Here is a 72,089-nt window from a genome sequence, read left to right on the forward strand (position 1 = left end):
TTTAAATGACCATTTGCATGAACAATAATTCGAGCCTGATGATTTTATTTGTGAGTGGTTGTCCATGTGAATTTGTGCAGTTTCCTGAGAAGGTGGGTGAGTGATCACATTATTTTAGGAAGTTTGTTTGCAGAGTCTTAATTCATTGATTAAACACATGGTTACTGAGAACACTTTGTGTGTCAGCTACTGTGTTAGACACATGAAATATAGATACGATCAGAGACTCAAGAGCACATGGTGTAGTCACCAGGAACAGAAGTAGGACCTCTTTTCCCTAAGGGATTAACCATTTCTGATGGCTTTAAAGCAACCACCTGATATGGTATGATGTAGGTAATGCTTAGTAGCTTTCTCTAATTCTTAAGTATCTCCCTGGCACTTCTTATGATATCTCAAGTTCCATCATTAGTTCCATAATCACTTTGTGATTCCTTCCTAAGAGCTTTGTGAATTTCTTATAGAATTTCTTAGAGCATTTCGTATTAGTATAAACACTTTGGCAGGATATTTGTCTTAAATCATGACAGATGATATATTATTGATATTATTTAGCAGTAAACTTAGGGCAAGGTCTTATGAGTAGAAACTCATAAGAAGGAAGGCAAGTCAGTTGGAAGTTGAGGGCAGGGGATCCTAGCTAACACTATCAGCAATTTCTTAATCTTCTGTTTATAAAAACTGGTCAGCTGAGAACAAAAGCTGTTACCTCTTACAATATATAACCTAAAATATGTGTTTTGTCATTCCATCTGAAAAGGATTATGAGGAGTGTCGTCAGGTGCTGTGAGGCAAGAAGAGATCGGAAACTTAGACGCAGGTACTTTCCCCCACATAAGTTAAAAGTGGTTGCTTGTCATATACTTTTTCCCCAAAAAACTCTACAATGAACCTATATCACTCTGCTTTCATAATGAGGGAGCACTCCAAAGGGAAGACCTAATGCCACAGCATGTGTTGGTTAGGATTCTTGATGGCAGTGACATAAACACAGCTCAGCCAGCTTAAGGAAGATCTACCTGCCAAACTGAAAAGAATATAGCCACAGCTCTGATGTGAGACAATGCTTTGTGGTTCTCTCAGGTTTGTGAATTTTTTGTGAGTAGAGGCAATGACTGTTTGTATAGGGAACAGTCACTTGAGTAGAGAAAGGCTTATAATGGGCAGGATTACTGCCCATTATAAAAATCTGGATTTCCTAAACTCAGGGTTCCTCCTCAGTAATGGAACTCACTGTGAGTCCAAGTGTCTCTTGATCCTCTTTACATCACCATTTGGGAAATGGGACTGGAGGCACTGGCACCCTGGCTACTGCTATTGTTGTAATAACAACCTTTGTCTCTGAGCCAAGTTTCATGTCTTCAACCAGCATCCATGAAACTGTGGCAAGTTCACTTGTTAGTTTGCAAGCAAAGTAAAAATCTCAGACCCTTCCCAGAACTTATCAACTCAAAGGATCAAAGTAAATACTAACTACTAGAACCAGGATCTCAAATTCATTTCCTTAAGGACTCTCTCTCACCATCCCTTATCCATTTCTGTCTATTCCTGTTTGGCTTTAGTCTCTAGACATAAAAGAGAAATGGCTTTTGTCAATCCCAGATTTACAGTCTCTCAGCTCAGAAGCTATCTGTGCATCTTTCCCAGAGAAGAACTCTGATTGACTTAATTTGGAGCATGGCCCCCAGGATCTATCTTTATTTGACAAGTATACCCATGACATATTCACTAAGAGTATATTTTTGGAACATGTTCTTGAACATGAAAATTCTTGGGAATATAGGTTCTAAAAATATGAACAACTTAATGAAGAAGTTATTAATGTCAATTACTTATATTCAAAACTTTACACTCATACACCCTTCAATTTTACTTCTCTCTCTCTCCACCTCATTATTCAGCTACAACAGAGAGTTGGGAAAGAGAAATAAAACATTCCTAAAATGACAGTGAAGAAGGTAAAATAAAACTAACTGTGAAAGTTAGAAAAAAAGTAAATTCTATTTACTTTTGAAATGGTCATTTGGAAAGTGGATCATTCTGCAAGTTGGTTCTAGACAAACTCATATAGAACCCTCCTTTCCACTCCTGCTCTGACCCCTGCTGATATTAACTCCTTATTACTATACATGTCTATTTCCCCAATAAGCTCTTGAGAGAATAGAGGTTTCTCCTTACGCTTCACACAAAGTATTTTCTACAAATAAAACTTTTTTAATGTCCACAAAAAAGACACTTACTGGGCTCTTCTTGTAAGCGAAAGGTCTTATAAAGCAGTGATCCCCAAACTTTTTGGCACCAGAGACCAGTTTCGCAGAAGACAATTTTTCCAGGGCAGCCAGGGATGGTTTCAGGATAATTCAAGCACATTAACTGTACACTTTATTTCTATTATTATTACATTGTCACATATAATGAAATAATTATACAATTCACCATAATATAGGATCAGTGGGAGCCCTGAGCTTGTTTTCCTGTGACTAGATGGTCTCATTGAGGGGTGATGATACACGGTGACAGATCATCAGGCATTAGATTTTCATAAGGAACCCATAACCTAGATCCCTCGCATGCACAGTTCACAATAGGGTTCATGCTTCTGTGAGAGTCTAATGCTGCTGCTGACCTGACAAGAGGCAGAGCTCAGGCAGTAATGTGAGTGATGTGGGGTGGCTGTAAATATAGATGAAGGTTCACTGACATGCCTGCCCTGCTGCTCCCTGCTGCTGTGCAGCCTAGTTCCTGACAGGCCACAGACCAGTACGGCCTGGGGGTTAGAGACTTCTGTTATAAAGGAACATAGGAAGACAAAAAGATTCCCCAAATCCTCATTTATATTGTTCTAAACAATTTTTTCTGTCTAGTTTGAAAGAAAGAATTGCCTAAGTTCCAAAGACTTGAGCAGACTTTATTTTCTTGCTCGTTAATTCTCAGTTTTAAGAAACTGCTAAAAAATAGAGCTCAATTAAACTAATTAGAATAAAACATCCTGTTAAATTATGTGAAGATCATTGAGATCATATTAAAATAAACTCTATAACTTCTATTTGAAAACACCTTTCTTTGGTCATGTACCTTCTCCTGCCAATTTCCCCCCAAATTGCTTACTGAATTTTTTAGTGAGTCTTTAATTTTGATATTAAATACATGGTTATAGCTTGGTGTTTTTTTGTCTGACTCTTCATGCTTATTGCTGCCTTTTACCTTGGTAAAGAACCAAGAGAGGCCAAGACCTTGAAATGAGGACTCTGGACAAAGACGAAGGAGCCAGTTTGGCTTTTGCAGGGCCAGTGAGTCATGGTACAGTCACAGATCCCCATGGGCTGAAGCCCATTGGCAGGCCGGGCCTCAGCTTCTGTAGCAGGTAGGCCAGCCAACTGGATGACAGGGGATTAATATTACTAGTCTTGGTCTGCTTTCCTTTAGTGGAGTGCTTTCGGTATATATATGTATATATATTTCTTAAATCTGTTTTCAAATGACGATGTAGCTGATGGTGATTTTACAAATCGTTATCATACTTACTAGAATGGCCTTAGGCAGCATCTCCTGACTACTTTGAGCTCCAGATTTCCCTGTAAATTAAATACTTAAATAATTCTAATTATGTGACCTTTTTCTAGGAGTATGTATATCAGCCACATTTAAAAAAAAATAGCATGGGACAATTATGGATTACATTAAGTCGGACCTATAGATGTAAGTTTCTGGAGCACTTGGAATTGATTCCAAGGACAACTCCTGTAATTGACCCAACCATCTTTTCTTACAATAGATAGTCTAGTATGTGATGTAGTGCAGGGAAATCCCAAGAGATACCTTCTGCATCTGCAACACAGACATCTGAAATGCTTCCATAGATGACACACTTATCCATGGAAGTATATTGTTCTTATTGACAGAGAAAATAAAATTCTGTTTGGGGTTCAAAGCTTTTTTCACTCACCTCAGTAAAAACAGCCAAGAAATCAGTGTGTCTCATCTTCATAGATTTACATTTAAGAGCTTTATTGATTTTGTGTGATGTTAAAATTCTGAAGGCCTGAACAAAAGAGATACGTTATTTTTTTACCAGTGTAACTAGCCACTTAGAATATTTTGATGGTAGTACAAACCAAATGCTTTGTTCTGGAATAAATAAATAGCTTTCTGAGAGTTCCAAATTTTGGCTAATTCTTGATCCAAGCAAGCACAGTCTTTTCATTGACAATGGAATAGAAATGTGTTAGCAAATATTAAATGCATCAATTTTCATAGTTTGCCATTCTTAAAGATAGACAGATTTATAAAATATTCTAAAAATAAGCCTCACAGAATTATTAAGAAGCAAATAACAACAACAAAAATAACTGGTTGGGGAAAAATATGTAGTAAAGAGAAGAAACTCAAAAAGAGGAGGAACAATTCAGTTCTCATGATGAACTATGAGAGATAGTTTTCAAATGCTCCTTCAGTTAAATCAATACAAATCCAATAATTTTTGCAAACTAAAAAATCTTAACAAAAGGCAACTAATAAAGGATGAGCCTAACCTAATAACAATCAAAACTTTTGAGGAGTGGACACAAAAGAGAAAACTAGCATATTATATTAACTCCTTTTTAAGATTGCATATAGAGTTCATGTATTCTTCACTGTCAAGATTAATCTGGACATCTGATGAACATTCTCAGTAACTGTTGTTTAATAATACAGAGGCAAGAAAAAAACTTCTGGCCAGATAATGTAAGACTCAATTTGCTTAAATACTACTTAATAAACCATCAAAACAAGCTAGGTGGGCTGGAATGAACCTTTGTTTTCCTGTATAAATTTGAGATAAACTTTGATAAGATATTGATATTTTTATAGGCTTAATATTTGTGACTTTTAAAAAGTAGAGGTTGTGTCTTCCCTAATATGGATTATGACATAGATAAATAAAGGGGAAATTAGTGAAGAATTCTTCTCTGATTGTGTCGACTTGTTCCATGGAATGCATAATTCCAGTTCATCACAATTGACATACATAAGTTAAATTTTATTTTTGCACTTTCTTAAACTTCTTGTTTTTATTATCCTCTCTTTTCTTCTTCTAAAACCCACTTTTCTAGATATGTATCCTCATTCCTATATTCCCAAAGCATTTAGTTAGCCAGTCATTATACCTTTACATTGAGAGCACTCATAAGGGAGGAGCAGAGGTCTCTGAATGACTGAAGAATCCATAGTATTTCCTTCCAAAGTAAAATCTCTTTTCTCCCTAAGATTCTGTGCCAATAAGCATGTGTGATATGGAATTGCTGAAGCTTAATGGATAGAATGACCCACGTATGTCAAAGCAAAAATGCTGAGCTCAGAGGTGGCAGGCAGATAGTGTCAAATCCAGCAGGCCACTAGATAACCCTGTCCTTAGTGGCCTACGAAGGGAGGCCGATTTCCCTTCTGCTTTCTGCCCATAGACATGCCATTCTGTCATCTTCCCTCATCTACTTTATAGAACACAGCTGCCCATCAGCTAGCATTGCCCTGCTAAGCCAACCCAGTCTTTCCCAGTGGCAATTTTAGAGCTAGTGATCTTATTTTCTAATGAAAAGACCTTAAGCTCTGAGTCAAATACGGGCCCTGCGTATTGTTTTTCTGGGGCAGCATCTTCTGGGCGCATGTGTATGTACCTCTCACACCTGCACAGCGTTGCCTTTCCCAGTTCTAAGAAGAGGAAGCCAAACTCCACATGAACACTGGGCTGAGAAACAAGGCAGGGAGAGCAGACAAGCCCTGGTGAGGTGTCTCTAACGCCAGGGCACACATGGTACCCTGGGCTGTCCAAGGGAGGTGTGACACTGTTTACCAGGGAGAGTGGCTGTGCAGCCTGGCTCCCTACGCCCTGTCTGGCCTATGAAATTTGATCTCAATCACAGAAGGCAAAAACATATTACTTTGACCACAATTCACATTCCGTAGGAGGAGACAGGATTAGAACATTTCTATTCTTGCCCAATGCTGCTAAATTTAAAGTCAATTTAACTGTTCACTGCAGTCTTCCTTCAAAAGACCAAAAGCAAGCCTCATTTTCTGGTGGCAAAATGCTCTGGAACATCATCATGAGCTGTGTTGTTGTGCAAAGGAAGATGACAGGTCACAAAAAACAGTCTTAAGCTCACAGTCAAGGCTGCTGCTAAACACCACCGCTTATGCCTTCATTCTTACTCCCATCCATTTATGTCTCAATGTATGTATTTAAACAATAATTTCCTAAGCTTGCATTATATTAGAATATGAAGGTGAATGAGGCATAGTCCCAGGCCTTGAAAGGCAAGCAGTCTAATAAAGACAGGCACACATAGAATCAAATAGAGAAAATTCTCCATCAAATTAAATCTGGGGTGCCGATGGCTCCTCTCTCCTTTTCACTTCTGCATCCTTCCTCAGCTGCTCTCTAGAGTCTTTCATTTCCTGTTTACTCAAGGACCCTCCTTATCATTTGAAAGGCAACTCAGAAGTAACTGTCTAGCCTTCCTCTTTCAGGAAGTTCATGTGGATTTACCAGGTGAGACACAGGAAACATTTTACGGTTGACTTCAGGATTACTTTCTTGTTTTTCAATCTTCCTCTCTAGGCTTGAATCTCCACTCTCCTCCCCTTTACAATTTTTAAAACCAATTTTCTTCTGTGACAAATAATTTCTTTAGGTTATATTTAACTTCTTGAAGATATCAGCATCTGAACTAGTTTTTCAGCCTCTCGTGCCATTCGGGATTTTCAAGGACTTCTATAGGCTATCGAGCTTCTGCGGACTCATTTACATTGACCTCGTCAGATCTCTGTGACAGGCATCTACTAGAAAAGCTCTTCTTCCTCCATTCAGCCTGAGATCAAAGATCCCTGGAGGGAAACATGGGCAGAATTGTGGTAGTTAAGGTCTGTGTTTGGAATTAACTTTTATTTCTGCTGGCCCACCAGGTTCAGGGTGCTAATTCCTAAGGGTTATTTTCTTACCTCTACTTGAAATAATATTACATAGTATTATTTTATATAGGTGAAAAGGCCAGACTCTAGGTCTAAGGAATGGCTCTGAGCTTACTGCTCCACCTGTACCTATATGATCAGTGCCATCAAATGAAGGAACTCAGGAGCCCTCTTTGCCACCTCCTTCCTCCAGCCTTACCTTAGGGGACTGCTTGAAGACTAGTGAGCATCCCTGCCTGTGACATCACGTTCCTCCACCCCTTAGCTCCAGTGGCTGGAACAGGAGGCTAAGCATCTCTTGGGCAGCTAGTATTTAAAGCTCTTTGCTCATTTCTGTATGTGTGTCCTCTCCCCAGAGAAAAAGACGGCAAATCACCAGGGAAGAGGGATGAGAGATTGAAGAATTAGAGTTAAAAGTGGGGTTTGGAGAGGGTTACAGCTTAAGGAAACTTGAAAAATGACCTCTTAGAATCCTAGGATTGACTAAAAAGCATTTGCCCAGGGGAAAAAAAAAAAAAAAAAAAAAACCTAAGAGGAAAGAATTTAAGTTACTTGGAGTTTTCAGCAAAGAATTCGACGATTCTAAACTGTGGTGATCTGTACCAGGAAGGAACATGTCCCTGGCCTGGTCTCCTGCATCCCGGGGCACCTGAAACAGGAGACTGAGATCCCAGCATATTGAAATTACATTAACTGAAATGTTATTTTCTTTCCATGGAAAAATTATAGCAAGGAGATTAAGGTATGATTAAGTGCATTTCAAAGGAAAATAAACATTTATTGCAATAAATAACCATAAAATAGATTTAATAATACTCTAAAAATACTTTCATAAATTGGAAAAACAGTGAAACTTCTTTTTCACCATGCCTGAATTTTCACAGAGCATTATATGAATGATTAGAGATATTCACCACTAACTCAGGGGCTGTGTGGATTCATGGCATGGCTCGCAGCTGACCACCTCACATCTCTGGGACTCCAGGTCTTTCTCTGCAAAATGAGATACTTCTTTTCTACCTTCTCAGAAAGCATATTCTGAAACAAGTAACATAATAAAAGGTTTTATCTCTTAGAAAACATGATGCTCACAGATACATTTTATTTTTATACACAACCTTTTTAGCCAACAATTCTAAGTATACCCTCATTGTAACTCCCTGATACACACACACACACACACACACACACACACACACACACACAGAGCAAGAAGTTGCAACAGATCCAAATAAAGTTACAGAGAAAAAAATATTGGAATAGGAGACCAGACTCAATATCTGTTCAATAGAACACAGTATATTTTAAACAACAGCACACTTCATTAGGTCAAGATAAACACAGGAGTTTCGAAATTTAGAGCAGGCAGGCCGGGTGCAGTGGCTCACGCCTGTAATCCCAGCACTTTGGGAGGCCAAGGTGGGTGGATCATGAGGTCAGGGGATCGAGACCATCCTGGCTAACATGGTGAAACCCCGTCTCCACTAAAAATACAAAAAATTAGCCGGGCGTGGTGGTGGGAACCTGTAGTCCCAGCTACTTGGGAGGCTGAGGCAGGAGAATGGTGTGAACCCGGGAGGTGGAGGTTGTAGTGAGCCAAGATCATGCCACTGCACTCCAGCCTGGGCAACACAGAGAGACTCCATCTCAAAAATAAAATAAATAAATAAATAAAATTCAAGCAGGCAGCAACCAATATATTTCCCCTCAACTCTGTGGAGCCACCATACTGTCCGTGAGCCATCTCAGAATATATCGGCCTCCTTGGCAACATTCCCCACACCAAATAGGATCTCTCCTTTGCAATACCCTTTCCAGGTCTAATATATGGCACCATTATCACCTAGTGTTTATTTATATGCTGCCAGTCATCACTTCTGGCTGGACTGTCAAAAGCTCTGTCTGGAGAGCTTTTGAAAAATATTTTTCCCACCATCCACCCACAGAAATTCAAGTTTAATTGACCATAGATGGGATACAAGAAGCCTAAGTTTAAAAGGCTCACCAGGTGATTCTAATGTGCTTGGGATCAAACACTGGTTGAACAAGAGAGAAGCTTTCACTTATCCAGGTGGAGAGAGTGAAAAAAAATGTATTGATGCTCAAAATATGTACCTCACTTAAGGAATCACTCTTATGCAAAACAGGCACAGTTGTGTCCCTGATGGCCCAATGTGTAACTCACCGTGTTACAAGTGAAATTCTGCATTTAATTCTGTGCTTTTGGGCAGGCTGACCATATCCCTCAAACTAGGACACTTCTGAGAGAGAATTGCATAGGTAGAACCAGCCAAACTGGGACACCCTAATTATAATAATAAGTCACCCTAATTATGGTAGATCTTTCTAAATTGGGAAACATTTACAGACTTTTGGGATACAACTTATTGCCCCAGAACAAATTAGTTTTCTCATTTGTAGAATGGTAAGAATAGTATCTTACAAGCTGGATAGATGTTTAAATGGAGACATTTATATGAAATGCCTTTGTAAACTTTGAAGTGCTATATATATAAACTTTATATACTATTTAAGCAAAACAGTTGCCATCAGAGAGATGGCATGTCTAGAAAGTGTTAATATAGGAGAACTGACAATTATTATTCAGGACCCTCTTTTCTCCTTCAATCCCACTGCTGAGTTGGAAGTCAAGCAAGCCAAAAGAAGAAATCCACAGATCCCTTTCAAAGGCACCCATTGTCCTGTCATGGGAGGTGTTACACATGTTAGGTGTTACAACTTGTTAGGTGCCTTTTGCCAGATATTCTGGTACATATTTCTTAGGACATCAAAGAGAATTTACAACTGCAGGATGATAGTTGCAAAAGTCTTTAGTAACTATAACCATTACCAAACCAACTATGCTTTACAGATTAAAAGACAATGTAATTTAGAGAAGGAAGGGCCTTCAGAGATGCTCATCACTGCTAGCTTTATTTCCTTGATTGTTTCTTAACCTTTCTCATTCTCAGTTTTCTTATGCAAAAATGGAGAAAATGATGCTCTCTTATCCTAAGGTTGTTTGTGGATTGAAGTGGGAATATTTGTGTTTAGCACACGGAAGGCACACAATAAATGACAGCTGTTGTTATTATCATCTTGACTATCAGTTCTTGATCTGCTCATTAACCCATGAAGTGAACAGTGCAGAAATAGCTCTGACAAAAAGCAGAAGAGAAGCAGAGGAGGAGGAGAAAGAAAAGGATAATCATTCTCATTTTGCAAATGTGGATGGATACTGAGGCTTGGGTTTATTAATAGAAGCGACATGTCCTGTTGTATCCAGAGAGCATGCTTGACACAAGCCTGGCTGAAGGATCTCATCTGTTGTGGGGCTGCACATTGATAGCATAGGATAGCAGGTGCCACACAGAACCACCAACCCATTTATGGTAACCATCACCATCCTCTCTCCCGTGGCCCTGTCCTTTGAGATTATTTTCTTAACCTCCCTGACCATCCACATTTTACATCCACATCATGCAATCCTTAGCATTTAACTATGAGGTGGAATTTACCCCAACACATTTAGATAATTTATTTTCGGTGCTAAAATGTTTTTATAACCTAACCTAGATTAGATGGAGCCTTTTCCTCTTTTCCAATGCAAGAGAAGCAATTGACAGAAGTGGATGTGTTATTGCGGGCGCAATGGAGCCATTGAACTGCAGTGCAAAAATGCAGTAAGGGATACAGATGGAAGAAGAATGTCAGGAAAAGACAGCAGAGGTTCCATAGCTAAGGTCAGAAGGGACAAGGAAAGAGTGCTCCTTCTCTGCCCTATCCCAGAGAGATAAGGCAGGTAACAGGAGGGCATTGAGGTGGAACTTTATGCAATCTAGGGTTCTTTGCTTTGGGCGTTGATGTATGCCTTGCGAAGAGACATTCCTGCCTCTACTTCTTGGGAGGAGCTGGGTGAATGGATGTTGTTGCTAACACCCCATCTACCTGGGTCATGAGTTTCTAATCTATGTCTTAAAAGATTGGTGGGTTTACCAACCAAAAGTTTGTTATCAAGGGCTTGAGAAGAACAAGTCACTAGGTCCTTGTAAAGAATCTTTCATTCTTAACTAAACTTGAAATCCCAAATCTCAAAATAAACATGAAACTAGGTTTCCCATGTGGCACAGTGCCCTATAATTTTCAGCTCACTAGGCTCTATAAATTTCAGCTTTTGAATTCACAGGCAACATTTGAATGGGTAAATGAGTTCACTTGCCCTGAGATCTGGCTGCAAGGTTTGGCACCTGATATGAATATGTATCTGAGGACAGTGTTGGGAGAAAGCTTCCTGACCCCAATCTTCATTTCTCCTTTGCCTATTACTTTACTTGTGTATGGTTGCTTAAAAGCAGCACATATTGTGGAATGTGAATCCTACCATTTCTGACGGAGTATTCCTCCGATAAAAAAGTAGGGTAGGGTAGGCAAAGCCAGTTAAACAGTCAGCTTGGCAGACTCCAGCAAAAGAGCTACTAACAAAATATTGAGATCCGTGGAAAGATAAAGTGCACAGAGTTGAAGCACTGACCTCTACACGTTCATAATCAAAATATGAAGGTAGCAGATCTAGGATTTAATACTCTCCTCTTCTCTCATTTTCTCTTGTTTCCTTCCCATTTCCTGCCCCCTACACTCCACAAACACACACATAAGACCTGGACGACAGCTTAATGGCAATTCCATACCCACTTTTAATCTACCCAAATTGCCAGGTTCCCACTGCCATATGCCAAGGTGCCAGTGAGCTTTCTGGTGCCACCCAGCAATTCAGAGTGGTTACGATGGTAAGATGAGAGCTGTGCTTCTGCTACAGTTGGCCTCACAAACTTCCCTTGCTTATGGCTTCTTAACTGCAATAATAAACCCCTTGGAGTGCAAAAAAAAAAAAAAAAAAAAAAAAAAACAACCAAGGAATGAGGAAGGGAACCCAGACTAAATATGAAAAGAAGAAAATAAAACATCCATTTTCAAATCATAAGACAGGAAAAAACAGGGGCAGGAACTGGTCGTTAAAGATATTGTTTTTATAGGACTCGTGGCAACTAGAAATTCGCTTTATGTATAAAAGACAAATACATTCATTGATTGGAAACTGCATAAAAATTACAGCATTTCATTTCTGTTTTCTTGTTTTAAATTATAAATTCATTCTTGTCTTCATAACATTTTCTGTGATTTGGTCATTTTCTATTTTGACTAGTGAAAGATTCTCCTACAAACTTAGAGTATGAATTGGCTGAATTGTACGAGTGGAATAGAGGAAAACCTCTCCTTCACTCACCCTTTTATATTTAGCCCTTTCTTTTACGTGGCCCTTAGAGAGCTACCCAAATCCTTTCATTATCAAGTATGAGACCCTTTACAATTTCAAGGGTAGCCAATGTCCCACCACACTTTCAGACCCCATCTCAGTTTCGTCCTTGGCCTCGGTCTCATTTAACTTCCTTTGTTTTCATCCCCTGTTCTTTCCCTTGGCAAATGCTGATGTGCTAGGAATATAGCAGTGAAGAAACAGAACAAAAATCTCAGCCATTATTTAAATAGGAGAGACAGGCAATAAGGAAAATAAATACAATATATTTTGTTTCATGGTGATAGGTTTAGGAAAAAATAAAACGAAAAGGTGAATGGTTGTTGTGTTTGCCTGGGTGGACTGTGTTGTTAAGGACTTCCTCCTTGAGTAAAGCAAGCCCTATGACTACTGGTGGTCGAAGGGCAAGTGATACCAGGATGCTTGTTCTTTTGTTAGTTCTCAATCGACACACAAGCAACTTGACACCAAACAGCTGCTTGACACCAGATCAAGGAACAGTGATCTTGTTTAATATGCTTTGTGTTCACCGTGGCAGGCATTGTGAGGGAAGTAAAAAAGTAACAGAAATAAAAGATAACTTTGTTTTTATTTTGAAACTCCAAATAGATTCCACTTTCTTGAGGGTAGAAATCAGCAGAATGAATCATTATATGCTTTGAAAACTTGATAGAAACCATGCTGTAGAAAAACTGTGCCACAAGTAGGACATCGGAGAAGGTTCCATCTAGTAGCTCGCTTATGATCTAAGATCTGAGCTTTAAAAACCGTGACATGGGTGACTGGAAAAGGACACTGTAGATGAGGAGAACAACAGGGCTCTGTAGTCCCGAATTCCTCAACACAGTTTTAAAATAGTCTACGAGCCAATGCATTTGGAGCTCCAAGATAATTTCCAATTTCCAAACTTGTCTCCAACTCGCTCTGCCACTCTCACCCCACCATATATTGTCTCCTTTCTTCATGCCTAATTTTCTCTTTGGTAGTTTGGATAATTATGACTTCAGTACTCAGGATCATGGTCTTTTCAATGTTATTTTCCTAAGAACTTTATGAGCACCAGGCTCTTCATAGGCTACTGAAATGAAGAAAGCTCTGACCCTCCACCCCAGGAGCTGCTAAACTGCTAAGTGAGCTAACAACTATCCAACGATGGCGTATAATGCTCACTCTTTCAAAAAATCTGTTCTCCCTTGTTTTGTTTTCCCAGAAGAAGCCACATTTCCAGACTCCTTTGTAGGTAAAGGTAGCTTCAGCTGTGGCCAGTGAGGCATATTCCAGAACTCTTGCCTAAAATTCATCTTTAGTTGATTTCTACTTCTGGTACAAAACCAGCCTACTTAGGACAAATAACTAGAAAATTAGGCAAAATACATAAAACAAATCTTTCAGACATTGAGAGAACAGGCAGAGTGGGACTGTGATCACTGAGAAAAGGGAAACAGAGGTGAAGCCTACTATCGCCCTTGCTTTCTGCCTGTAGACAATTTCTGGAAGATGGCAAAGGCAGGAAGATCCCAAGCAATGCAAAAGAAATGTCACTAAGCTGAAAAGACAAATATTGAATTTGTGGGAGGCTGAGGCAGCCAGAATTTACGGGCAAATTATTGGAGAGTAACAATTTCTGCAGAGAAATATGCATAAAGGCCCCCTTAACTATGCATGGATGCAACAAAACTCCACAAAGTTGCACAAATAGTAACTGCTGAGGAAAAAAACTATGGGAACTGTAACCTGAACAACTCCCAGAGTTTAAGCAAGGTTAAGAGATACTCAAATCCCTTCCAGCAGAGCGGAGAAACCCATTTAGCCTCAGGGAAGTCAGTAAAGAACCTAGAGAATCATGCATTGATAGTTTTGCTTAATTAGCCCTAGAGTTAGGGCTACTTTGGACAACCCTAACAAAGCTTAAAAACAAGTTTTGAATGCATTAATGTGATTTGCAAATAACTTAATTGCCTAACAAGACAAACCTTAGCCCTCCTTAGAGAAAAATAATAATAAACCACTATTATAAAATGTATGTTATTCAATAAAAATTCACTAGACAAGCAAAGAAACACCATATTATTACCTCAAAACAGAAGAAAAGAAGAAGCAGAATCAGAAGTGACAGAAATAATGGAATTATAAGAGAATAATTTAAAATCAACTTTTATAAATGTGATCAGTATTTCCTAAAGGACAAGATAGTCATAATCATAATAAAGAAATCAATAAGAATACTTTCCAGAAATAAAAATACAATATCTGAAATAAAATTTTTCTTAATAGGATTAATAGTAGATTGATACTGCAGAAGAAAAAATTAGTAAAAATGAAGACACAGCAATTGAAACGAAATTGAAGCACAGGAAGGAAAAGGAGAAAAAATAGACTCAGGGACCTGTGGGACAATATCAAACAATCAACACATGCAAGATTGTTTTCTGAAAGGAGTTGGAAAAAAAAGGTGGATAAAATTTTTTTTGAGTAAATGCCGAGGTCTGACCTGCAGACCCAGGCTGCATGATGGATGAATAATGTACTCAAACACCGGTATTCAGTGAAAGAGCAGCTGGGGGGCCAGGCCACTCACAGAAAGAGTTGTAGCAGCCGCATGCCCTGACTAGCTGGCCCTGAGGGCATTTATTCAGCACAGATTTAATGACAAAGGCTTTGAGTCAACATACTTGTGGATAGTTAATGTGGTCGCCCTCCCCAGAGAAAGCAGTCCTACAAATGATAGAAGTTGGTCTTAGTACCACATGAGTAAACAAGCTCTTCAGATAAACTCCCTTACATTCCTTTGTACCTACTCTAAGCTATTAGCTCACTGTAAGAGGATTAGGCTGTTTTAAGCCATAACTCTCTTCTGAGGCTGTTACAAAACCTTCCTGACTTCAAAGGAGGTTTGCTTCTCCTTCCTTTAATTTCCTCTGACAATTTTTCCCACCACCCTGACTGACATCTCCCCCTTTTCTGTTTTTAGCATCAGGTTTTGTTGGAGAGTACAGATGTGTGCAGCAACAGGTCTGTCAGGCATGGTGGTCACTGCCCGTATTCCAGCTTTGCATCCTAGAATTAGTAAATAACATAAGACAAACATGAGTATAATCAGCAACATTCTTTGCCAATGCAACCTGTATTGGTACTTGGCAATCTAGTTTGATGTGTGCTGTCACTAAGGAACCCCATTGCGGGTATTTTAATCCCTCTCAGTTAAGTAGTCGCATTGTTAGAAGCTGGGAAAGGGGGTGTTTGTCAAAGCAACAGGGCAGAAGAAAGGCAGATTTAAGAGATGAGCCCAATAGAGTGTAGCAGGTACTGGTTGTAGGCAAAATGAGAGAATAAAAAGGAATAAATTATTTGGAGTGAATGGTGTTAGTGTTTGAAGCAGGATTTGCTTTGCCTTCTGAGTTGTCTTCTTCAACATTCTGTCTGGGGCCTGTGTCATCCACAGAAGCCGCATTGTCTGGGGCTGCGAGTCCTGTAGGGTCATTTTCTTCATTTCTGGTACTGGGTTGGGTCCTAGCCATGTCATAATATGGTTTGATGCATCGTGCTGGAATCCAAAGAGGACCTGAGGGGGTATGAACACAAGCATATCCTGTTTCCCATGTTAGCAAATCATTTGGACCACACCATTCATTACTGTTTACATCTTACCATAAAACTGCAGGTTTTATGTCTTGAGAGGTTTTAGCAAAGTGCTTTTCTACAGCTGATTGGAATTTATCATCTAAATTTAAAAAATTAAACGGTGCTCTACACATTCAGAGAAACTTCTCTAGTAACAAACTATAGAAATGATCCTTGAAAGTATAGTCTTTGGGAAAGTTGAAATTGTTATAGTTAAGTTTCTCCAATTTCGGTGGAAAAGTTGATGCAACTGGGTGGCTTGGTCAAGCAGTGATGTCATAACCTGCAGGTCTGCTTGATCCTTGCTGTAAGCCAATGGGCCAGGCAGTGAGCTGTAGGCTCAAATATGTGTGATAAAAATAGGATGTGTATGTTGATCTAGCAATTACTGAAGTCAGAGAAAAAGAGCATGTGGGGCTGGCTCCAGAGTAGACTTAATTAGTTCTGTCTCAAGGTTCTGCAATAAATAAACAGCGTAAGGCCAGGCGTGGTGGCTCATGCCTGTAATCCCAGCACTTTGGGAGGCTGAGTTGGGTGGATCATGAGGTCAGGAGTTCAAGACCAGCCTGGCCAAGATAGTGAAACCCGATCTCTACTAAAAATACAAAAATTAGCCAGGTGCAGTGGCAGGCGCCTGAAATCGCATCTACTTAGAAGGCTGAGGCAGGAGAATCGCTTGAACCTGGGTGGCAGAGGTTGCAGTGAGCCGAGATTGTGCCACTGCACTCCAGCCTGGGCAACAGAGTGAGACTGTCTCAAAACAAATAAACAAACAAACAGAGTAAGCAGGGTCACTAACAATATTGATGGGCTGAGCAGAAAAAGTCTCCAAAGCCAGTATTAAGGCTCCAACCTCAGCTCTTTGAGTGCTAGTAAACTCAGATCAAGTGAGGGAATTATGTGGTCTTCACCAGACGGCCACTTTTCCATATTTACCCGTGCATCAGTAACAGTGTTAAGGCATTAGGTATAGGGGAGAGAACTACTTTTGTAGGCATAATTATAGGAGTACGAGATAAGAACTGAAGCAGTTTGTCAGCAGGGAGGGTATGTTCTAAATCGCCTGTGTCATCAGTGAGTGGTATCTGAAGATCTAAAGGCAGGGGCAATACTGCTTCAAATTGCCTTTTGCTCAAAGGAATTCTTATGACATCAAGGTCATAACCTAGCAACTGATTGCATCATCTGCAGCCTGAATAGATGACTTTACTAAGTAGCTAGATATAGGGAGAGAGTGTTTTAGTCCCAGTATGTGAGCAAAAATCCCATTCTAAAAAGTGCAGTCCTGGGGTCATCTGTCCTATTAACCCTGTAGGGGAATATTTATTGGGAAAAATAAACAACTGGACAGAATATTGGGTGTCCACGCAATCCATTTGCCTTTGGGAAATAGCTTGCTCTATTTCTTCAATTTCCCTTTTTGCTGCAGCAGTCAAATACCTGGGAGAATCCAGGGCTATATTGCTCCTTAAGATAGAAAACAGGTTTTGCAACTTATCAGTAGATACGCCCAAGATGGGGCAAAGCCAGTTAATATTGCCCAATAATTTTTGATTATCATGTAAGGTATGTAAGTTGCTAGTATTTAATTTAACCTTTTGAGTTCTTACTGACTGGGGAGTTAGTATGTACCCAAGATATTTCCAAAGAGAAGACATCTGTACTTTTTCAGATGCTATGATTAAACCTCTTAGGTATGTATTCTTCACAACAGAGGTATATAAATTTACAAGTACTGGCTCCTTTGGGGCTGCTAATAAAATATCCATAAAATGAATAATCTTGCAATCAGGAATTTCTTTTCTACTGGTGGGCAAAGCTTGATTTGCATGATACTGACACATGGCAGGACTGTTTAGCATCCCTTGAGGAAGCACTTTGCAATGAAATCAGCAAGTTGGCCTCTCATTATTGATAGCTGGTATTGTAAATGCAAATTTTTTGTCCTGTTCTGCTAGGGGAATAGTATAAAAACAGTCTTTTAAGTCAATAATAATTATAGATATCTCAAGGAATCACTGCAGGGGAGGGAAGGGCCCGTTGAATGAGCCCCATAGGTTGCAAATTTGCATTAATAGCATATAAGTTATGCAAAAGTCTCCATTTACCAGACTTTTTGGGAATGACAAAAATAAGCGAATTCCAAGGGCTGTTTGATGGTTCTATATGGCCGGCTTTTAATTGCTCCTCAACTAATTCATGGGCTCTTTAATTTGTCTCCCTTCAGAGGTTACTGTTTTACTTAAATTGGATATGGAGAGAGTCACATTAGGGGTAAGGGAGAAATAATAGTGGCCATTATTAGAAACGGGTTTCTCAAATTCTTAAATTTTAGCAGAGAATTATAATCTGGGATATCACTTGTATACAAGGAATACATGAAATTTTGCCATGGGCTTCCCATGGAGCTGGAGGGCAGCAGTGTGGTCCCTGGGCAGCAGATGCCCTTTATTAAGTTGAAGACATTTCCTTCTCTCCCTAGTTTGGTAAGAATTTTATTCAAAAAGAACATTACATTTTGTCAAATTATTTGAAAGTATACATTGAGATTATTTTATGTTTTCCCCTTATTTTGTCTATTAGTTTGAGCTATGATTGGGGATAACTGACCACAAAAGAACCAAAAAAGCTTTTCTGGATTCATGAGAATTTTCTGGGTCTTGATTATTGCTGGTATCTGTAATCTAATTGTGGATTTAAAATGTGTGCATTTGATTGTATGTTATACTTTTACATAGTTTATTTTAAAAATACATTTGGATTGCATTCTTGTCACCTTATTGTGTTATATCTTCCCCCCTTCTGCTGCCTAAAATTTGTGCATAGTGATCAGAGCTCTAGCTGCCATCTTACACCTTATCATCTGATAAGAGGATGACAGGCATGGATGCAAGGAATCCTAGTCTCTAAGAGCTCTGAGAAACTAAGCGCAATATCTAGTTTTGCACTGACTACTTCTAGATTTTTACCTGAGAGAAAAATAAACCTCAAAAATATTAACCTACTGTTACCTTTTGGCAATCCTAATTTTAAATACTGAAATAACTGAGTGCAATATGGTACCATGAACATTTGATGCAGAGGAAGTACCAGGAACATTTAATAAAGTACATGATGAGTTATAACTAGTTGGATTTCAGTAAAAACACTGTTGGCAAGCGGTGCAGGGTAGGAGGCAGGGGGAGAGAGAGAAAGATTTGAAGTGGACCTTAGAAGTGAATATAATTTTAGTAGACAAATGTTGAGGAAACCAGCCCCACACCACCCAACGGGTACCCTGAGTCCGGCAGAGACAAGAATCAGAAAGAGACAGAATAAGTGTTTAAAAGGTGGGTCCAGGGGACCAGAGTGTCAGAGGCTTGCTCATGGCCCGAGCTCTTGGCCTCCACCCAATTTATTGGTTTACAAGATCTTTGTTCTTAGGGCAGATGGAAGGGTGAGGAAGGGATGAGGAAAATCAGTGAAGGAGAACTTGTGAGTCATTCGATAAGATGTATAGCAGTGGCATTTTCTGTGAATTTCCTTGAGCAAAGGCGTGTGTCTAAACTACTTAAGATCTTTAACTTATAGGGACTGAAATGGGTGGGAGCAGGTTTCAGGAGGAGCCAAGATGTTTGATTATACTCCAGTGCTTCAAGGGAGTGTTATCTTCCTGAGCAACCTGTGGAATGCCACTGAGTGGTTATGCTCTTGGGGCATAAAGACATGAAGGCAATAAGGAGACTTTTCTCCTCAGAGGCTGCCCATGGCTTCCCATGGGTGTCTCACACAGGGGATACCAACTCAACTGGCACCCCAGAAACTCTCTTTCCCACAACAAATGTGGTAGAAAAGCATTCAAGGAAAAAGACAGTCATTAAAATAGGTGCACAGATGATGAGAGGTAGAAGCATTCTAGAGGTAGAAGGTGATGTAGGGAACATGTAGGAAAATAAAAGGACAAAGCGCTAAGCAGTTATGCTGGACTGCTCTGGAGAACCTGACTGGAGAGCTGGGATTCATTAAACTGTAAGAAGTCAAGAAAGTTTTCTGGGCAGTGAAGTAATAGGTAAAATTAACCCATGGCAGCCCAGAGAGAAGCAGCAGAATAAATTCAGGGAAAGCAGAAAGTATGCATAAGAAGCAAAACATTTAGGGCCGGGTGCGGTGGCTCAAGCCTGTAATCCCAGCACTTTGGGAGGCCGAGACGGGCGGATCACGAGGTCAGGAGATAGACCATCCTGGCTAACATGGTGAAACCCCATCTCTACTAAAAAATACAAAAAAACTAGCTGGGCGAGGTGGCGGGTGTCTGTAGTCCCAGCTACTTGGGAGGCTGAGGCAGGAGAATGGCCTAAACCCGGGAGGCAGAGCTTGCAGTGAGCTGAGATCTGGCCACTGCACTCCAGCCTGGCCGACAGAGCAAGGCTCCGTCTCAAAAAAAACAAACAAAAAAAAAAAGAAGAAAACATTTAGTTTAGCTAAAACCTGGGATGTGTTGAGAGGAATTGGGTACGGAATAGAATAACGACTTTGAATTATTGGCTTGGTGTGAACTTATGTCTTTAAAAAGTATAAGTGATTATTTCTGACTTAAAATCAATTTGCCTATAGAATGATATAGAAGTTACATATTAGAATTAGTAAGGCAGTGTGGATGAAAATACAAGATTGGAGTCTGTTAACATAGTACAGACAAGAGAAAATAAGAATCAGGATCAAAAAAGAAGGTAGGAAAGTTTGTGTAGTAATGAAATCAGGACGTGGAGGATGATTACATGTGAGGGACCCTGGGTAAGAGATGAGTCAAGGCTGGCTTTGAGGGTGCAAGTCTGAGATAGTCACTCAACCAAGAATGATGCAACAGGGGTAGTGACGTTCAGGATATAATTCCTCCATCCAACCCTGGGTTGTGACACCCTTCTTTAGAGAAATTAAATTATTCTGCCTATGCTGATACATGGAAAGAAGGGGAGAAGTGTAAAATGCAGAAAATACTAAGATAAATATGGGAGACAGGGTTATTGAAGTTTCAAAAGGAGAAAAGATTTTAAAATAGGGCAAATCTATGTTTGAAGAGATAATCGCTAATAATTTTCAAAGCAATGAAAGATACCAAGCAACAAATTTAGGTAGCTTTACAAATATCAAGCAGGTAAAAATTGTATAAAGAAAACATCACATAAGTATATAATACAAAATAAAAACATTCAAAACAGAAGACAATTTAAGTCTGACAGCTGACTTATTAATAGCAAAGATGGGAGTCAGTAAGCAATGGGAGAATTTCCTCAAAGTGTTTAAAGAAAATAATCACCAACCTAGCATACACTTCTATCCCCATTGAATACATGCTTTAAAAGGAAAGGCAATAAAACCTTGCCAAACAAAACCTCAGATAATCTATCATTAGTGAAATAGCCCTAAAGGAAATAATAAAGGGTCTTCTTCAGGCAAAAGGAAAAGATGCCAGATGGAAAAATAATAATGAAATAATTAATGAAGAAGAATATAAACAACAAAAATATGAGCCAGTGCTTTTCCCACTGTGCAACTTTCCCTCTCTGTACTTTACTAGTCCATATAATCAGCTCCACTGGTAACAGCATGCACATTGATTATCTCTGCTTGCTATATGATGTGTCAACCTTGGTAAACCCTTACTCTAAATAGGTATGTTTTCCAGACTGTTAGGAATAGATCTTTTAAAATACTGAGATATTTTAATTGTAACCATTTGAAATTGACACTTCCAAACACATAATATACATTTCTATTTTTCATAAAAAGACATGGTAATTGTTTATTGTGGCATTATTTTATAAGATAAGGATGGGCCCATGGATGGGTGTAGTGTAATTTTTCTCCCACATTAAGTAAACTAACACTTTCATGTACTGAGTCACCTGTCACTTTAGTCAATAAGCCTACCTCTAATAGCTTCTCAAACTATAATTTGATATTTCTAACCTGCTGTGGAATCAGAAAACAAGTGATCAGGCTTAGTATCTGTTTGTTTATCAAACCTACAAATACTAGATGCAGTATGAATTTTTTGGAGGGAGAAAAATGGCAAGCTATTTCCAAATTTTTTTTTTTTATAAATTAGGTTTAATCTTGATAACTAAACTTTTAATACCAATTATTCATGAATATGTATACAAAAATTATCAGTGAGACAACTACTAGAATTAGAAAACACATTAGCAAAGAGAATTCAACATTATATTAAGAAAATGATACACTATAACCAAACAGGATTTATTCTAAGATAATTCAGCATATTAATAGATACAAAGAGGAGAAACATAATAATTTCCACAGATACTGACAAAGTGGCTGAAAGAATTCTCTAATCATGCTAAGGAAGTGTTAACATGATTAGAGAATTCTTTCTACCACTTTGTCAACATCTGTGGAAAAGGAAGCAGTAAGAAATGCTTCCTTAACATGATTAGTCCTCAACTCAGCGTCTCACCTACTTAGTGGGGAAATACTGGAAACTTTCCACTAAAACCGGAAACAAGACAAGGATGGCCACTATCCACTACTATTCAACATAGTAATAGAGATATTTACCAATGTGATTTGGCAAAAGAAGACAGAGAAATAGAATTTAAAAATAAACAAAATTGCTTCCATTTTCAGATCATATGATATCATACATGAACAATTCAAGAAAATGATAAAAAACTCAAGAAAAATAATTTAGTAAAGTAACAGAAAATGTCACCAACATAAAAAAATCACATTTACAAACAATAACCAGTTGGGAGGTATAATGGAAGGCAACCCCACACTTACAACATCAATAAAAACAGAACATAGGAAAGACAAGCCTTCCTGAGGAAACTGTGAAAACACACACCTGTGAAGGATGCAAGTAGACTTGAACAAATTTTTCATTTTAATAATGTTAAATTTATTTAAAAATCTTTAGATATTTAAACATATTTAAAACATTTAATTATAATTACTAATTGAATATTAAATAAAATATTTATATATAATAGTTTTAGTAGTTTTAAATTTACTACAACACCTCTATACTTAAAATAATTTCACTGGCACATGAAAGACAGACCAAATAGAACAAAATTTAATGTCCCTAAATAGTCCTAGGAACATGTAGAAATTTAGCATAATGCTATAAATTATATGTAATGAGTTTATCTGAGTTTCTAAAATGATTCTAAAACAATTTTATGTGCATAAGAAGACTGAACAAAAGAATGAGTTCTTTCTGTGGAAAAAGAAAGTTAAAAATATAGAATCTCTGTAGAAAAGGAAAAACTCTGTAGTGTTTGATTGGATTATAGAAAATATAGACACACAGATGTAGATAGATTAGATGTAGTGGTAGATGTAGTTATTTCCCAGCTCTGTCAACTGCAAGGGACTTAAGGTAGTGACATCCAATAGAAAGAAGCATAGCTAGTATTTAGGTCCTGACATCTAAACACTATTTCATTTTTTTATAAAAGGAACTAATGATTCTTGGAGAAATGCTAATTCTAGGATTACAGCAGGAAAAGTTGGTGGTATTTTTGACCACAAAGTTTTGGTGTTGTGCCACAAATTAAAGGAGTGCTCAAAATCTGATGGGGCTATGTCAAAATGACACAGTAATCAGCTCAAAAGAGCTTTTCACTGACCAAATTTAGATAATTTTGAGCACGAAAGTGAAATCTTTCAGTAATATAACATATTGAAAAAAAAGTTAATTCATAAGTTGATACTTATCCAATAAATAAGAACAAATGTACAAATGAATGAGTGGATATAAGAAATGGGAAATAAAACCCTTATTTATAGAACAGTGCCAACTAATAATGTATAAGATATGATAGAATATGAAAATCTTCATTTTCCAATTATTGTAGTCATAATTGATTATATAAAGAATCATCCTAGGGGGAGGGATTGCATTGGGAGTTATACCTGATGTAAATGACGAGTTGATGGGTGCTGACGAAATGATGGGTGCAGCACACCAACATGGCACAAGTATACGTATGTAACAAACCTGCACGTTATGCACATGTACCCTAGAACTTAAAGTATAATAATAATAAATAAATTAAAAAAAAAAAGAACCATCCATGGAAGCTAAAATCATTGGTTAAAATATTGTCAAGAAACAGGATATCCACTCAGTCGCAGATTATCAGTTATCAATTACATAGTAGGAAAGACAACTTTATAAGGAAATTTTTTTGTTGTTTTTATTTTTAGTTCCAGGGCATATGTGCGGATGTGCAGATTTGTTACATAGGTAAATGTATGCCATGATGGTCTGCTGCACCAATCAACCCATCACCTAGGTATTATGCCCAGCATGCATTAGCTATTTTTCCTAATGTTCTCCCTCCCTGACCCCACCTCACCCCGACAGGTCCCAGTGTGTGTTGCTCCTCTCCCTGGGTCCATGTGTTCTCATTGTTCAGCTCCTACTTATAGGTGAGAATATGTGGTGTTTGGTTTTCTGTTCCTGTGTTAGTTTGCTGAGGATAATGGCTTCCATCTTCATCGATTTCCCTGCAAAGGACATGATCTCATTCCTTTTTATGGCTGCATAATATTCCATGGCATATATGTACCACATTTTCTTTATCTAGTCTATTGCTGATGGGCATTTGGGTTGATGCCATGTCTTTGCTATTGTGAATAGTGCTGCAACGAACATACATGTGCATGTATCTTTGGAACAGAATGATTTATATTCCTTTGGGTACATATCCAGTATGGGATTCTGGGTCAAATGGTATTTCTGGTTTTAGATCTTTGAGGAATCACCACAGTGTCCTCCACAATGGTTGAACTAATTTTACATTCCTGTCAATGGTGTAAAAGCGTTCCTAATTCTCCACAACCTTGCCAGCATCTGTTGTTTCTTGACTTTTTAATACTGGCCATTGTGACTGGCGTGAGATGGTATCTCATTGTCGTTCTGGTTTGTATATCTCTAATGATCAGTGATGTTGAGCTTTTTTTCATGTTTGTTGTCTGCATAAATGTCTGCTTTTTAGAAGTGTCTGTTCATGTCATTTGCCCACTTTTTAGTGTTTTTTTTTTGTGTGTAAATTTGTTTGAGTTCCTTGAAGATTCTGTATATTAGACCTTTGTTGGATGGACAGATTGTAAAAATTTTCTCCCACTCTGTAGGTTGCCTGTCCACTCTGATCAGTTTTTTTTTTCTGTGCAGAAGCTCTTTAATTAGACCTCATTTGTCAATTTTTGCTTTTGTTGCAATTGCTTTTAGCAATTTCATCATGAAATCTTTGCCTGTACCAATGTCCTGAATGGTATTGCCTAGATTTTCTTCTAGTGTTTTTATAGTTTTGGATTTTACATTTCAGCCTTTAATCCACCTTGAGTTAATTTTTGTATAAAGTGTGAGGAAGGGGTCCAGTTTCAATTTCCTGCAAATGAATAGCCAGTTCTCCCAGTACCATTTATTAAATAGGAATTCTTTCCCCATTGCTTTTCTCTGGTTTGTCAAAAATCAGATGGTTGTAGATGTGCAATCTTATTTCTGAGTTCTCTATTCTGTTCCATTGGTCTGTGTGTCTCTTTTTGTACCAGCACCATGCTGTTTTTGTTATTGTAGCCTTATAACAAAAAGTCTGGTAGTGTGATGCCTCCAGCTTTAGTCTTTTTGCTTAAGATTGTCTTGGTTATACGGGCTCCTTTTTGGTGCCATATGAGTTTTAAAACATTGGTTTTTTTCTAATTCTGTGAAGAATGCCAATGGTAGTTTAATGGTAATAGCATTGAATCTATAAATTACTTTTGGCAATATGGCTATTTTCATATTAATTATTCCTATTTATGAGCATGGAATATTTTTCCATTTGTGTGTATCCTCTCTGGTTTCCTTGAGCAGAGGTTTATAGTTTTCCTTGAAGAGGTCAGGTTGATCACTACCCTTGTTAGCTGTGTTCCTAGGTATTTTATTCTCTTTGTAGCAATTGTGAATGGGAGTTCATTCATCATTTGGCTCTCTGCTTGCCTCTTGTTGGTGTATAGGAATGCTTGTTACTTCTGCACATTAATTTTGTATCCTGAGACTTTGCTGAAATTGCTTATAAGTTTAAGAAGCTTTTGTGCTGAGACAAAGAGGTTTTCTAGATACGGGATCATGTTATCTGCAAACAAAAACAATGTGACTTTTCCCATTCCTATTTGAATTCCCTTTCTTTCTTTCTCTTGCCTGATTGCCCTGGCCAGAACTTCCAATACTGTGTTGAATAGGAGTGGTGAGAGAGGGCATCCTTTTCTTGTGCCAGTTTTCAAGGAGAATGCTTCCAGCTTTTTCCCATTCAATATAAATGGCTATTATTTTAGGTATCTTCCTTCAATACCTAGTTTATTGACAGTGTTTAAAATGAAGGAATGCTGAATTTTATTGAAAGCCTTTTCTGCATCTATTGAGATAATCATGTGGTTTTTGTCTTTAGATTTGTTTATGTGATGCATTACATTTATTGATTTGCATATGTTGAACTAGCCTTGCATCCTGGGAATGAAGCCAACTTAATTATGGTGGATAAGCTTTTTGATCTGCTACTGGATTCAATTTGCCAGTATTGAGAATTTGAATTTTTGCATTGATGTTCATCAGTGATATAGGCCTGAAGTTTTCTTTTTTGTTGTATCTCTGCCAGGTTTTGGTATCAGGATAATGCCAGCCTCATAGAATGAGTTAGGGAGGAGTCCCTCCTTTTCAAGTGTCTGTAATAGTTTCAGAAGAAGTGGTATCAGCCCCTCTTTGTATTTCTGGTAGAGTTCAGCTATAAATCCATCTGGTCTTGGGCTTTTTTTGGTTGGTAGGCTGTTTATTACTGCCACAATTTCAGAACTTGTTTTTGATCTATTTAGGGATTCAACTTCTTCCTGGTTCTGTATTGGGAGGGTGAATGTGTCCAGGAATTTATCCATTTCTACTAGACTTTCTAATTTATTTGCATAGAGCTGTGTATAGTATTCTCTGATGGTTGCATTTCTGTGAAGTCAGTGGTGATAGCCCCTTTATCATTTTTATAGCATCTATTTGATTCTCTCTTCTTTATTAATCTAGCTAGTGGTCTATTTTATTTTTTCATTGATTCATTGATTTTTTGAAGGGTTTTTCATGTGTCTGTCTCCTTCAGTTCCACTCTGATCTTGGTTATTTCTTGTCTTCTGCTAGCTTTGGGGTTTGTTTGCTATTGGTTCTCTAGTTTAGTCGTGATGCCGTGTGTGTCAATTTGAGATCTTTCTAGTTTTTTCGTCTTAACACTGCTTTAGCTGTGTCCCAGGGAATCTGGTACATTGTCTCTTTGTTTTCATTGGTTTCAAATAACTTCTAGATTTCTGACTTGATTTCATTATTTAATCGGGAGTCATTTAGGAGCAGGTTGTTCAATTTCCATGTAATTGTATGGTTTTGAGTCCTAATTTGATTGTGCTGTGGTCTGAGAGACTGTTATTATTTCAGTTATTTTTCATTTGCTGAGGAGTGATTTATTTCCAATTATGTGATGAATTTTAGAGTAAGTGCCTTGTGGTGCCAAGAAAAATGTATATTTGATTGTTTTGCGGTGGAAAGATCTGTAGGTATCTGTTAGATCCACTTGATCCAGAGCTGAGTTCAAGTCTTGTTATATTTTTGTTATATTTTCTGTCTCGATGATCTAATATTGACAGTGGGGTGTTAAAGTCTCCCAGTATTATTGTGTGGGAGTCTAAGTCTTTTGTGGGTCCCTAGGGACTTGTTTTATGAATCTGGGTGCTCCTGTCTTGAGTGCATATATATTAAGGATAGTTAGCTCTTCTTGTTGAATTGACCCTTTTACCAATATATAATGTCTTTGTCTTTTTTTGATCTTTGTTGGTTTTCAGTCTATTTTGTAAGAAACTAAAATTGCACCTCCTGCTTTTTTCTGTTTTTCATTTGCTTGGTAAACTTTCCTCCATCCTTTTGAGTCTATGTGTGTCTTTGCATGTGAGATGGGTCTCTTGAATACAGCACAATGATGGATTTTGATTCTTTATCCAGTTTGCCACTCTATGTCTTTTAATTGGGGCATTTAGTTCATTTACATTTAAGGTTAACATTGTTATGTGTAAATTTCATCTTGACATTGTGATGCTAGTTGGGTATTTTACAGACTTGTTTATGTATTTGCTCCATAGTGTCATTGGTCTGTGTATTTCAGTGTGTCTTTTGTAGTGGCTGGTAACAGTTTTTCCTGTCCATATTTGGTGCTTCCTTCAGGAGCTCTTGCAAGGCAGGTCTGGTGGTGATGAATTCCGTCAGCATTTGCTTATCTGAAAAAAAAATTTATTTCTCTTTCACTTATGAAATTTAGTTTGGCTAGATATGAAATTCTAGGTTGGAAATTCTTTAAGACTGTTGAAAATTAGCCCCCAATCTCTTCTGGCTTGTAAGGTTTCTGCTGAGAGATCTGTTGTTTTTCTGATGGGCTTTCCTTTTTAGGTGACCTGGCCCTTTTCTCTGGCTGTCCCACACATTTTTTTCCCTCATTTTCACTTTGGAGAATCTGACAGTTATGTGTCTGGGAGTTGATCTTCTCATGGAGTATCTTACTGGGGTTATCTGGATTTCTTGAATTTGAATGTTGGCCTGTCTTGCTAGGTTGGGGAAGTTCTCCCGGATGATATCCCAAAGCTTGTTTTCCAACTTGATTCTGTTCTCCCCATCTTTTTCAGGTACCCCTATCAGTCTTAGGTTCGGTCTTTTAACACAGTCCCATAGTTCTAAGAGGTTTTGTTTGTTCCTTTTCATTCTTTTTTCTCTAATCTTGTCTGCCTGTCTTATTTCAGCAAGATTGTCTTCAAGCTCTGATATCCTTTCTTCTGCTTGATCTATTTGGCTATTGATACCTGTGTTTGCATTATGAAATTCTCATGCTGTGTTTTTCCGCCCCATTAGATCATTTATTTTCCTCTCTACACTGATAATTCTGGTTAATAACTCCTGTAATGTTTTATCATGGTTCTTAGCTTCTTTGTAGTGAGTGAGTTAGAACATAATCCTTTAGTTCAGCAAAGTTCGTTATTACCCATCTTCTGAAGCCTACTTCTGTCAGTTCATCTGTCTCAGCCTCAGCCCAGTTCTGTGCCCTTGCTAGAGATGTGTTGTGATGTTTTGGAGGAGAGGAGGCACTCTGGCTTTTTGAGTTTTCAGCATTTTTGTGTTTTGCATTGATTCTTCGTCATCTTCATGGGTTTATCTACCTTTGATCTTTGAGGCTACTGACTTTTGGATGGGGTTTTTGTGGTGTCTTTTTTGTGGATATCATTGCTTTCTATTTTTATTTTAGCAGCCAGGTCCCTCTTCTGTAGGGCCGCTGTGGTTTGCTTGGGGTCCACTCCAGCCCCTATTCACCTGGGTCTCTTGTCCCTGGAGATATCACCAGTGGAGGCTGCAGACCAGCAAAGATGGCAGCCTGCCCCTTTCTCTGGGAGCTCTGTCCCAGAGGGGCACTGGCCTGTTGCCAGCCGGAATGTTCCTGTATGAGGTGTCTGGAGACTCCTGTTGGGAGGTCTCAGTCAGGGGGAGCAGGGTCAAAGACCTGCTTAAATAAGCAGTCTGTCTGCCCCTTGGGAGGGCACGTGTGCTGTGCTGGGGGGAATCCCCCTTGTCTGGGCTGCCCTGACTCTCCAGAGGAGCAGGCAGAAAAGACTAAGATCACTGATCCAGGATACTGCAGCCACTCCTCCTCCTAGGAGCTCCTCTGCTGGTTATCAGTGTTCTGTCCATAAACTTCCTGGCTGGAGATGCAGAGATTCCCACAGGGAGGCCCCACCCAGTGAGGAGGACTGGATCCGGGTCCTGCCCCATCTGGCTGGGGCTGGTGGCAAGGGAAAGTGGTGACTGGAGCTGCAGTAACAGTGGCTGCCTATGCCCTGGGGAACTTGGTCTTCTTAGGCAGTTTCTAGCCCACTGCGCTGACAGACAGTGATGCCAAGCCAATGGTTTTTAGCTTGTGGAGTTCCACGGGAGCAATGCCGCTTGTCTCCCTGGCTTCAGTCCCCTCCCCACAAGAATGGATGGATCTCTTGCCTCATGGGAGTTCCCAGAGCCAGAGTATGCAGATACTCCTGTGTCAGTGCCTGCTCAAAGTGGCTGCCCACAGGAACAGCCCACCAGAGCAGCTGCCATGATTCTCCACAGCCTTATGCTTTGAACCCAAGGCTCTGGTAGTGTGGGCTCAAGAGGGGACCTCCCAATCCACAGGTTGCAAGGATCCCTTGGAAAGCCCTGGTCTTCAGGGAGGGGAAGCACAATCCCTCACCATCTCCCTTGGCTGGGGGAGGGAGTTGCCTTTGCTGCGTGCAGCTCCCAGGTGGGGTCTTGCTCGACTCTCTGTGGGTCATGCCAACCACCTAGTCAGTTCCTATAAAAGAACTTTGGTCTCAATTGAAGATACAGAGTTCACTCAGTTTTGCCCTTCTTTGTGGGAGCTGCAGAGTGGAGCTGCCTCTATTCAGCCATCCTGGTTCCACCCCAAGAGGAAATTTCAAGTCTACCAACTTGCCAAACATTTCAACTTAATATTATTAGTAAAGGGACAATTAATATTGTTTGCCTTATTTTAGAAATGGCTGAGACTACGTCATCATCTATATAACATTTCCTCCAAATTATTTTAAATCTAGTCATGAGGAAACCAAATAAATTCAAAATGTGGGATATTCTGAAAAACAACTGGCCTGGACTCTTTGAAGCAAGAGAGATTGATCTATGTGAAAAGTGTATGGTTGTCTATTGAACTATTCTTTAAACTTTGCTGCTAGTGAAGGAGCATAACACAGAATAAATTCTCAAAAGAAAAAGCATCAATGGGCTGTGAGTAGAATGCCTAATGTACATTCATGTACATCATATTTATGCTTCAGGTATGCTTAACCCCACATCACCCTCATTTTTAGGAGTGCTTACTTTCTGATTTTCACTTGAGTTTCACATAGGAAATGTGTTGGACTGCTAAGTGAGAGTCTCTAACATGAGTTATAAAAATAGCCACGAAGAAAAATATAAGCATATATAAAATAACTATATCATTAGTTGCATAGCAAAACAAGATTGTGAAGTGTCCTTTATAATCTTGTATTATTACAAAATATCAATTGTAAAGAATATTCTCCTTGTTGTGGCCATCCAGCATCTTATGAACAACATTGCTATTAATGGAGAAATTCCCACCTTGTATATTCCTTCTTTCCAAGAAGAGCCAGACTCTCTCCCCTAGATTCCCTTCTAGGTGCAGCACAAGGGATGTAGTAAATTGAGTCTACCAATTGGATACATTCATGAAAGTCTTTTGCAATTGATTCATGTGAAAAGAGAGTATGCAGAGCCTGTCTTTCAGTAAGCAAGGCAGAAGAGGTACCAGCCTTTTGATGCAAAGAATGAAAAACTTTGTGTCTTATAGTCACCAGCATCTTCACTAAAATCTGGGAGGTCTGGGCTGCAGCAGCCCTTGATGTGTGGTTTGGGTACCATTCCCAGTTGTGTAGCCCCTACTTTGGTTCTCTGGCTCTCTAAGAAAACTGGTGAGCATCCTAATCTCCTTTGGCAAAGTTCTTTTCTGTTTAAACTAACTAGAGCAAATTCTGGTTTTGCTAATGAGAACCCTGTCAGGTATGACACTAACTGACTTCCAGATTTACCATTATCCATGGAATCTTAGGATATTCTGTTAGAAAAGTATTACTCCATTGGACACCCTTCCACCATTTTTACATCTGCATGTTCAATCTGACACCCAAATAATTATATATCATGAACAGTGATGACAGAACTTGTTATTCAACATAAAAATATGAGAACTATTATAACGTTTACAAGGTCGTAACTTCATTTTTAGAGATGGTCCAACCTGGTGGTTCTTGGATTATGAAAACATTTCCAAATGCCTTTCAGTGATCTTTTAGTTTGTCAAAAATCTCCATCACATCCGGTGACTTTGAGATATTTAATCCATGTTTCTAATTTACATTGAGTCAACTCATTCCAGCAAATCTCCAGGATGATAAAAGAGTGCTCAAGAAGGTAAATAATCTGTTAATGGATTTTTGTTGCTGGTCGTATATTCTTGACTAGAGTACTTCCAGTCTGGGAGAGTTGGAAATAAGTTCAGAACTTGGCTCAATTATATATGAATTTCATTTGAAACTGAATTGTGGCACTATACCCTATGCTACTTGTTTCCTTGGTAGTCTACCCATTCTTCATTTTGTGTGTAGCTGAAATGCAATCTGGATGTACTAGTGGCACTGATAATGAGTTGGATTCATTTTTCCTGGTTTAAAGTTTATATGACAGGAAACTATCAGTGATTTAGGTCCATAGTGATAGATTACAAAATAACTTTTGCCACCCCATCAACTCCATTTACTTTGGATTGAAGCTGAGGGACACAAAATAACTTTTGCCACCCCATCAACTCCATTTACTTTGGATTGAAGCTCAGGGACACAGTTATTGATGAGGCCATAGCAAAAAGAGTGTTAAGATTTTTGTAGTTCTTGGCTAAACACTCCAGCTTACCACTAACAACTATCACCAACTAAACTCCATTGAATTAAGCTTCTTAATCCAATAGGCAAATTTGCAACTCACTGTCAGTATTGTATTTGTTGCATTAAATTCAGTGTCCATATTAGTGTATGTCTATCCCAGGAGGCTGTGTGCCCTCCCCCCAGTAGTTTCTATTCTTGGAAGAGATGTTAGAATGACTGGAGATGAGATCATAACTTGGGGCACAAGTTAACCTCCTTAAAAATTTTTTAGGAACTTTATTCATTATTGACAAAAATGTATTGGACCCTAGTGTGCCGATGGGACTGGGCTAGCTACTCTAGTGGATGTCATAAACCATTCTCATCTTCTTCAGTATGCTCCAACCATATTGATGGTCTTTCAGTTCCACATCTCTGCAAGGTATTTCCTGCCTAAAACACACATACACGCTCTTCACTCTGCCTGTGAACATGTCTCCTCCTTGTTTATTTCCACAAATAGACACCTGTTATTCCCAGCTGACTCTTCCTTATCCTTAAGGCCTCAGATTAAATGTACCTTCTTTAGAGAGGTGATCGCTCATCACCAAATGTAAGTTCTCCTTCCTGGCACCCACTGCCTTTATTGTACATCATAATCTGTGATTATTCATTTAATTGTTTCCTTGTTTAATTTCTCTCTCCCACAAAACTATAAGCTTCACAAGGGCAAGGACCAAGTCTGTTCTGTTAACCACCGTGCAACCAGGGTTTCTAGCACAGGGTCTGGCACGTGGTTGACACTCCCCATAATCCATTGAGAGGTAGTTTCCTGTTCTCATTTTAATCTGATGGAAAATGTATTTAATTAAACATGTAAGTAGGTTAATAGACAGTATGTTTATGTCCAAGAGATGAATTCAATAAAGAAATACACAGCTATCATTCCCTATCCGTAGTTCCTTCTGCAAATTAGTCTAAACAGAGATTTCCTGGCATTCTCTTCAGACATTGCTGTGAACTTGGGCCAAATAATAAAGGTCATAAAACTATATCCCACTCAATTCATTTGTGCTTATATTATGTTCAGTCCAAACCCAGAGGAACAGAAGTGGCTTTTCATCATTGGGAAATGAAAAAATGCAATGAGTAACCCATTGTTTTGATACCATTTTATATTAATCATCTAAATGCTTCATTTCTCTCATCCTTGCTGTTAATTGTTCTTACCAGAAGTGAATAAGCTTCCAACATTTCTGTATATGAGCTAAGAGAGAGGGAAAAAAAAAAAAAGACTAGGCATGATTTCAAATTGTTCCAGTCATCTGTCCTGTTTGGGTGACTTGCATTCCTTCAGTCTACTAGTAAAATGCTAAGCATGCCTGACTGAGTGAAAATGGAAGACAAGCCTTCAAATTCCATGTTACCGAAAAGTGTTGAAACCAGTTTTAATGAAACATGGGAAAACAATACCCAACAAGGGGAAGTCTGAAATTTCATAGAATTAGAGACTTCATGTCTTCCCTATTGATTCCTTAATGTCATCTCCTAATGAAGGAAGCCTTTCTCCAATGAGTTTTAATTAGTATTGTTTATGTCCCAAACTTTCTACTCATCTGCCTTCCATATGATGGGAATTGGGAAAGTTGAGCAGCTACCTGGGGTGCTATGAAAGACCAAGCACATTGGAGGCCCTTCAGATATCCATAGCACAGTAAACACTGGAAACACAAGGAGGAAAGGGCACATAGATGACCCATAACCCATTCACCAAAATGCAGTATGGATAAGAGACAGGAGAAGGGACAGGGATATCTGTTTCTATCTTCACTGTCAACAAAGCTTCAGAATGGGCCCTCCATCTAAATAGTCGTTCATTTTTCACACCATAGTCAACCTCTCTCATGACCTAAAATGTCTCTGCCCCATGCAATACAATCTATTTAGAGAACCCAATGCCCTAGTAAGTGCCAGGCCTTCTATTTCCCACTGTAATCACAAAAAGAACAGCAATGACTCCTGCCCTTGGGAAGCTCATTGTCTTGGAATTGGGGGTGAAAATGGGGATTGCTAAGGGGACCTGTAATGTGTTAAGTTCCATAATAAAAGTATATCAATGTTCTATGAGAATATAGAGGAGAAGAGATTCCACGTGGAGTTTTGGGAATAGTGGGAAACCTTCTGGAATGCAAGTTCCCCAAAGCCAGTCACGGGCCAACCTTGTAGGCTTTTTTTTTTTTTTTTTTTTTTTTTTGTGGGTATCAGTCTCGGGCCTGCTACATTAACTTGTTTCTGCATACCTATTCATTTATTTGTGTATATATGTAGTCATAAAATTAGAAGAATAGCCATTGAATTTGTATTATAGTTTCAATTTATGTTAAAGAATACTGGACCTTCCCTATAATATATAAAATAAATTTAATACCTATTTTTAGTGGTAGGCTGGAGCTATTCTGTAACTGCATGTTAAAGCCAATGATTAAATCTCCAGGAATTTTGTGAGCTACTCACTTGAAATCACCTATAAGAGGAATATTTACACCAAAGAAATTGGCAAGTTCTGCAGATCAGGACTTCCCCATCTCCATGAAGAGCTGGTTATTAAACATTGATCAGCACACCTTTGCCTATTTACGTGTTCCAAAGGAAAGGGTGAGAAAGTAAATAAAAAGCATAAACTTTCACACCTAATAAATAAAATCCCTATTCAGATTTATTAATTAATTTAAATTTATTTAATAAATGTGAAATGCAGAAGTTCTGCAGCTAAATTCACTGACTTTCTGGAGCTTGCAATCTAGTGGGAAAGACAGATAATAAACAAAAACATGGTGGAGCAAAATGCTCTCATCTTAGCCTGTAATTTCCTTCACTACCATAGAAGACTCAGAAGGAAAAGTAGTGTTTTTTTCTCTCCTACTCTGAGAAGCTTTATCTGCATTTGGGCTCTGCAATCTTTAATAAATACAGTGATGCAAAGTTTCCTGAAGCCAGTCCCCCACCTCCAACAAATACATGAATAGGCTTTTGTTTGGCAAGTAAAGAACAAATGACAGAGGCTGATACTGAGAGTAGAGAGGGAGTACTGGCCTTCCCCGAAGGAAAAAGGGCTGGTGTGTGTGTTCGATGTGGGGGAGCTGTGTACTTTAGGGGAGTTGATAGGAAGGTGGCCATCAGCTATAGCATGACAGGATTGGTACATTCTTCCTGTTCCTATGGTGTACATATGAAGTGCTTTGAGGGATGACAGGGGTTCCAAAGGAATGGCACATGGAAGCCAGGAGGGCAACACCAGGAGGCGCAGCTTTCAGAGCACAACCAAAGATGCTCAGACAGCAAGAGGCAGTGACATTGACAGGGTTCTTACAGTGTTCTGGATACTGTTGTAATCCTTGTGCATGCTTTAATACTCTTAATCCACACAACAGCCCTGTGAGAGGGGTATTGTTTTATACAAGAGGAAACTGAGGCACAGAGAGGCTGGGGAATTTTCCCACACAGCTAGAAAGTGTCAATTTCATGCTTGGTTCATTTGGCCACAGAAGCCATCTCTTAACCAGTACACTATGTCACCTCATCAAATGAACATACCCACTCTAAATAGACCATAGGGTTTGGACAAAGACCATTTACATAGCAATCATCTTGTTTGGAGGGCTAGGAGCTCTTTCTCTATTTTCAAAGCACTACTTAAGCCCCTAAATTTCAAGGCAGCTCTGGGAATGAAGGGTCAAGCTGTGACTGAGATTGGATTTCTTGTTTCCCTGGCCAACGGGGACCTTAAATCAAATAGAACAAGTTCTCTGCTTCTCTGCCATAAAGGAGGCCCCAGTCCAGAGGGTTCTGAGATAGGTAAATAAGCAAATCCAATCTCATCTAAAGGTGCTGCCAAAGGCGTCCCCTAGGGACTGCTCACTTGTCTGACACCAACTTTGAGAGAGGTTTCTGCTCTCTAAAAGTCTGTAGTTAGAAAGCAAATGTTCCAGCTGCTGATGGAGTGCTCAGCCTCTCCAGCCCCACATCTATGACAACATTTAGCTCGCCAGCCAGCCCTGCCCCCCTGCTCAGTTCTCTCTGTTGCGTGGACCTGGGAATGACTTCTCTCCATTGGTGAGTATGTCTTCATCAGAAAGTCTTTGCAACTCTAACAAAAGGCATGAACCAAAGAAGAACATGATAGGGAGAGCAATTCAAGTAACATGCAGAGAGGTCCCAGGCAGGCAGAAACACAGGGAAAGGGAGGGGTATCCTCAGTGGTAAAACTGGCAGCCATGGCCAAGGTTCACGTCCTTTCCTCTCTTGCTGTTTGATTATTAGAGTTTTTCTCTTGCTCAAATGACACTCACGGTTCAGGCCAGCCCACCGACACACTAATGCTCAGTGAAGCTTCAAGGAAGGCTATTGGGTACTGAGCTCTTTCATCAGTCTCTAGGCTTTTACTCTCCTCAGTAGTAATTGACTTCTCAAGTTCTATCTGCCTTCAAAGACCAGAAAAAAAGCCCTAACTCGGCCCTGTCCCTTTCCCATTTTTCGTAAGACACTGAAAGAACCACCATAATGTTTTAGTTACATAGATTAGATTGACTTTAAAATGGGCATTAATGATCATGGTCAGTGTAGCGCAAGTATGTTGGAAACATATTTAAGGCAGGGAAACTTAAGCCTTTCCACAGTTACATGCCCTGTAAAAAGATAAAGTGTAAATGCCTCAGAGCTGTCAGCTTAGTGTGATATAAATATATTTTGAGTTATTGTGGAATTGGCCTCTCTCTCTGAAGGATGCTTAGGAACTTTGCCCTTGGGAATCGCATTGTTCCTCCTGAGTTTCTTTGTTGTCTTGCTTACTGCCTGTGAGCCTGCTGTGGGCCCTCAACAGAAAAGGATGCTTTTGAGTCTATGTGCTCATGCAATATGTCATTTTGAAGAAAGTCAGCTGCAGTCATAACTGCATTCGCTAGAATGATAAATTCTGAAAGTCAGCTGCAGTCATAACTGCATTTGCTAGATTGATAAATTCTCTGTGTGAGCTTTGTTCCTTTCCATACGATTCTTTCAGAGGCCCTCTCATCTGCTGGAGATTCTGGAGAGAAAGCTATAAATTCAAGAAAGCTCTTTAAAAATATGTCCATAAAGAAAACTCCTCTTTGAAAGTTGAGTCTTCTAAAAACTCTTAATATTGCTTACTAAAATTAGTTTAATGCAAATACGTCGTACAACTGAGTTTAATAATGAGACTAAGTAGAGAATATTTGCCTAAAATGGCCAAAAATGGCTCGGAGAAGTTTATTCCTATATTACCTATACTTTGCCTCTTTTTTTTTTCGCTTTTTTCCCCTCATCTTTTGGTCAAATAAATAAAGTTCATGGAGAACCATTCATTCAAGTCCCCTTTGCCAGAATATTTTTCTGGAATTTTCCCTTCCATTCCACAATCCTGCTAACAAAAATTTCATATTAGTGAGCAAATATTTCCCTCCTAAACTCTAAACTGAAATTCTGTTACTTTAGTTCCCACTTGCCAAAGCCAGCGTGATTTGAACATTCCTCTTCACTTAATATCAATCCCCATCAGATAACCATTAAATGAACAGAGGCTGCAGGTTAGAAGGAATGCTAACAATGCAGATAAAGTCCTCATAACTGGCAGCTATGAATTAATTCAGCCACATCAAACAGCCCAGGAAGGAGACTGTCAAAGGGAGCAGAGGGGGCTGGGAGAGTTGGCTTTGGTGCCTGTAACTTACAGCACCTTCCCCTAGGCCAAGCAGCCTGGCATTTCATATCTAAAGTCATCACAGGAATGAGACGAATTCCATTGTCCTATCTGGCAACTGCTCACCATGGCAAGTCAACCCCCTGTGACTGTTAGAAAGGGAAGCTGTCATATATTTTCACCCACGAGAAAGAATTAAAGTGACTGACTGTGAGGGAGCGACTGACTGTGAGGGAGCAACTGACCCAACTAGGGGACTGTAGGCAAAGAGTCAGTTGACCTCTTACACCATTCCATTTCCTGGTTTAAGGTCCTGAAAGAACACATGAACAGAGCTTTGGGGAATCTGAGTTCTAATCTTACCGCTCCTCCTTTCATCTCTCTGAATAGCCTGCCTGTTGATTGGAACTTACCTTCACCATCAGCAAGAACTGACTGTTTTGAATTTCTGAGCTCCGTGGCCAAGCTCCTCTCGTTTTGGGTTGCTTTGTGTCCTCAACTAGCCATTTCAGGCAGGGGAACGTTAGTGTATTCCTGAGTTTCACCAGTAGATGGAAGCATTTTTGACTGTGTGACACTTGGCTTCCTAGTCCTAGGAAAAAAACAATCTTAGATTTCTAGGAAGAGCTGAGAAGCTGAGGCACCAGACCCTTTGTCTGACATAGTGCCTTTTTTGTGTATAAAATACCTTTCCATTCCAAACAAAAAATACCTTTCCATAACAAAAAGTATGAATATTTTGAGAAGAATCAAAAAAGAAGAAATTAGGAAATGGTCAGAATTTACTTTCAATAGCAACAACCACCTAGGTCTCTTAAATCCCTCACACTATTAATTAAGCAATGTAAAATGAAGATCATGATTTATAACAACTTTTAGTTTAGAATCAATATAGTTCTCCTTAAAACCCAAAGTATTTAATAAACAAAACACTCCATCTTTAACCAAAGGCCAACGGGAGAAAAGAGTTTAACATATGTACTCTGCCCAGCTGGCTGCTGGATTCTACAGCAAATAATCTTATCATTGAGACCTTATTATACAGTTTTCTTGACCTATATTTCTTCAGGTTGGTAGGTTTTATTTAGATACCATAGAATATATTTGACAGAAATGTCAAGGAGATTGTAGGTTATTGCTAATCATTGGCAGTAATTCAAATATAGAGCAATTATGTGTCTTGACATAGTTGATAACTAGATTGATACTGAAACTTAAATATAAATAACTTTCTTACTCTGCACCTCCTAAAGCTGAAACCCAAGGCATGTTCAAATAAAGCTTTGAATAACTTTTCTGCCACTGAAAGAAATTAAATCTATAGCCTACACTTTGAATCATACCAGAAGGAAGACTGGCAGCCCGTGATGGTATTACATGTCTTATATTAGGGCATTCTCCAGCAAAAGCTCCTGTATTCTATGGTAGCTAGGGGTATCCCAGGGACACTTTAGGGCATCTGCATATGGATCAACCTAGAAACTTTGCTGATATACTCTTCTAAATATGTTCTCTTCAGAGTAGAGGGGCTAGATAGATAGGTCATCTACATATGTATAGTTTCTATATTAATATATAGATGTGTGTGTGTGTGTATATATGTGTGTGTATGTTCGTACACAAACACACAGAGAATGAAAGGCCACAGAACCACACAAGAGAGAATGCATCAAGCAAATGTGGATTTACTCATTTAATCCTGTAATCCTAGAGCTAGCCCCAGCTAGTCCTGACTTTGAAATAGGGCATTATGACAAATAAGTCCTTTATTTCAGAGACAAGTTTCTTGAAGGAGTTGTCCATCTTAATTCCTATTTCCTCACTTCCTACTCTTTCTTCAACCCACAGAAATCTAGTATTTCCCCTTCACACCCTATTTTTTTCACAAAGGTGATCAGTGACTTAGACGTCCTTAATCTAATGGAACTGCATTGATTATTTTGACCACCTAGCAGCATTGAACATTATTCCTTCTTTGTCAAAACAATCTATTCAATTGCTTCTATAGCATGCTGTCCTCTGGCATGAGCTTCTTCCATGCCATTTCTCCAGAAGTACACTGTTGGCCTTCTATTCTTCTCACTTTATAGTTTCTCCCTAGCCCATTTTGTCCACTTACTACCTATATACTGATTTTTAACCTACGCCTATACCTCAAATTCAGATATGTCTCCTATACATAGACATGTACTTAAAAATATATACTACAGACCAGGCATGGTGGCTCATGCCTGTAATCCCAGCAGTTTGGGAGGCAGAGGGGGACGGATCATGAGGTCAGGAGATGGATACCATCCTGGCTAACACGGTGAAACCCCGTCTCTACTAAAAATACAAAAAATTAGCCGGGCATGGTAGCGGGCACTTGTAGTCCCAGCCACTAGGGAGGCTGAGGCAGGAGAATGGTGTGAACCCAGGAGGTGGAGCTTGCAGTGAGCCAAGATTGCGTCACTGCACTCCAGCCTGGGAGACAGAGCGAGACTCCATCTCAAAAACATAACAAAAGAAAACAAAAATCCATACTACAGTGTTTTTCAAACTGTAAATCCCAACCCATTAGTGAATTTGAAAACCATTGTGTGAGTAGAGACAATAATTTAAAAGTGAAATATAGTATGGAATAGCATGCATAGCATAGCATAGCAAATATCCAGTGACTCACATGTAGGTAGAATAACTTTTTTTTCATGAAACTTTTTTTTATTTGTGTGGAACTATGGGATTGTGATTTTTTTACTCTGGATCATGGTCAAAAGCATTGGAAAGACACTGGTCCACAACTTCAAGATACTATAAATTAGGTAGCTCATAAACAGGATTTTTGTTCTCCCAATTTTGGAGGCTAGAAAGTCTAAGATAAAGACACTGGCAGATTCGTTGTTTAGAGAGGGCATGATATCTGGTTCATAGATGGTGCCTTTGAGCTGTGTCCTCACATGGTGGAAGGGCCAAACAAGCTTCTTTAGGCCTCTTTTATAGGGCAGTAATCCTAATAATGAGGGCTGTACCATCATGATCTGATAACTCTCCAAAGACCCTACCTTTTAATACCGTCACCTTGGGTGATAAGATTTTATTATATGAACTTTGGGGGAAACATTCTGACCACAGCACAGGGTGACATAAAAGTGGAGCTGAATTCACAGATGGTACACCTTACCAGACTGCTGAGGGATTTGGACAACACACTTAATGTTTTAAGACTGTTAGCAAGCAACACCCATCCCTAGATTTCACAGTCTGAAAAATGCCAAATAAAGTATTGACCATTTGGACTATGCAGCTGACCTAGAATGGTTTTTCTTAAGTTCAGAGGAGGATGAGAAACCAGTTACCTAAATCCTGATCATAGGTAGCAGCCATGAGAGTTGCTACAGGAAAGATTTCCAAGGATTTAAGAAAATGATAATGATGCTATGAACTATTATTTTGGTAGCGCCCTGAAATTCATCTTTACTTCTCCTCAAGGGGTACCTTCCTATGCTAAGGCTTACATAAATAAAGCAACATTTAGCAGTGCATATACAATACACACCACCCTACTTTCTAATGTAAGACTTTACAGGCAGTTAATGGACTGAGACTTGATTTTATTTCTAGTAAGTATATGAGTATGAGTGAAAATCCTGACTCAGACTCCAAACTAAGCTGACCTATTCAGTTTTTGCTGCTTCTCCCCAACAATACAGCCAGATTCTAATTTAAGCAATAGTAAGCATGTTCTTATTAGGAGGAAAATGAAGAAAATCTTGCCAACAATTATCAGCAGTAATATCTAATTGAATTCGTATATGGATCCATTTTGTGATCCAACCAGAGGAGCTACAAGTTTGCCTACAAGGCAATGAAACATTTTAGTTATTCCTGGGAATACCAGGGTCTAGCCAGCTAAACCTGGTGAAAGCAAATCAGGCTTTTCGTTTGTGGTTGCCTACCATCAATTTTGATTCAGCCTTGCAAGGGTTAGTGTTATTTCTGAAGTTAAGTTGACCTTACTTACCTAAACCACAAAGTAAACAAAAGGATGTCTAATGAATACGTAGTCTTTCAGAAGGTTTTTCACTGAAGGCTACAGTTCTTCTCAATTTCTATTTATCATAATTTCTATACATTTATGGAATAGAGAAAGTCTGCAGCTCCTCTCTCGAGGTTATTCAAGGCAATTGATTCATATAGAAATACCCACCTTCTTTGCCATACGGCTAGCACTTCCTGAGACACTTTTAGTGGAAGAGATGGGAGCTTAGCCATTATTAGGATTGGAGACGCCACTGTTTTCTCTCTTGGTATGGCCCTTGTTCCAGGACCTTTTCTATCTGCAGGACAAACAGAAAGGCTCTGTGAACAGTAAGTGAAGCTGGAGCTACAAAAGCACAAAGCCCTTGGAGGGAGCCCCCAATGCCTCCCTCTATCTGCAGAAAAAGTTAAAAATGAGTCAATATGTGAAAAATTTGGAGGTGTTCTGAAGCTTTCTGAAGACATCAAAAGCCAAACATCATAAGAAAAGGAACAAGAAAAATAAAAACTGCCATTTGTACAGCCTTCCCAGGATCACCACTGATTCTATTTAACCTGAAAATATTTAGCTGGGTTAATGTTAGTCATAACATAAAAACCAGAGAGACATATTTTTAGCCAAAATAAATATAAAAGTAAAAGAGAAACTTTGAGGAAAGAAACCTTTGATAATGAATATTTTAGAATTACTGTATATCAAGTCATTTAACAATGCCTTTGCCTGGCAGTATGTCCAGGGGTCCCCTGGACTGTCAGATGTGAGTCTCATCTGAGTATAGCTTGGTGTCTGCATCATAGCCTGAAGGCTTGGAGCAGGATACCTAATTTACCCAGAGCAATGGAAGTGCAATTATGTTTAAGAGTTATACAAGTGTTGAGACAGATCCACTTTTTGAAATTAAAAGATTTCCAAAGATTTTGGAAAGGCATTTTCAGGTGCTAGAACTTTCAAAAATAATAGCATCAGTTGAACTTTTGATAACTCTTTCAAAACTTCCTAAATTGTCCCGCTTTTCTCCCCATGCCAAATACTTTACAATTTAAATGTATATTAAAAGACTCTCTAAAAGAATTATATTCAATAATCTAGAGCTGCACAGCCCAATATGGTAGCCATTGGCCATGTGTGGCTGTTTAAATTTCACTTAATTAAAATTAATAAAGTTAAAGATGATGTTCCCCAATCATACCGGCCATATTTAAAGTGCTCTGTGACTGCATGTGGCTACTAGCTACCATATTGCATAGCACAGGTATAAAACATTTCCACACTGCAGAAAGTTTTTTTGGACAGCACTGATCTTAACTTTTCTTAGTGTGTACTGCAGGTGACTAGCTTTAGGCTCTTAAAGGAGAAATATACAGAGTTCTGAGTTAAGCATGTCTATTCTCTCGTGTGTGTGTATGTGTGTTGGTGCCTTTATTATGCTTGTAAGAACAGTCAATCTTCAAGACGAAGCTCTGCGATATAAGGGATTCCCAAATCAGTTTAGATATCAAACTCTTCTTTGTGGAGTAACTTCCAAGACAGTGTTTCATGGAACAAACTATGGAAAATGTGTATCTGTGGAGTAAGCAGCTTGACATTATGAAGTATGCCTTATCCATGTGTCTCCCCTTCTGTGTCCAGAATAATCCTTCACACATAGTGGGTTGCACTGTTGGTTTAACTGAGGCAAGTGATATAGCCAAGTCAAAGACAAGTGGTAAACAGATATAGAGTGATAACCATTTAGTTTAGTTTTTGTACTCCTAACCCAGTTGCCTCTGTACTGCAGCTACCACATAGATAAAACCATCACTCTTTGACCGGGCATCATGGCTGACACCTGTAATCCCAACTGTATTACTTTGGGAGGCTGTAATCCCTTTGGGAGGCTGAGGCAGGTGGATCACTAGGTCAGAAGTTCGAGACCAGCCTGCCCAACATGGCAAAACCCTGTCTCTACTGAAAATACAAAAAATTAGCTGGGCATGGTGGCAGGCACCTGTAATCCCAGCTGCTCAGGAGGCTGAGGCAGGAGAATCACTTGAATCTGGGAGGAGGAGGTTGCAGTGAGCCGAGATCGTGCCATTGTACTCCAGCCTGGGTGACAAGAGTGAAACTCCATCTCAAAAATAAACAAAAATAAAAATAAAACTGCCACTCTTCTATACCCAAGTACAAATAAGTTTTTAATTTCTACATTTACATTCACTTCTCTGATGTATACCTTTCCATTTTTTTGAGAAAGCAAAACACATCCTAACAGATATACTGTTCTGAATTATTATTTAGTTTGCTAAATTAGGTTTCATTTGAATTTGTTTAAAACTCCAGTTTCTCTCAATGCACTGGAAAGAAAAATCTACAGGCTACAAAAGCCCTCTATCTTCCTAGTATTGCAGTTTGGACATGTTCTAATTGGAATTTGATGCTTTAGAAAACAACTTAAATTTTATTTTTGGTGATCTATCTTACCAGAAGCTGGCTGGAACTTCTGGGAGGCAAAAGAATATTCCAGGGGAGCCACAGATCCTTCTTTTGAAAATCTCTTCGATATATGATAGCTTAATTTACTTTTATCTGAACCCTCCTTTAAAAATCTCAGCACCTTGATTGTCCTCTCTCTGAAACAAGATATCTTTAATCAGGATAAATGCTCCAAGACCCTAGCAGACTGCAGAAGAATGAAGATGGGAGGAAACTGCTTTGACCTCCACAGAGGCCAGGTGCTAAGCAAACTCCCCATGGCTTTCCAGCTCCTAAGTCTTTCTCTTCTCTTTTTCTCAGATATCTCCCTCTTCTACATCCAAAGACCCATCTTCTCCAGGAGACTTTATTTCCCTTCTTCTGAATGCTTATAATGGTCACTATTGAACCTCCTGCTTGGCTTGGCCCTGGGTTTTCCTTCTCTCAATTGGCTACTGAGAGAAGGAAACATGTCATGTTTTGTCTCACAGATGAGCTGGCTGGCTCTTTACAACAGAGATCACAATTTATGTTTCTTGAGCACTTAGGACAGGTTGTGCAAGCACCAGGTATTCAGTAAATAACAGTAAAAATATGATATTGCAAATACATATTTTTAGGTGCATGCCAGGTAGTGAAAATACTACTACACACATGTTAGCATATGCATGGATACATGCACCCTCACCCACTGCTTAAAGTATATTAGTTACTCATAACAGTAAAATCTCCTTTACATGAAGTTGTCTAACTTTAAATTTCTTATAAGACATGTAACAGGGAAGAGCTTGGCAAATTACAGAATAGCAAATATATATATATATATATATATATATTATATACATACACACACACATATTTATAAATTTAATCTACATAAATAACAAATCATTTTAAGACCTTTAGAAATATCTAGTCACATAACAGCTATTGTGATAAGGCAGAAGTTAGATAAACTGGAATTTATTTACCTTTTTTGATTGATAGTATTTTTATTGAGATACACTAAATTTATTAAAGTTTGAATAAACTCAAAAATCACCATTTTAAAGTATACATTCAGTAGTCTTTAGCATATTTTCCATGTTGTGCAACCACTACCACTATCTATTTCCAGAAATGTTCTGTCCTCCTCCACAAGAAATTCCATATCTGTTAAAATTAGCTTCAATATGCCCCCTTCTAGCATGCCCTGGATTAGCAGCCTTAGCTACTTCACCCATCTTATGTGTAGACTGTGGGGCACTAGGGTCCTCCCCACTCCACTCCCAGGCACTACTCCAGGCATTCAGTGCACTTGCTTGCCTGAATTAGCTGCCTGAGCTGCCCCACCCTTCCTGTGCATAGATTGTGGTGCAGAAGTGCCCTCTCCACTCCCTGTCCAGGCAGATCTCCAGGCACTTGTAGCACTTGGTTAGGAGTTTAGGCCTCCCTTCCTCCCCATGCAGAGAACTTGGGGTTGAGGAGGTTTCCCAGGTCCATACCTAGGCAAACCTCTAGGCACTTGGTGGCCACCCACTGGATTCTCCCTCAGCACTGGCACTTGTGCCTACCATTGGGAGGATTCCTAGGAGGGCTGGCTCATCTTGGTTCCCTGCCCCCTGCCACCTTCCAGTGATGAACAGGGAGCTCAGACCACTGCACTTCACATATCAGCCCATTGCCTGAGCCAACAGAGAGCTTCTCCTATTAAACAAGGATCAAGTATATGCCCTTCCACATTGGCAGTAGCCGGCTCTCACCCATAAGAGCCACCTACTGGTCTGGAGGTTGAACAAGAAAACATAATAGGAAATCTGTCACAAGCACACAGCACTAGGGAACAAGATACATCTCCTGTGACCACAGTCACCCAACCCCACGAGAGGTAGTGAGCCTGCTCACATGCCTAGTACATCACTACTGAAACCAGCACTTGGATAAGCCATCCTACAAAGGCTATAACCAGGGAACTTTTACCACTAAAAACACCCAGCACTGGAGATCTAACCCTCAGCATAGTCTGCTCCTAAGGGAGAGGGGAGTGAAGCCTGCCAAAGCCCCCGCTGTGTCCAAAGAAATGCAAGTACAGCACCAGCTGCTGAAGGCGGCACCACCATAACCCAGGAACAGATGTGAAGAGGCAGTCATCTCACCCCCTGGCCTTCTCCTCTGTGTACTGTTGCAGGCTCAACAGTGGCTCTTACAAGGGCACAGGGAGTGTGGGGTGAAAGAAACTGCTTCTTAGGCTTATACAGTGGCTCCAACCCCATTGAAGGTGAATGTACACTGGGGGAGGGTTCTTTTCATGCTTCTCCATTCCCTTCGCCCTGCCCTTATTGGCTGGCTCTTACTCTTAACTGCCACCTAATGGACTGCAGCCTGAACTCCATTGCTAAAGAAAATTATATCACTGCCATAAGTAAACATGGAGAAAGCCACTATATGAACTTGTTTGCAACCAAGGAACCCATACATACAGAGTCTTGGCACCCTGAAAGCATCCAGAAACAAACCCAGTAGGCCGTACACAAGATATACCACAGTCATATCCCCAAGGGAAGAAAGAATCAAAAAGCCCCATACAAACATTAGCATTTTTTAAAGGAAGAATCAGCTCTCTCAAATGAGAAGAAATCAGCACAAGAACTCTGGCAATACAAAAAGCTAGAGTGTTTTGCCACCTCCAAAGGATCTCACTAGCTCCCAAACAATAATGGATTCTAACCAGAAAGTAATGTCTGAAATGACATATATAGAATTCATAATATTGATGGAAAAGAAACTCAGTGAGATCCAAGCAAAAGTTGAAATCTAACACAAAACAAAATGATTCAAGATTTGAAAGACAACATAGATATGTTAAAAATAAGATAAAAGGCCTAACAAAGCTTCTGGAATTGAAATGTTCACTACAGGAGTTTCAAAATACAACTGTAGCCTTAACAACAGACTAGACCAAGCAGAATAAAGAATTTCAGAGCTTGAAGACTGATTCTTCAAACCCACGCAGTCAGGCAAAAAATAAGAAAAAAAGAATTACAACAAAATCAATAAAGCTTTTGAGAAATATCAAGTTATGTAAAGTCACCAAATATATGATGTATTGGCATTCCTGAGAGAGAAGAACAGAAAGTAAGCAACTTGGAAAACATATTTGAGAAAATAATTCAGGGAAATTTCCTCAATCTTGCTAGAAAGTTTAGCATGTAGATACGAGAACTCCTGTGAGATACTATACAAGATGACAATCTTCAAGGTACATGGTCATCAGACTATTCAAAGTCAACACAAAACAAAAAATTGTAAAGGCAGCTAGAGAAAAGGGTCATATTACCTAAAAAGAAACCCATCAGACTAACAGTGGACTTTTCAGCAGAAATCTTATGAACCAGAAGACACTGAAGGCTTATTTTTAGAATTCTTAAAGAAAAGAAATGCCATTCAAGAATTTCATATCCTTCCAAAGTAAGCTTCATAAAGTTCCAGATAAGCAATCAGCAAGGGTATTTGTCACCACCAGACCAGCCCCACAAAAGATGCTTAAGTGAGTTCTAAACATGGAAATGAAAGAATAATTGCTACCACAAAAGCACACACCTACAGACTCTATAGAGCAACTACAAAACCAAGACTACAAAGCAACCAGTTAACACTATGACAGGGATAAAACCTCACGTGTCAAAATTAACATTGAATGTAAACAGCCTAAATGCCCGTTAAAAGACATAGAGTGATAAATTGGATTAAAAAAAAACAAAGCCCAGACTTCTGCTATCTGCAGGAGACCCATCTCACATGAAAAAAACACCCATAAGGTCAAAAAAAAGCAAGGAGGAGAAAGATCCATCAAGCAAATGGAAAACCAAAAGAGCGGGATTCACTATTCTTGTATCAGATAAAATAGACTTTAAACCAACAACAGTAAAAAAGGACAGAGAAGGACATTACATAGTGATAAAAGTTTCAATTCAACAAAAAGACTTAACTATTTTAAATAAATATGCATCCAACATTGGAACATCCAGATTTATTAAAAAATTACTTCTAAACTTAAGACTCTGGTAGCCACACAATAATAATGGGAGACATCCAGACAACACTGACAGCATCAAACACATCATCAAGACAGAAAACTAACAAACTCTGGACTTTAATACTTGACCAATCGAAGCAAATAGACATCTACAGAATACTATGTTCAAAAACCAGAATATACATTCTTCTTATCTGCACAGGCAACATACTCAAACATTGACCACATCCTTGACCATACAGCAAGTCTGAATAAAGTCAAACAAATCAAAATTACACCAAGCATCTCCTCAGACCATACTGGAATAAAAATAGAAATCAATACCAAGAGGAACTCAAAACGACATATTTATATGAAAATTAAACAACTTACTTCTGAATGATTTTTGAGTAAACAATAAAATTAAGGCAGAAATAAAAAAGTTCTTTGAAACGAATGAAAATATAGACATGGCCGGGCACGGTGGTTCACCCTGTAATCCCAGCACTTTGGGAGGCCGAAGTGGGTGGATCATGAGGTCAGGAGATCAAGAACATCCTGGGCTAACAGGGTGAAACCCCATCTCTACTAAAAGTGCAAAAAATTAGCTGCACATGGTGGTGGGCACCTGTAGTCCCAGCTACTTGGGAGGCTGAGGCAGGAGAATGGCATGAACCCAGCGGGTGGAGCTTGCAGTGAGCCGATATTGCGCCACTGCACTCCAGCCTGGGGGACAGAGCAAGACTCCGTCTCAGAAAAAAAAAGGAAAAGAAAATACAGACACAACATACCAAAACCTCTGGGATATGGGAAAAGCAGTATTAAGAGGAAAGTTTATAGCACTAAACACCTACATCAATAAAATAGAAAGATCTTAAATTAACAATTTAATTTCACACCTAAAGCATCTAGACCTAAAAGAAAAATCTAAACCCAAAGCTAGCAGAAGAAAAGACATAACTAAAATCAGAGCAGAACTTTATGAAATTGAGACCCCAGAAACAAAAAGAATCAATAAAATGAAAAGTTTGTTCTTTGAAAGGACAAGATTTATAGACCACTAGCTTGATTAACAAAAAAGAAAAAAAAAAGAAAAGAGAGAGAAGATCCAAATAAGCACAAAGGTAAAAACGGTGGCATCCAACCAATCTCATAAATGTAGAAAGGATGCTCAGAGACTGCTATGAGCATTTCTATGCATACAAAATAGGAAATCTAGAGAAAATGAATAAATTCCTGCAAACACACCAACTCCCAAGATTGAACCAGGAAGGAAGAGAAATCCTGAACAGACCAATAAGGAGTAAAAAAAAATTGAAACAGTAATTAAAAAAAACAAACAAACTACTAATCAAAGCCCAGGAAGAGATGGGTCAAATTCTACAAAAAGAGCTGGTACCAATCCTACTGGAACTATTCCAAAAAATCTAGGGGGAGAGACTTTTCCCCTACTCATTCTATGAAACCAGTGTCATCTTGATACCAAAATTCTGGCAAAGACACAACCGAAAATGAAAACTACAGGCCAATATCCCTGATAAACAAAGATGTAAAAATCCCCAACAAAATACTAGCAGACAGAATCTAGCAGCACATCAAAAAGATAATTCACTATGATCAAGTAGGCTTTATTCCTGAGATACAAGGATGGTTAAACATATGCCAATCAATTAATGTGATACACCACATAAACAGAATTTAAAAAGCAAAAATTATGTGATCATCTCAATAGATACAGAAAAAGCATTCAGTAAAATACAACATCCCTTCATGATTAAAAATCCTTGACAAACTAGGCATTCAAGGAATATCTCTCAAAATAATAAGAGCCATCTACATCAACCCTACAGCTAATATCATACAGAATGGGCACAAGCTGGAAGTATTTCCCCTATGAAACTGGAACAAGATAAAGATGTCCACTCTCCCCACTCCTATTCACTATAGTACTAGAAATCCTAGCCAGAGCAATTAGGCAAGAGAAATAAATAAAAGGCATCCAAATAAAAAAATAAGTCAGATTATCTCTCTTCACTGATAATATGATCCTATACCTGGAAAACCCTAAAGATTCCTCCAAAAGACTGCTAGAACTAGTTAATGACTTCAGCAAAGTCTCAGGATACAAAAGAAATGTATAAAAATCAGTAGCATTTCTATACATCAATAACATTCAAGCTGACAGCCAAATTGAGAATGCAATCCCATTCACAATGTCCACAAAAATAAAATACCTAGTAATACATCTAATAAAGAAGATGAAGGATCTCTACAAGGAGAACTACTACAAAAGAATACTTAAAGAATGTATAGATGACACAAATAAATGGAAAATCATTCCATGCTCATGGCTTAATAGAATGCATATTGTGAAAATGGCCATATTGCCCAAAGTGATCTATAGTTTCAACACACTTTCTATCAAATTGTGACATCACTTTTTCACAGAATTAGAAAAACCTATTCTAAAATTCATATGGAGGCCAAAAAGAGCACAGATGGCCAAGGCCAATCCTAGACAAAAAGAACAAAGCTTCAGACCTCACATTACATGCCTTCAAACTATACTATGAGGCAACAGTGACCAAAGCAACATGGTACTGGTTCAAAAATAGACACATAGACCAATGAAACAGAATAGAAACCCTGAAATAAAGCTGCATACCTACAAACAACTCATCGTCAACAAAGTTGACAAAAATAAACAATGGGGAAGGACACCCTATTTAATAAATGGTCCTGGGAAAGCTGGCTAACCGTATGCAGAAGAATAAAAATAGCTCCTATTTCTCATCATATACACAAATTAATTCAATATGGATTAAAAACTTAAATGTATGGTGTCAAATTATAAAAATTATAGAAGAAAGTCTAGGGAATACTCTTCTAGACATTGTCTTAGGCAAAGAATGTATGATGAAGATCCCAAAAGCAAATGCAACAAATCAAAAATAGACAAATGAGATTTAATTAAACTAAAGAGCTCCCACAAAGCAAAAGAAACTCTCAACGAGTAAACAGACATCCTACAGAATGGGAGAAAGTACCTGCAAACTCTGCATCCAACAAATACCCAAAATCTATAAGGAACTTAAATGAGTCAACAAGAAAAACAAACAATTCCATTAAAAAGTAGGCAAAGGACATGAACAGAGACTTCCCAAAAGAAGCCATACAAGCCGCTAACAAATACATGAAAAATGCTCAACATCACTAATCATCAGAGAAACGCAAATTAAAACTCAACTGAAGTACTGTCTCAAGCCACTCAGAATGGCTATTAGTGAAAAGTTAAAAATAATAGACATTGGCAAGGTTGTAGAGAAAAGGGAACGCTTATGTACTGTTTATAGGAATGTAAATAAGTTCAGCCACTGTGGAAAGCAGTGTGGAGAGCTCTTAAAGAACTAAAAATAGAACTACCATTCGACCCAGCAATCCCATTACTGAGTATATACCCAAAGGAAAATCAATCATTCTTCCAAAAAGATACGTGCACTCCTATGTTCATTGCAGCACTATCTACAATAGCAAAGATGTGAAATCAACCTTGGTGCCCATCAATGATGGATTGGATAAAGAAAATATGGTATACATAAACACCATGGAATACTACACGGCCACAAAAAGAACAAAACCATGTCCTTTACAGCAACATGGGTATGGCTGGAGGCAGTTATGCTATGTGAACTAATGCAGACACAGAAAAGCAAATATTACATGCTGTCACTTAAAAGTGGAAGCTAAATCTTGGATTCACACAGACATAAAGATGGCAACAATAGACAACGAGGACTTTGAAAGAAGGGAGAGAGGAAGGCAAAGGCTGAAAAAGTTTCTATTGGGCACTATGTTCCCTACCTGGATGATGAGGTTAACAGAAGCCTAAACCTTAGCACCACACAATATATCCTATAACAAATCTATACATGTTCTCCCGAATCTAAAATATAAATGGAAATTTTTAAAAGACAGTGTGAAGATGCTGCTAGTTTTGAAGTAAATATTAAATAAATGAGCTTGATCTTAGTAAATCCCATCTAGTTCATGAGCAAGGTGGCTAGGCTTCTTGGTAATAAAATTGAGCCATGGTTTGGTATGAACCTTTTTTGCTCAAATAGGTTTTATGCATGTCATTAAGAGTTTCGTGTTAGAACCTCAAGTCCTATTCACATCTGATTTTCACCACAAGATATAAGTGAGAATTAAATCCACAAAGTTTATTCCTAATCCAGCAACAAAATGTTATTTTAAAATCTGAGAGAAATGCTTAGTTCTATAGAAAATCATTTTTCTTCCCTGCAGAAAACTTAAACAAAAGCAAGATTGCCTCTAGGTTTTATTTTGCTGCTGCTTCATTAGAAGCTGTGAGAAGCTGTCTCCCAAGAAACAGACCTGCTGTATAATAACCTATGAATACACAGATTTTAATATAAAAATGAAATGATCTACAATTGAGTTAAAACCACCAAGTTTTAAAACACATGCCTAATCATAATTGTGATACAAAATAACTGCTCAAGCTTTGAAAATTATATTCAAAAATAAAAGCAGTCATTACTATTTAAAAAGATATATAAATAATGCTTAACTTATATAGAAGTGAAAGTTTAAGAAGTTTATACCAAATAATGAATGCAACAAAGTTCACCTGAATTATAAGAGACAGTTCTGAAAAATTATGAAACAGTTTGAAGTTACTACTTGAAATCACTACTTTAGAATTTAAGAAACTTATAGGTTCATTTTTATTTTATTTTGGTTTTTATTGGATGACTGTATTTTAAGGTTATGTCAGTGATAGCTTAAAACCAGATTTTAATTAGGTGTCTTTTTGTGTTTTACTATTCCAGTTATTGCTTAAGAATTCTGGTTGCCTGGGTCAACTGCCATGTCTTTAAATTATGATTTTTAAATGTTTTATTTAGTTTACTTTTTAGAAACACATGAATTCAGTAATCTATTTAGGACTTAAATTAACAAAAGGATCAGAAGCACTTACATACAGTAAACTTCCTCACTTTAAATTATTTTAACAGGTTGGGCACGGTGGCTCACACCTGTAATCCCAGCACTTTGGGAGGCTGAGGCAGGTGGATCACCTAAGGACAGGAGTTCAAGACCAGCCTGGCCAACATGACAAAACCCTGTCTCTACTAAAAATACAAAAAGAATTAGCCAGGCGTGGTGGCAGGCACCTGTAATTCCAGCTACTTGGGAGGCTGAGGCATGAGAATCGTTTGAACTTGGGAGGCAGAGGTTGCAGTGAGCTGAGACTGTGCCACTGCACTCCAGCCTGGGGGATGGAGTGAGACTCTGTCTCAAAAAAATAATTATTTTAACAATCCAACAATTTCATTCTTCAATATATATACCCCCCAAAAATGTATACATGTGCATTAAAAAATTGTGTTAAGAAAGAATGAGCATGACATCCTTCTTAATATTAACTCTAAACTGAAATGACCCAAATGTCCCTCAAAAATAAAATTGACCAATAAATTGTGGCATATTAATATGATGAAATACTCCACTCAATGAACATGTAAAAGCCAAAGTAACAAGCACAAACACGGATGAATCTTATATATGCTTTTGAGCAAAAACCTGGTAACATAATACATGTTGCATACTTCCATTTATATTAAGTTCCAATTCCAGTAAGCATTAGAACTCACCATAGATCTGTTTAGCGGGTAGGAAATGGGTAATGATTGGGAAGAGACACAGAGTGGGATCCTCAGCGGGAGGGATTCTTTCATGATCTGGGTGGTCATTACATAGATTTATTCACTTCGCATTAATTACTGAATGATTTGGACAGTTTTCTGTATGCATATTGTGCTTTAATTAAACAGTTTTTAAAATTAGAAAAACTAAAATTAGATTCCTATGCCTCTTGAGTCACTAGAGCTATTTGACTAAGAGGTGGGCAAATGGGCAAAATAAATACCAGTCCATCATTTGGCACAGAATCTTTGGGGGAACATAGTTCCATGATGTGTAATAAGGTTTGTGTGGGATAGGTGAGTAGAGTTGCTCCTTAATTTACCGTGGCAGAGAGAGGGAATCAAGGACAGAGAAGTGGTGGGTGCTATAAGGGACCTGGAAGAAAGAGTCCCTCCTTGAAGGTGGGCATGGCAATAAAACTGCCTATAGCCAAGTGCCTATTTGCCCAGTAAGTAAGGCTAATGGTCAATTTGGGATGAGGAGATAAAAATGATCTATAAAGTGCCCCAAGATGAAAACATATGGCCTATTTCCAAGCTTAAAAAATATATATTTGTTCTTATAGGCCTATATAAATGATTTAGCAATGTTTTTCAGCCTACAGGTATAAAATCATTTTGATAATCACAATCAGCATCATTTTTATCAGATAGAATGGGATAATACAGAATAGCGCATTCCCAAGTAGCAAGGATAAGTACTGTTTTGTCAAAGTGTCTTGTGTGTGTGTCTGTGTGTACATGTGTGTGACACATGAACGTGTGCACAGAGACACAGAGTTGGACAATACTATAAAATGCATGTCTTACTCGGGTTACTCTCAGAAATGTTTGAAAGTCACGCCTCTGTGGAAATCTTCAGTTATTTTTTTCTTGTTTTCTGTTAGCCATGGGCATTTGCAAACGTTTCTGAAAATTATCCTGGCTTTGTAAATACCCTATTTGTTTCTAAAGCAGAGGCTAATTTCCTTTTAAATCATTCTCTTGTAGCCAAAAGTTGTATAAGAGGCATTGTGGTATCTTTTATGTGAAAGGCCAGATGCAGTGTGCTATGACATGTTGGAAAGAAAGATTTCTAAAATAGATAAATGTTCTTTGAAAGAAAACTTTACTATCAATCTTTTCTACCCCCAGGAACATTTCAAATGGGCTTAAAACATTGTTTTGGAGGTGTGACTAACGAAGCCAAGGACATTAGCAAACATCATGAGAGCAGGTATGACTCAAAACATTCCAATGGTTTTTTCTAGAAAACTCCAATCTGCCCTTTTCATTCATACATTTCCAGACAAAATAAGTGGCATCCCAGCAGAAGTTTTAACATACATGTCTCTGAACAAAGGAAAAATGTATAGGTCTCTTTTTGGTGGCATGAAAAGGTCAGTAAAACCCATGAAACATACAAGAGCTTTGCCACTAAGTTTTCTGTTGTAATAAGTGTCCATTTTCTGGAAACTCAATGAAGGAGAACCTAGTTGACCTCTGATAACACAAGTCCTCTCCAGTCTTAGTTATCACACCAATTCCTGTTGGACACAAATCTATATCTATATAGAGTCTTCACAATGGCTGCATAATCACATAAATGAACATTTCTCCAATGAGGACTCCAGTTGCATTTGCTCTGTGGCCAGTATCTCCAGGCTTTGATTCTTATCTCAAGCACTTCAGTCAAGGCATTATTTTCCTCAAAGCCCCATGTTACTTCTTTTTTTTTTTTTTCCCATCCTCACTCATAGAAATAGAAATTATCTTCAGTCTTGACTTCTCACATATATTCCAAACTTCCAAATGCTAAACTTCTAAATAAGAGACTTTAAATTTGACATCTGCTTGTCTCACCAATTTCAGCATTTCCATCACCCAAACTCTTCATGTCTCTCAAGCTTTCAGTCAAGATCCTTCACAAGTAACCCCATTTTATATAGAGCTACCATTATTTCTTCAGGCAATACATCCAGACATCACTTTGGAACTCTTCACTCACAATTTCCAATCTGGCAAGAGGATTTGTTATTTCTTTCCTTGAAATGTCCTTGAGATTTGCCCTTTTTATCTATTTATACTGAAACCACCATATTCATGGTTGTCATCAGCTTATGCCTGGATTACTGCTATATCCTTCTTATTCCTGTTTTAGCTGATAAGGAAATTATTTAGCAGGAGGATAACTTAAAACTTGATTAAGAATGTGCTATGTGTCAGACACTATGCTAGTCACAGAATATACACCACAAATTAAATAAGACCCAACACCTGACATCAAGTTGCTCAAAATCTCTTGGCTGCTACTGCTAAACTTATACCAGGCATTCTTAAACATTACTGTCATCATGTCACTTTCCTCTTTCAGAACTTGGAATGCTTCACATACTTGCTTCGTTAAGTACAAATGCTTTTGTCTGATTTTTGTAGTTTTTCCCTGCATCTGTCCTACCTTGTTCGCCTTTATTCCCTCACATGGCTCATTTTATTCATCAAGCATGAAATACTGCTTGTCACTACATGTTCCATACAGTTCCTTTCCTTGACTCCTGATCACTCTTCCTGGAGGCCTTCCTTTCTCCTTCTCCCACACAAACCTTATCTATCCTTCAGGGCCCATTTGCCAGCTTCTCTTTTCCATAAAGACTTCTGAAATTTTTGCAAACCAATTCTTCCCTTCTCAATGCCTATTGCTAGAGATAATTCTACCTTAGAATTGAGGGACAATTCTATAGTTAGGGGACAGTTCTATCTTAGAGCACTGAGTGTGCTATTGATTTTACCATGTGTTTAAGGATGTTCCTATACATAGAACATAAACTTTTTGATCTTCTTTGAAATACTGGATGTTGGCCCCATACCACCTAGCACTGTGCCAAATCAGTAGAGGATTTGGTCTTCATGAGGCACACTCTTCTATCTCACCATTCTGTTATGTCTCTTTATTCATCAAGTGTTTGGTGACTGACCATCTGTGTCTGGCCTAGGGTTAGATATTTGGGGTTAAACATATTGTATTAGTCTGCTCTCATGCTGCTGTGAAGAAATACCCAAGATTGGATAATTTATAAAGGAAAGAGGTTTAATAGACTCACAGTTCTGCATGGCTGGGGAGGCCTCAGGAAACTTACAATAATGGCAGAAGAGGAAGCAAACATGTCTGATATGATTTGGCTCTGTACCCACCCAAATCTCATCTTGAACAGTATTTTCATAATCCCCACGGGAGGGACCTGGTCGGAGGTAATTGAATCATGAGGGCAGGTTTTTCCCGTCCTGTTCTTGTGAAAGTGAATAAGTGTCACAAAATCTGATGGTTTTATAAAGGGCAGTTTGGTTCCCTTGGACATGCTCTTTTGCTTCCCACCATGTAAGACATGCCTTTGCTACTCCTTCCTTTTCTACCATGATTGTAAGGCCTCCCCAGCTATGTGGAAATGTGATTCCATTACATCTCCTTTTCTTTATAAATTACCCAGTCTCGGGTGTGTCTTTATCAGTAGTGTGAGAACAGATTAATACAACATCCTTCTTCACAAGGCAGCAGGAGAGAGAATGAGTGCCCATCGAAGGGGGAAGCCCCTTATAAAACCATCAGATCTCATGAGAGCTCATACACTATCACAGGAACAGCATGAGGGTAACAACTCCCATCATTTAATTACCTCCCACCTGGTCCCTCCCAGGACACATGGGGATTATGAAAACTACAATTCAAGATGAGATTTGGGTGGGGACACAACCAAGCCATATCACATATGCAATCAAATAAATATTGATATCAGAAATAAATAGGTAGTACAGCAGAAGCCCAGGGTAGGAGAGCCTAAGCCTGTCTCCAAGAGTAAAGGGGATCCTCCTAAAAGGGATGTTCTTTCCTGCCTGGCATAGCTTTCCTTTCTAGTTTAGCAATTTCTCTCAATCCCTAAGGCTTAGTTCAAAGTTTACCCCTTCTCTGTAGTTAACAACAACAAAAAAAATGGTGATCTTAAAATTATACATAAAGAAGTAAAAGACAGACCCAGAAAAGTGTGATGACTTGCCCAAATGATGTATGCATTTTATTCATGTTCTCCATGCGTATTTTTCTTTTTGATATTTGTTTGCAGTAATTATGCTTATAAATTACTTTTTTTAGATTTTGTGGTAACTAAAGGGCAATGTTGATGCCAGGTGTGTTAGAGTTATTTGCAGAAATTATTTGGATTCTGTGACCCTCCATGTCTATTTCTATTTCTGTACTTAATTTCTCGAAGGCTCTGAATGGACATAAAAGAGTCTATATAGGATGCTAGAACAAGCCCCAAACTGTAAGGCTAATCTAGTGAGTATGTTTTGAAAAGGTCTCAATTTCCTTCCCTAGATCACAGGGAAGAAGTGTTTGATCTAACCCACTCTCATTTCCAACCAGTTGTGCAAACATGCCTCTCAAGATTTTAGACTGCTGGAATAGAGAGGAGTAAATAATCAGGGGAAAGTGGTTAAATATAGAGCAGGGTTTAGATGTATAAAACCTCAGCAAGCTGGTCTGACATCTCCTCCATGGAACTCCAACTAGAGCTACTCTTGTCAGTAATGGACATCTCTTAACTTTGATTAACCATTTTAGTGCCAGAGCTCTTTATTTTTTCAATATTTCTAATAATGTAACTGTACTATCTTGCCGTTTTTTAAAGCACAAAATTTACTATGTCCATTCAAAGTAATTCAGTAATTTTTTACTAATTCCTATGCCTCAGACATTGCAAAATGTCACTGAGGAAAAAGGACTCAGCATAAAATATCAGCTTATAAAATCACTGGGAAATTTCCATTAACACAAATGAATGTACGTAAGTTTACTTCTTCTTTTAAATTATTGTCATATAATACCTGTGTGGGAGAGAGTATGAAAAACACAAACTGTCTTACACTACTGGCAGGAATATAAAATGGCACTCAGGGTACTTTGTTACTAGCTATCAAAATATCAAATATTTCTTCTTTTGATCTATCAACTCCACTACCATAAATGTAGTCTACTGGTATGTTTTTTTGCAGTATTGTCTGTAATAGATAAAATAACTAAATATTAATGGGGATGTTTACATAAAATACAGTAAAGGCATTCTATGATATATAATGCAACTATTTTTTGAAAATGAGACAGATCCATATATACTGATATGGAAATGTTTCTAAAATGTATTATTTTTTTAAAAATCGGAGCAAACTTTTGGGATATCATTTATATTTTTAAAAATTCTTTGTAAGAACTTCCATTTCGAACCATAAACATAAAAATAATGGGTCAGACTTACTTTGCCTCAAATAACTAAAAAAGTAAACAAAATATTTTTAAGCAACTCTGTTTAGGAATTTGACAATAGACAAGAGAGAGTTGTCTCTGATCTTGGAGAAAAGGGAAACACGAAAAGGGAAACACGTGAATGAGCTTCAAATCTGCCACAGTTTTCTACTTCAAAAAACCTTACCAACTATGGTGCAGTAAAGTAGAGACCAAACAGAGAACAACAATCTCTGTAAGTGAAAGATCAAAATTCAGGGCTTCTAGAGAAGGTGTAATTTGAAGGGCACAGTACTGGAGAGAAGGAAGCTATACATGATATATCCCCTTGAATATTAGCTGTGCATGTAAAGTGTGAAACCCTGAAAAAAAATCTGGGATAACAGCTACTGAAGGATTGTGAGCTGGAAGGAGATTCTGGAGATTATACATGCTGAAATATGGTGGAGTTCCAACCAGTTAAGTGTAGAGAGCTTTCTAAATACTCTGAGCGTTTAGTTAAGACCTCAAAAACTACATACCATAGAAAAGTGCTACTGTATCCCAGCGTAAAGGTAATCTTAGAGTAACGTCACCAAAACTCCAAACCAACTTTGCTTAGATTAAGCTGATTCTCCAATAAATCAACTAATTTCTAAAATAAAACAAAGCACTGTTCAAAAGAAAAAAAAACTGTCTTCAAGAAAAAAATATCATCCTTGGTCAAATAGTAGTTCTATTTTTAGTTCTTTTAGATACTTCCATTCTGTTTTACCATAGACGTTGAACTACTTCAAATTCTCAACAGTGTATATGCATTCCCTTTTCTCCACATCCATGCCAACATTGTGATTTTTTGACTTTTTAATAATAGTCATTCTGACAGGTGTAAGATGATATCTCAGTGTAGTTTTAATTTGCATTTATCTGATGATTAGTGATGTTGTATGTTTTAAGAAATAGCTGTTCATGTCCTTTGCCCACTTTTTAATTTTTTTTGTTTTTTTTACTTGTTGAGTTGTTTGAGTTCTTTGTAGTTTCTGGATATTAGTTCTTTGATGAAGGTATAATTTGCAAATATTTTATCCCATTCTGCAGGTTGTCTGTTTATTCTTTTGATTATTTATTTTGTGGAGCAGAAGCTTTTTAAGTCCTACTTGTCTATTTTTTATTTTGTTACATTTGCTTTTGGGATTTTCATCATAAATTCTTTGCCTAGGCCAATGTTCAGAAGTGTTTTTCCTAGGTTTCCTTTTAGGATTTTTATAGTTTTAGGTCTTACATTTAGGTCTTTAATCCATCTTGAGTTAATGTTTATATATAGTGAGAGATAGGGGTCCAGTTTTATTCTTCTGCATATGACTAGCCAGTTTCCCTAGCACCATTTACTGAGTAGGGTGTCCTATCTTTATTGTTTATTTTTGCTAACTTTATCAAAAACCATTCCACCCAGCAATTCTGCTATTGGGTATCTACCCAAGGGAAAATAAATCGTTACATGGAAAAGACACCTGCATTCATGTTTATCACAGACCTACAGCTATCAAAATATCACAATAGCAAAGTCATGGAACCAACCTAAGTATCCACAAATGGTTGATTGGATAAAGAAACTGTAGTATATATACACTATGGAATACTATGCAACCATAAGAAATGATATCATGTGTTTTGCAGCAACATAGATAGAGTTGGAGGCCATTAACCTAAGTGAAATAACTCAGAAGCAGAAAATCAAATATCACCTATTCTCACTTACAGGTGGGAGCTGAATAATGGGTACACATGGGCGTGAAGATGGAAATAATAGGCACTGGGGATTTCAAAAGGGTGAAAGGGGCTTGCAGGTTGAAGAATTAGCTGTTGGGTACAATGTACAATATTTTGGTGATGGGTACATTAGAAGCCCAATCCCCACCTTTATGCAATATGCCCATGTAACCCATGTGACAAACCTGCACATGTACCAACTGAATCTAAAAGTTAAAATTACTTTAAAATAAAATCCTTACTATCCAACATGTGCTAAAATAAAATGTTAGGCATGTAAAAATGAAGGAAATAATATTTATAATGAAGAAAAAATAGTAAATGGAAACAGGCCCAATGATAATACAGATGTATAATTTAGGAGAAATGACTTTTAAAAGGAAAAGAAAGGAAAATATGGATCTAATGAGAGACTACATGGAAATCTCTAAAGAGAGGAGAAAAGGTTATATCAAAAAAAAAATAGCACCCAAACATACAATATCTGAAAAGTACAGTAAATACACTAAAAAAAGATTGAACACTCCAAAAGAAAGTAAAGCCTTTGAAAATTGTTTAATAAACAATATGCAAAATAAAATATACAAAAGGAAGGAAGACTGAAAAAATAATAGAGACACAGTGACTGTGAGACAATATTGAGCATTCTAACATATGTGCAATTGGAGTCCAAGACGGAAAGGAGTGACAGATCAAAGCAAAGAAAACAAAACTTTGAAAAATAATGACTAAAATGCTAGAGAAAATTTTCAGAGCAGCCAAGGAAATAGAGAACACATACAGAAGAACAATAAGAATAAGCACTGTCTCCTCATCAGAAACAATGTAAGCTGGAAGAAAATGGAAAGGCATCTTTTAAGTTCTGGGAGTAAAAACAGCTTTTCAACCAAGAATTTCATAGGCTAGAATTCTATAGCCTGAAAAAAATGAAGGTAAAATAAAAAGATTTTTTGATAAATAACTGAAAACATTCATAACTAGCTGATATGGTTTGGCTGTGTCCCCACCCCAATCTCATCTTGAATTCCCACCTGTTGTGGGAGGGACCCAGTGGGAGTTACTTGAATCATGGGGGTAGGTCTTTCTCCTGCTCTTCTTATGATAATAAGTAGGCCTCATGAGATGTGATGGTTATTATAAGGGGGAGTTTTCCTGCTCAAAACTCTTTATGCCTACTGCCATCCACATAAGATGTGACTTGCTCCTCCCTGCCTTCTGCCATGATTGTGAGGCTTCCCCAACCATGTGGAACTGTGAGTTCTCCATTAAACCTCTTTCCTTTGTAAATTGCCCGGTCTCAAGTATGTCTTTATCAGCAGCGTGAGAACAGACAAATACAGTAAATTGGTATCAGGAGTGGGTTGCTGCTGAAAAGATACCCAAAAATGTGGAAGCGACTTTGGAACTGGGTAACAGGCAGAGGTTGGAACAGTTTGGGGGACTCAGAAGAAGACAGGAAAAGGTGGGAAAGTTTGGAACTCCCTAGAGGCTTGTTGAACGACTTTGACCAAAATGCTGATAATAATATGCACAATGAAACCCAGGCTGAGGTGGTCTCAGATGGAGATGAGAAACTGAGAAACCCCATCTCTACTAAAAGTACAAAAATTAGCTGGGCATGGTGGTGCGTGCCTGTTGTCCCAGCTACTTGAGAGGCCAAGGCAGGAGAATCGCTTGAACTCAGGAGGCAGAGGCTGCAGTGAGCTGAGATCTCACCATTGCACTCCAGCCTAGGCAACAGAGTGAGACTCTGTCTCAAAAAAAAAAAAAAAAAAAAAAAAAAAAAAAAAAAAAAAAAAAAAAACAAGCATGACCCAAACATATTAAAACAGAGACATTTGAAAGTAAAAAAGTGGAAAGATATTTAGAATGTATATAAAAAGAGAAACATCAGAGAGCTCATAAAGGTATTTTTAAAATAAGGGATTATGAATTGTGTCAATAACCAACCCTACACAAACTCTTTCAGAAAATAGTAGAGGAGGAAATACTTCCAAACTCATTTTATGAGGTATTACCCTAATATCAAATCCAGAGAAAACCTAAGAAAACTATAGAAAAATATTCTTCATGCAAGAATCATAAAAATTCTTAATTAGATGTTAGGAAACTAAATTCAGTAGTATATACAAATCATAATGCATCATGACCAAGTCAGGTTTACCTGGAATGCCATATTGGTTTACTGTTTGAAAATCAATCAATGTAAACTACTATGCTAACAAAATGAAGACCAAAATAAACCACCACATAGTTATTTTAATAAATGCAGAACAATAATTTAACGAAATTCAACACTCATTCATGGTAAAAATCCTCAGCAAACTAGAAATAAAGGTAACTTCTTCAACCTGTTCAAGGTTGAGGAAGTTCAGTCATCTATAAAAAATCTACAGCACAGCACAGAAGATGTTTAGGACAGCAAAACTGTCCTGTATGATACTGTAATGGTGGATACATGACTTAGACATTTGTCAAAATCCCTACAACTGTATACATGTACAAAGAGTGAACTCTCATATAAATTTTGGACTTTAGTTAATAAGAATGTGCTATGGTCTGAATGTTTGTGTCTCACCCAAAATTCTTAAGTTGAAATCTAATTCCCCATGAGATGGTACTAGGAGGAGGGGCCTTTGGAAGGGGATTAGGTTCTGAAGGTGAAGTCCTTATGAATGACTTAGTGCCCTTACAAAAGAGGCCTGAGAGGTCTTGTTTGACCCTTCCACCATGTGAGGACACAGCAAGAGGGAGCTATTTATGAACCAGAAAATGGGCCCCCACCAGACACCAAATCTGCTCACACGTTGATCTTGGACTTCCCAGCCTTCAGCCCTGTGGAAAAGAAATTTTTGTTCGTTTAAAAGCTATCCAGTCTGTAGCATTTATTATCTTACAGCAACCTCAATGGACCAAGACAGAATGTGTCAATAATTGTTTCTCAATTGTAACAAATATTCCACACTAATGCAAGGCATTAATCAAAGAAGAAATTGGGAGTGGGGAAAGGGAGCATACAGGAAACCTCTGTACTTGATGTTCAATATTTCTGTAAACCTAAAACTGCTCAAAAAATAGTCTATTAATTTTTTAAAACCTATGGAAAATATCATATTAAATAGTAATGAACTGAGTACTTTCCACCTAAAACCGGAAACAACACAAACATATCCATTCTCACCACTGCTATTCCACATTGTGGTAGAGTTTCTGGCCAGCACAGCCAGGCTAAATAAATAAATACATAGTATGAAGATTGGGAAGTAAGAAAGAATATTATCTTCATTGGTAGATGATATAACGATTACATTAAAAAAAATATCCTAAGGAAACTACAACAAAATTCCTAAACCCATTAAGTGGTTTTAGCATGGTCACAGGAAGCAAGGTTAATATATAAAAATATATTTCAACAAGTGAGCAGTGAACAGTTGAAAAAAATAAAATAGTAACAATAGCATCTCCAATAGAATCAGTAAGTACATGATACTCAAGCATAAATTTAACAATAAGTGTGCAAAAGCTGTAGAGTGGACACTATTCCAGCAGGCTTTTGAAAAGAAATTTTGACAGACTGATTCTCAATATATACAGAATTTCAAAAGGCATTATAACAACAAAACAATCTTCAAAAAGAACAAAATTGGAGCATTTATACTACCTGACTAAGATTTATGGTAAAGTTACAGGGATCATGACAATGTGGTATTAACTTAAGAATAAATGTACAAATCAATGGAATAAAATAAAAAGTCTAGAAGGAGAATGACAAACATATGGTCAAAATGTTTTTTAAATGGCACCAAAGCAAATTAAAACGAAAGTATTTTGAAAACATCATATTGGCACAACTGGATATCCATATTTTTAAAATGAACCTTGACCACTATCTCATACCACATTTAAAACTTGATTTGAGATGAATCATAAACATAATTATAAAAGCTAACACTTCTAGAAAAACACAGAGGAGACTATCCTTGCAATGTCTGGGGAGGCAAAGATTTGCAGGCAGGATAGAAAAAGCTCTTACTAGAAAAGAAAAAAAAGATAAATTATACACTCCTTAAAATTAAAAACATCTGTTTAAAAAAGACAATATTAAGAAAATGAAAAGGGAAGCCAGAGCCTATGGGAAAATATTAATAATACATATATCTGAAAAAATGATTTGTATCCAGAAAACATAAAGAACTCTTACAACTTAATAATGAAAAGATAAACAGCCTGATTAAAAAGTTGGCAAAATATTTAAACAAGCACTTAACAAAAGAATGTACAATTGCCTCTATCCACATAAAAAGGTGACCCAAATAATTAATCATAACAAAAATGGAAATTAAAACTAAAATGATATATGACTTCATACACAGGAGGTCTATATGTTGAAGATGTGTAGTAATGGGATTTCTCAGACACTGCAGGAGTGTAAAGTGGCTCAGGTATTTTAGAAGGCTAGTAGTTAAACTTACATCTATTTTATGACCCAGGGATTTCACTTCAAGGAGGAAGAGACAAAAATCCACAAAAATACTTTTATAGATATGTTCACATTCATGTTATTCATAATAATTTAACTGGAAACAATTCAAATATCCATCAAGAAGAAAACGAATGTTGGTATACTTACATTACGGAATAGTGGAAACGAATGAGTCACGGATGCATGCAATAAAATAAGTGCATTTCAAAAATGTTTTGCTAAGTAGACGAAGCCAAACATAAGACACCATATGATTCCGTTTACATTAAAGCGTGCAACAAATAAGGATTTGGTATTAGAAATCAGAAGGGTCATGGCCTGCGATGTGAGGTTGGAGCAGGGATTGACTGGGAAGGGGCATGAACGAACTTTCTGGGGTGGAAATATTCCATAACTTGATTTATTTTGCAGGGGCCTACAGATGTTTGTATTTATTATGACTCTTTAAATTTTTGGTATGCAGATTTCACTACATATAAATTAGATCTGAATAAACAAAGGGAAAATGTTTTACAGACACACACACACAGCCTAAGGAGAGAAGGAAGATGAGAAAGATATTTTGTTCTTTTTATTTCCTTAATCCATCCCAAGAAACTGTAAGAGTGTCTGGCACATAACAGGTACTCAGTACTTAGCTCAATGAATGAAGTGACATGCATGAAAAATTTTGAATGAACAAAAAAGTATAAATAATAGTTACCTTTAAAGGTCAGCCAAGTAGAAGACAGGAGGGTGTTTACTTACAATTTCACATCTTTCTTTATAGTCCTGAGTACATACTACATCCACACATGGGTGTGCACACACACACACACAAACTTTCAGAACTTTATCATGTTATATTTAGGTATGTTTTTTAAAATCTAAATTTTGGTAAAAATTAAATATGTTTCTGGCACCTAATAGAGCCTAATGTATTTTTGTTGAACAAATGAATAAATAGATAAACGATTATTTTCCAATTTTAGGTGGTTGGGTTTTTAATGATGTTAAGCCATTTTTTACATAATTTGTGCTTGTCAAAACGTGAACTAAAAATTTCACAGTACCTGCTAGCAATGAAATTCGCTCTCATTCGTGAAGAACATCATGGAGATTAAGTGTTGGTAATCTTCCCAACAAATTCGCAAGGCTAATATTATTATCTCTACTTTACAAATGATAACAGCTGAAAGCAGGGAGGCTAAAATGATTTGTCAAGACTCACGGGGTAGAGATTGGCAAATTCAACATTTGTTGCTACATCTGATTCCTAAATTTATGCTTTTGTTGTTGTTGTTGTTGTTGTTGTTGTTTGAGATGGAGTCTTGCTCTGTCGCCCAGGCTGGAGTGCAGTGGCGTGAGCTTGGCTCACTGCAAGCTCCGCCTCCCAGGTTCACACCATTCTGGAGTAGCTGGGACCACAAGCGCCCGCCACCGTGCCTGGCTATTTTGTATTTTTAGTAGAGAAGGGGTTTCACCGTGTTAGCCAGGATGGTCTTGATCTCCTGCCCTAGTGATCCGCCCACCTCGGCCTCCCAAAACTGATGCTTTTTATAATGCTTTCCTTTGCTTTTCCTGTATTAAAAACTAATAAGAAAGTAAAATAAAAAGTCATATTTTAAAAAGGCAAATTAAGTTTAGAATATAGCAGTCAGACGACTGGCTTTTGGAAAAAGTCACCAGGAAGAAGAGTTGCTAAATGCCAGATGCAAAATCCGACGAGGCGTAGGCCATCTAGACTGTTACCTGAAGCACTGATACGGGTACATTAAAATATCTGTAGAATACATTAGAAATGGGACACTTGCTGAGTGAGATTTTCTCAAGTGACTTTTTATGTAATGACAGAAATACAAATTGTCCAAGTTCAGCTGAAGCAGACAGTGCTTCAGATGGAAATGTAAAGAATCCTCATCCACAAGGACATGCCTCTGTTGAATACTTTTGCAACACACACGTGCAGTTGTGGTCAGCCAAAAGACAGCAGTAGCTGGCAGCTGAAACTCAGAGACCAAAAAATTGAACAGCACAATGCTGTTCATGGAATTGAGGAATTTCTTTCATTATCTAAATCTTTAATAAGCTTGCCAAGAAATTGTCTGGTTTGGATAATCATAAAATAACAGAGGAGAGAACAAGATATATAGGAAAGCAGGAAACGTTTGTCTGCTTTTTTTTTTTCAGACTTTTGATTATTTTGAGGGCAACAAAGTGAATTAATACATAAATCTCTTTCTATATACCTTTTTAATAATATAAAATCAGAGTCTCCCTACATCTTTAAGTAAATGTTAAATAAGTATTTTAAAATTCGTTTTGAAGTGATACCAAATTACTAGTCTGGAGGCACCCACGCGTCTAGGTCCAGCCTTGGCTGTGTTTAGTCTTTCTTTTTATTTCTTTTATCATGGAATCATGGCACGCACACACAAAAGCAAGGACCGCCCCTAAGATTAGGAGTCTCTGAGGGAAAACTGCAGTCTTAAAACACATTTAAAAAAATATATCAGAAATAATTTTGAGTGGTATGCAGTTGAACCCTAAGATGAGTGTGGAATATAAGTGTGTTTTTGAAATTCGGACATGAGAGTGGGCAATGGCCAAAAGCAGAGAGTTCACATTTGATGTAAGCCTTCTGCTGTACTTGAAAGTAGAATTTGGGACTGAGAATTAAATACCAGACACACGTATAATGCCACTAAAAAACTATGATATCCTATTCTATTTCTTCTTCTTAGCCACTCCTTACCATCTCAACCCTTTCCGTAACTTGATGCCTCTCAGTGTCACACACACACATACACACATACATTACATGTACACACGTCCTTATCCTAAAGGAAGATTTTTAGGAAAAGTGTATGGCTGATTCTAGTAGCCACTTATACAACAAAATTAATTCAGTAATTTGCAAGAGCTTCTCACAGACAACAGTCCTTACTGAAAAACAGAATTGCAAAAATAGTGCCAGTGAAGACAAACTTTATATCCCTTGGATTCTTCCACTAGCATAACTTCCCTTCAAACATCAACATGGGACAGTTACCAAATGTTCCCATTCAGCTTAGGACAAAATAATAATGCTGTGCATTTGGTGCCTGTTTGAAATGGAAGATGCTAGGAGCTCTTTTTTGAAAGAGAATTCTGTGAACAACAAGAACTTGGCCTGCTTCTAATTCTTCGACATCATTTGTAGTATTAAAGGTAAAAATACCATCATCACTCATTAGGTAAGAGGTGATGTTTTCTGTTGTTTCTTCAGCACTGAATTAGATGTCCACATGACTTTGTGTTTCTCTCTTTGGTCACTGATGGAGAAGTTTTCTTTGGAAACATTAGCATATAGAGAGGAACCCCTTTGTGGCAAAGAGAAAATAAATTAGAGGGTATTATTTTTGAGGTATTTTTGTATTGTAATAGGTTATTTTTGTAAGAGCTTATAGGAATAAACTACTCTCTTACTTTTAAAATAATAAATCACATTAAAAATCTGCTTTCTTAAATTGAAAATTCGTAAGTACAGAAATGTTATCCTAGTTTTTAATGATGGATCAGAAGTCACTTCCAACCCTAAAGTTACTTCAAGCAATATGGAGGAGAGAAAATAAGTAGAAATAATTCTTAATCATCTTTCCATAATTAAGAAGAAAATGAAATCACATTCTAATACATGTGTCAATCATGCAAATGTTTTCTATAGATATTCACTGGTGAATGGAAGCATTGAGAACTCTAGAAAATATTCTACTGGTATTTTACAACATATAAACAGTGATATGAAAATACATACTTGCTATTTTATACCTACTCTAACTTCTATATGGCCCTGCTCCTGTAGGTATTCTAATTTTTATGATTATAAATGAGATAAGTAAACAATTCACAGGAAAGATATAAGAAAAAATGTATCACAAGGAAATGAATTAAAATATGATTTTTGATTCAGAATAAAACTACCAATAAATTTCAATCTTCTTTTAAAGAAAAACTTCAAATCAGCATCAGTTATATAGCTACTTAGAAGAAACAAAATTTCAGGAAAAAAATATGGTGTGTTTTGTAGGCTTAAAAAAGAATAAATTAAAATGTTGGAGAAGGTCCAGTGAATTAATTAAAGGAATCAGGCCTCCTAATCTGTACTGATATTCTAATATAAAGGAAAAAAAATAGTGAGAATACAATGGGAGATACCTTCTTATCTCACACTGTGAAGAAAATGTATGGCCTTAAAAACTTATAGAGAAAAGCAGGAAAAAGAAAAATATAGAAAGTATAAACACAAATCAATAATTTTACAGGAATGTTTTGTTTCTGTTAGTACATGAAAAATCACTGGGAATTGTCAGTTACCCTACTAACAATGAGAACAAGCCAGATAAGCTACAAAATCATAGCTTTAAAAAAATTCATCAGAAAGCCAAGGATGCAAATAAATCTAAATGAACTAAATTCCATCAGTGACAAGCTCTTCCTAGGAGACAAGGAACATGACTGTTTTCATCCCTAGTGGAGCTGCCAGAGAAGGAAGAACCAATATAACTTCCTGGTTGTACAGACCAGTAAGAAGACATTAGCCAAACTTTTTGAGAACTTTTAATGCCAAGTGAGGGCTGGCATGGCAGATTAGAATCACAAGGAGCCCCATGAAATGATTTCCGCACTCATCTGCTGAGTGTTTCTCATGAACCTTCACTGACTGCATGGAAATCATCCACTGAAGGCTGGAGATGAGACAGGAGAGCAGAGGGAAATTCTGAGGTACTCCAGGTTGGAAGATGAAAGAGGTCTGTCACAAGTTATCTGACATGATTCCTGTCAAGATACAGTAATCTATCCTTTCTCCTTAATCTAGGCAGGCTCTGTGGCTTATTTGGCCCATAGAGTAGGACAGAAGTAATCTAGAGCCAGTTTCTGATCTCAGACATTAGGAAATAAGCATTTTGGTAATTCTTGGTTTTGTTTGTTGTTGTTGTTGTTGTTGTTTTGTATTTTCATATAATTATACAATCAGCTTGTGTGTTTAGGGGTCTTTCACATCTTTGTTGGATTGTTTTCTGTTTATTGCTCTTTGATGCTATGGTAAATGACATTTTAAAAATTTAATTTCTAACTGATGGTTACTAGTATGAATATAATTGATTTTTGTACATTGAATTATATCCAACAATTCTGTTAAATCCATTATAAATTTGCTTTTCTGTATATTATTTTAAAATTTCTAAATTTCTGGCATCTGTGAAACATGATGTTTTTCTAACATTTATATATTTATTTTTTGATATTATTGCTCTGGATAGAATCTATAGCATGATGTTGAATGACAGTAGTGATAAATAAGCAACTTTGTTTCTGATCATAGTAAAAAAAAGGCTTAAAACCTTACAATTATAGACCATGTTTCATATAGGTTTTCTGTAGGTAACGTTTGTTAGATTAAGGATGTTTCCTCCTATTCCTAATTTGCTAATAGCATTTTATCATAAATGGATGTTGAATTTTATCACTTTTCCTATATTTATTGAAATAAGGTAGAAAGTTCTATATACGATATATATTGTATATATGTATTACATAATATATATGCTGAAAGAATTAATATGAGATTGGTGTTATATATTCCATAAAATTTGGTAGAAATCACTGATGAATATAGAATTTTCTTTGTCAGAAAGTTTTTAGGTAGGATTTTTAAATTACTTTAATTAATAAAAATCTACTCACATCTATTTCTTTTTGTGTCAGTTTTGACAATTTGTGATCTTCTAGGAAGTTATCAATTTCACTTACATTTTTATATGTATTAGAAAAAAGTCTTATTATATTTAACATCTATAGAATTATTGCAGTGGCATGATGGTAAATGTATTAATAACCAGCAGCATATAATGTATCCATTTGTGTATGTATAAGTTTATTATAAATTATACTGATATAAGGCATCTATAATGTAATTTATAAGTAAGAATGAAATAAACTACATAATAATCTTTATTGCAAATCTTTATTGCAAATTTAACATTTGAGCTCACTGAATTTTTTTTATTTTTGCCAAATTCTTTTTTTTTTTTGAGAGACAGAATTTCACTCTTGTTGCCCAGGCTGGAGTGCAATGGCATGATCTCGGCTCACTGCAACCTCCACCTCCTGGGTTCAAGCGATTCTCCTGCCTCAGCCTCCTGAGTAGCTGGGATTACAGGCACCTACCACCATGCCCGGCTAATTTTTTTTTTGTATTTTTAGTAGAGACAGGGTTTCACCATGTTGGCCAGGCTGGTCGCAAACTCCTGACCTCAGGTGATGACCCGCTTCGGACTCCCA

The 72,089-nt window shown here is 37.8% G+C and overlaps 1 pseudogene; it reads right to left on the reverse strand.

Moving 5' to 3' along the window:
• Positions 1–15,987: 15,987 nt before the first annotated feature.
• LOC112428719 (small nucleolar RNA U3) lies at positions 15,988–16,073 on the reverse strand (annotated as a pseudogene).
• Positions 16,074–72,089: the final 56,016 nt, after the last annotated feature.

This window comes from Macaca nemestrina, chromosome 7, assembly GCF_043159975.1.
Source record: "Macaca nemestrina isolate mMacNem1 chromosome 7, mMacNem.hap1, whole genome shotgun sequence".
NCBI lineage: Eukaryota > Metazoa > Chordata > Mammalia > Primates > Cercopithecidae > Macaca > Macaca nemestrina.